Source organism: Macaca nemestrina, chromosome 18 (genome assembly GCF_043159975.1).
Source record: "Macaca nemestrina isolate mMacNem1 chromosome 18, mMacNem.hap1, whole genome shotgun sequence".
Taxonomy (NCBI): Eukaryota; Metazoa; Chordata; class Mammalia; order Primates; family Cercopithecidae; genus Macaca; species Macaca nemestrina.
Window position 1 is genome coordinate 27,443,221 of NC_092142.1, and position 68,827 is coordinate 27,512,047.

General features: G+C 51.3%; 4 protein-coding genes across 12 annotated transcripts in view; 1 reads left to right on the forward strand and 3 right to left on the reverse strand.

Moving 5' to 3' along the window:
* Positions 1–5,198: 5,198 nt before the first annotated feature.
* LOC105482872 (CLN3 lysosomal/endosomal transmembrane protein, battenin) lies at positions 5,199–21,408 on the reverse strand. Of its 8 annotated transcripts, XM_011743287.3 has the most exons (16): positions 21,030–21,408; positions 20,723–20,844; positions 20,491–20,569; positions 17,701–17,797; positions 16,953–17,024; positions 16,015–16,094; positions 15,809–15,894; positions 14,924–14,996; positions 14,693–14,836; positions 12,226–12,338; positions 10,796–10,842; positions 10,647–10,715; positions 10,497–10,552; positions 10,275–10,368; positions 5,657–5,797; positions 5,199–5,555 (listed from the first exon to the last, which is right to left on the reverse strand). In XM_011743287.3, the coding sequence occupies exons 2-16, from the start codon at positions 20,766–20,768 to the stop codon at positions 5,436–5,438; spliced, it is 1,317 nt and encodes a 438-aa protein (XP_011741589.2). In that variant the 5' UTR covers positions 20,769–20,844; positions 21,030–21,408; the 3' UTR covers positions 5,199–5,435. The 8 variants fall into 8 exon arrangements, with proteins under 8 accessions (XP_011741589.2, XP_070940430.1, XP_070940431.1 ...); XM_071084329.1 differs by having other exon boundaries at positions 20,723–21,408; XM_071084330.1 differs by lacking the exon at positions 14,693–14,836 and having other exon boundaries at positions 21,030–21,407.
* A 1,980-nt stretch (positions 21,409–23,388) lies between these two features.
* On the forward strand, positions 23,389–28,465 carry LOC105482871 (apolipoprotein B receptor). Its single transcript, XM_011743286.3, has 4 exons — positions 23,389–23,803; positions 24,157–27,033; positions 27,122–27,390; positions 27,477–28,465. Exons 1-4 carry the CDS (start codon positions 23,552–23,554, stop codon positions 27,544–27,546), a joined length of 3,468 nt encoding a protein of 1,155 aa, XP_011741588.1. The 5' UTR covers positions 23,389–23,551; the 3' UTR covers positions 27,547–28,465.
* Positions 28,465–38,294, reverse strand: LOC105482870 (interleukin 27). The gene is made up of 5 exons (XM_011743285.3): positions 36,522–38,294; positions 33,569–33,741; positions 33,386–33,484; positions 31,781–31,939; positions 28,465–28,958 (listed from the first exon to the last, which is right to left on the reverse strand). Exons 1-5 carry the CDS (start codon positions 36,550–36,552, stop codon positions 28,692–28,694), a joined length of 729 nt encoding a protein of 242 aa, XP_011741587.2. The 5' UTR covers positions 36,553–38,294; the 3' UTR covers positions 28,465–28,691.
* Positions 38,295–66,903: 28,609 nt separating this feature from the next.
* LOC105482873 (nuclear protein 1, transcriptional regulator) overlaps positions 66,904–68,827 on the reverse strand; it is an 8,152-nt gene continuing 6,228 nt past the window's right edge. Inside the window, exons 3-5 of one of the 2 annotated variants that reach the window (XM_011743291.3) lie at positions 68,364–68,827; positions 67,560–67,763; positions 66,904–67,229 (exon numbers count right to left, since the gene is read on the reverse strand). The exon at positions 68,364–68,827 is cut by the window's right edge and continues 84 nt beyond it. In XM_011743291.3, the coding sequence (XP_011741593.1) occupies positions 67,573–67,763; positions 68,364–68,475 (303 nt within the window). In that variant the 5' untranslated portion in view covers positions 68,476–68,827 and the 3' untranslated portion in view covers positions 66,904–67,229; positions 67,560–67,572. The remainder of the gene's footprint in view (positions 67,230–67,559; positions 67,764–68,363) is intronic. The other variant, XM_011743292.3, reaches the window with a different exon arrangement.

Genomic DNA, 68,827 nt, shown 5'->3' on the forward strand with positions numbered 1-68,827 from the left:
TCCCAGCACTTTGGGAGGCTGAGGTGGGTGGATCACCTGAGGTCAGGAGTTCAAGACCAGCCTGGCCAACATGGTGAAACCCCCTTCCCTACTAAAAATACAAAAATCAGCCAGGTGTGGTGGTGCATGCCTGTAATCCCAGCTATTCAAGAGGCAGGGGCAGGAGAATTGCTTGAACCTGGGAGGCTGAGGTTGTGGTGAGCTGAGATCGCACTATTGCACTCCAGCTTGAGAGACTGAGCAAGACTCCATACTGAAAGAAAAAAAAACTTTGGTTCATATATAATGTAAAATGAAGTTAGATTCTTAGCACATTGTTGGATGTCCGGGGGTGGATATTAAAAAACCACTAAAATGTAGAAGAATCTCTCTTCATCCAGGACCATACCATGCATGGCAGGATGGCTTTGCTCTCTCCCTTTAAGGACACTGTCGCATTCACGGTGAGATCAAAGCCCCCACAAACAAGCTTCCAAAATGACCCTAGGGGGCAGTACTACCCCACTGAAAGAAAGAAAAAAGAAAATATAGGAGTAAATCCTCATGACCTTGGATTTGGCAACAGTTTCTTAGATGTGTGTGGGGTTTGTTTCTTTGTTTTTTTTTTTGTTTTTTTTTTTTTTTTTAGTGGAGTCTCGCTCTGTCTGCTTCCCAGGTTCACACCATTCTCCTGCCTCAGCCTCCCGAGTAGCTGGGACAACACAGGCGCCTGCCACCACGCCTGGCTAATTTTTTGTATTTTTAGTAGAGATGGGGTTTCACCGTGTTAGCCAGGATGGTCTCGATCTCCTGACCTCGTGATCCGTCTGCCTCGGCCTCCCAAAGTGCTGGGATTACAGGTGTGAGCCACCGTGCCCAGCCCCTCTTTGTTTTTTAAGAGATAGGGTCTTTCTCTGTGCCCAGGTTGGGGTGCATTGGTATGATCATAGCTCATTGCAGCCTCGAATTCCTGGGCCCAAGTGATCCTTCCACTTCAGCCTCCTGAGTAACTGGGAGTACAGGTATGCAGCACAACACCCTGCTTATTTTATTTTATTTTATTTTTTGAGACAGGGTTTCATTCCTGTCACCCAGGCTGGAGTGCAATGGTTCAATCTCAGCTCAATGCAAGCTCCACCTTTCGGGCTCAAGCAATTCTCCTGCCTCAGCCTCCTAAGTAGCTGGGACTACAGGCATACCTTGCCTGGATAATAATAATAAAAATAATTATTATTATTATTATTATTATTTTATTTTTTGGTAGAGACAGGTTTTTGCCATGTTGCCCAGACTGGTCTTAAACTCCCGGCCCAAGTTGTCCTCTTGCCTCCCAGAATGCTGGGATTATAGGTGTAAGCCACCACATCCAGCCTCATTTTATCATTTTTTAAATGTTTTACAGAGATGGAACCTTGCTATGTTGCTCATGCTGGTCTCGAACTCCTGGTCTCAAGCAAACCTCCCACCTTGGCCTCCCAAAGTGCTGGGATTACAGGCATGAGCCACTACACCTGGCTCCCACTTAGGTATGTTACCAGAAGCATAAGCAACCAAACAAAAAATAGATAAATTGGACTTCATCAAAATAAGTGTCTTTCCGTACCAAAAGACAATATCAAAAAAGTAAAAAGACAATACAGAATGGGAGAATCAAATCATGTATCTTATAAAGGACTTCTGTCTAGAATATATGAAGAAATCTCACAACTCAAAAAGACTTCAGATCTCTGGCTCTTCAATAAAAAAAGACAAACAATCCCATTTAAAAATGGGCAAAGATCTGAGTAGACATTTCTCAAAGAACTATACATACAGTCAATAAGGACATGGAAAGATGCTCAGCATCATTAGTCACCAGGGACATGCAAATCAAAACCACAATGAGACACCACTTCACACTCACTAGAAAGGCGATAATGAAACCCAAACCAGCCAACCAAAACAAAACAAAACAAAACAAAAAAACAGAAAAGAGGCTGGGCACGGTGGCTCATGCCTGTAATCCCAGCACTCTGGGAGGCCAAGGACGACGGATCATCTAAGTTTAGGAGTTGGAGACCAGCCTGGCCAACATGGCGAAATCCTGTCTCCATAAAAAATACAAAAATTAGCCGGGTGTGGTGGTGGGCGCCTGTAATCCCAGCTACTTGGGAGGCTGAGGCAGGAGAATAGCTTGAACCTGGGAGCAGAGGCTGCAGTGAGCAGAGATTGTGCCACTGCACTCCAGCCTGGCGACAGAGCAAGACTTCATCTGAAAAAACAAAAAACAAGAATTAGCCGGGTGTAGTGGCGCATGCCTGTAATCCCAGCTACTTGGGAGACTAAGGTGGGAGAATCACTTGAACTCGGGAGACTGAGGTTGCAGTGAGCCAAGATAACACCACTGCACTCCAGCCTGGGCAACAGAGCAGACTGTCTCAAAAACAAAAACAAAAAAAAGGGCAGGGGAATCGCTTGAACCGGTGAGGTGGAGGCTGCAGTGGAAAAAGAATGGAAAAGAGCAAGTATTGGTGGGGACATGGATAAATTAGAGTCCTCTTACACTGCCAGTGGAATGTAAAATTGCAGCCACTTTGGGAAACAGTATGGTAGTTCCTCAAAGGATCAAACAAAATTACCACCGACCCAGCAATTCCACTCCTTGATATTATCCGAGAGAAATGGAAAACATGTGTCCACACAAAAACTTTATACGAACATTTATAGCAGCATGATTCATAGTAAGTCAAAAAATTGAAACCCAAATATCCATCAACTAACAAATGGATAAATAAAACATTGTGGCTGGGTGTGGTGGCTCATGAATAATAATCCCAGCTCTTTGGGAGGCTGAGGCAGGTGGATTGCTTGAGGCCAGTAGTTCCAGTCCAGCCTCAGCAACATAGCAAGACCTCGTCTCTACAGAAAACATTTAAAAATTAGCCAGGCAGGGCCGGGCGCAGTGGCTCACTCTTGTAATCCTGGCACTTTGGGAGGTCAAGGTGGGTGGATCACTTGAGCTCTGGAGTACAAGACCAGCCTGGACAACATGGTAAAACCCCATCTCTACCAAAAATATAAAAATTAGCCAGGTATGGTGGTGCGTGCCTGCAGTCTTAGATACTCAGGAGACTGAGGCAGGAGGATCCCTTGAGCCCAGGAGGTTGAGGCTGCAGTAAGCCATGATCATGCCACTGTACTCCAGCCTGGGTGACAGAGCAAGGCTCTTGGTCTCCAAGAAAACAAAAACAAAAACAAGGCCTCCAGTGCACACTAAGGCTTGAGAAACATGGGTATAATGCAATGCAAAGGTGAGAGGCAGGAGTCATATCATAGCATGATCAGAGCTGATGTTTATTGGGTGTTGACGTGATCTCATGTAGTTTCCAAAAGCACCTTATGAAGTGCTGGTGCTATTATTATCCCATTGGAGAGATCAGGAAACTGAGGTGCAGCGAGGTGAAGTGACTTGCCCAAGGTCATACAGCTAGTGAATGGCAGGTTTGGCACCTGAAAGTCAGTTCCTTCTGCCCTCAAAGCCCATGCTATTAACCAGTGGGTCAGCATTTCCTAGATCTGGGCCCACAAACATCACCGGTTGTGATGGAGTAGCCTTAGGGGGAACTTGTATATTCATTTTAAACTCCAATAGCTACATAACTATTTAAAGTATAGTAGAAAATACATATATATCACCTCAAACTCATGATTTTAATAATGATGCTTCCCTTTAAAATAACTGAATTTATATTAAAGGTTAGTTGCTTTAATGAAAACTATTAAGTAAATAAAAGTACTGTTAGGTTCAAATACGGTAAATATATTAGAAAGGGCAACAATGAAGTATGAGAAACACTAAGCCAGACTCAGTTTTCTTTCTTTTTGAGAGAGTCTTGCTCTGTCACCCAGGCTGGAGTGCAGTGGCGCAATTTCAGCTCACCACAACCTCTGCCTCCTAGGATCAAGCAATTCTTGTGCCTCAGCCTTCCAAGTAGCTGGGACTACAGGTGCATGCCACCACACCTGGATAATTTTTTATATTTTTAGTAGAGACAGGGTTTTGTCACATTGTCCAGGCTGGTCTCAAACTCCTGACCTCAGGTGATCCGCCTGTGCCCGCCTTGGCCTCCCAAAGTGCTGGGATTATAGGCGTGAGCCATGGCGCCTGGTCCAGACTCTGTTTACTGTAAAAATATGTAACAATTTATACTTTTTACTGTGTATATAAACTGTACCTAATAAGAGGACTATAGGCCAGGAGCAGTGGCTCATGCTTGTTATCTCAGTACTTTGGGAGGCAGAGGCAGGATTGCTTGAGCTCAGGAGTTCAAGATCAGCCTGGGTAACATAGGAAGATTGCATCTCTACAAAAAAAAAAATTACCCGGCCTTGGTGTCGTGCACTTGTAGTCCCAGCTACTTGGGAGGCCGAGGTGTGAGAATTGTTTGAGTCTAGGAGGTCCAGGCCACAGTGAGCCATGACTGTGCCACTGCACTTCAGCCTGGGTGACAGAGTGCAACCCTGTCTCTAAAAATAAAAAAAATTATAAAAAATAAAATGCCTCAGCAGGGTGTGATGGAACAGTGAGCAGATAGATTTGATGGGGGCTGGACTACATGATAAAGCAACTGTAACAAAATGTTAACATAGAACCTGGTAGTGCACACTCAGGGTGATTCACTGCACAATTCTTTCCACTTCTCTGGAAACTTTCATGCTGGAAAGAATGTCCAACATGATTGTTTATAGATTGTACCATACAATGAATGCATGAATGAATGAATACATAAGGCCTAAAAATGGCAGAGGCCAGGCACAGTGGCTCACACCTGTAATCCCAGCTCTTTGGGAGGCCAAGGCGGATGGATCACCTGAGGTCATGAGTTTGAGACCAGCCTGGCCAACATGGCAAAACGCCATCTGTACTAAAAATATAAAAACTGGCTGGACGTGGTGGTGCACAGCTGTAGTCCCAGCTACTCGGGAGGCTGAGGCAGGAGAATTGCTTGAACCGGGAAGTGGAGGCTGCAGTGAGCCAAGATGGCACCATTGCACTCCAGCCTGGGCGACAGAGCGAGACTCTTGTCAAACGAAACAAAAAAAAAAAACAAAACAAACAAACAAAAAGAGAGGAATCTGCTGACATACCTTCTTGATGCTGTCTATATATAGGAAAGTGGTCATGTATTACTTTCATAATAAAAGTATTTTCTTTTTAGAGACAAAAACAGCACAAGAAGTCCATGGATAAAATCGGCATTTATTCAGAGGGCATGATGCCAGGAAGAAGCTCCCTGAGCGGGAGACAATGGCTAGGCCCCCTGCAAGGGGAACAAGGTCTCAGCCCTTCCCTACTCCCAGCCCTGCTGGAAAGGCCAGGAGCACAGTTCGTGGAGGGGCTCTAGGGTGGGTCTGGGTATGTGACCTGCCCCTCTGCCCACGGGTGAGTGTGACCTGCGTCCCAAGGATCCTGAGTATCAGGAGAGCTGGCAGAGGAAGTCGTGCAGAGGCAAAGCCAAGAGCCCCGACAGGGAGATCCCCAGCGTGTCAGAGATGCAGGTGGTCGCCATTGCAAACTCCCGGTGCTCATCACTGGTCTGGGAAGGCAGAGAGCAGGGGTGAGGCTTCAGTCCCAGACATCCCTGCCCTGGGTGTCCCTGGACAGGCCACCCACAGCCCTTGCCCGGCCGGTGCTGACCTCCAGGGAGATGTTGTGGAAGGTGTTCACATAGGCTGCGCCTCCCAGGAGCCCCTCATACAGAATGATCAGGAAGACGAAGTAGATGCTTGGCAGAAAGCCGAACCACACGTCCGCGAGCAGGAATGCCAGGTTGAGGCACTGTGAGCAGAGGGAGAGGCTGAGCCTGGGCCCAGGGTGGGGCAGGGAGGGAGAGGGGACCTCTCCTCCAGGGGCCCTTGGTTCTAGGAGATACTGGTGAAGGAGAGGGCTGCCAGGCCTAGATAAAATCTCAACACCAGCCCAGGGTGGTGGCTCACACCTGTAATCCCCAGCACTTTGGAAGGCTGAGGCAGGCAGATTACCTGAGGTCAGGATTTCGAGACCAGCCTGGCCTGGTCTCTGCTAAACATGGTAAAACCTCATCTCAACTAAAAATACAAAAATTAGCTGGGTGTAGTGGTCCTGTAGTCCCAGCTACTTGGGAGGCTGAGGCAGGAGAATCGCTTGAACCTGGGAGGCAGAGGCTGCAGTGAGTCAAGATTGCACCACTGCACTCCAGCCTGGGCAACAGAGAGAGACTCCATCTCAAAAAAAAAAAAACCCAAAAATGCCAACCTCAGCCTGGTGTGGTGGCTCATGCAGGTAATACCAGCACATTGGGAGACCGAGGTGGGACGATCACTTGAGGCCAGGAGTTTGAGACCAGCCTGGGCAACATAACAAAACTCTGTCTCTATAAAAAATTTAAAAATTAGTTGAGCGTGGTGGCATGCACCTGTAGTTCCAGCTACTCGGGAGTCTGAGCAGAATTGCTTGAACCCAGCAGGTGGAGGCTGCAGTAAGCTATGACTGTGTCACTGTACTCCAGCCTGGGTGACAGAGCAAGATCCTGTCTCAAAAAACAAACAAACAAACAAAAAAACCCGGAGGCTTCCTAAAGGAAGTGGGACCATTGAAACCAGGATTTCTCAATTGCAGCACTCTTGGCATTTGGTGCTGGTCGTTCTGTGTGGTGAGGGCTGTTCTGTGTACAGCAGTGCATTTAGCAGCATCCCTGGCCTCTGCCCGCTAGATGCCCATAGCATCCCTTAGTTGTAACAACCAAAGAGGCCGGGCGCGGTGGCTCAAGCCTGTAATCCCAGCACTTTGGGAGGCCGAGGCGGGTGGATCACGAGGTCAGGAGATCGAGACTATGCTGGCTAACATGGTGAAACCCCGTCTCTACTAAAAATACAAAAAACTAGCCGGGCGTGGTGGCGGGCGCCTGTAGTCTCAGCTACTTGGGAGGCTGAGGCGGGAGAATGGCGTGAACCCGGGAGGCGGAGCTTGCAGTGAGCCGAGATCACGCCACTGCACTCCAGCCTGGGAGACACAGCGAGACTCCGTCTCAAAAAAAAAACAACCAAAGAATGCCTGCAGACGTTGCCCAACATCCCCTGGGCAGCAAAACTGCCCCTGTTTGAAAAACCACTGGTTCACTACGGTAAAACAAGGTGGGAGTAGGCGGGCATCCTATTCAGCTGGGCTTGAACTCCTGGCCTCAAGCAGTTGCTGCCCCTCTGCTTCAGCCTCCCAAAGTGCTGGGATTATAGGCAGGAGCCACCGCACTTGGCCAGGAAGCCTCCTTGATCCCCACCCCAGGGTGTAGGTCCCACCTCTGTATCCCAGTCTCTCAGGGAGGTGCCATTCTCCTAGCCCTGACCATGCCACGTTGCCTCTTGTGCGGTGTGTAGGCCACCTCCTGGCGGTTCATACTTTTCGTACACGTAAACATCGCCTGGGGATCTAGGTACAAATGCCCCAAGCAGGGCTTACCCTAGAGGTCCTGATTCATTAAATCTGAGGTGGACTTAAAGCTGAGCATTAAAAAGGACACACCCCTAGCCAGGTGTGGTGGCTCACGCCTGTAATCCCAGCACTTTGGGAGGCCAAGGTGGGTGGATCACCTGAGGTCAGGAGTTCAAGACCAGCCTAGCCAACATGGCGAAATCCCATCTCTACTAAAAAATACAAAAATTAGCCAGGTGTGGTGGCACGTGCCTGTAATCCCAGCTACGCAGGAGGCTGAGGCAGGAGAATCGCTTGAATCCCAGAGGCGGAGGTTGCAGTGAGCTGAGATCACGCCATTGCACTCCAGCCTGAGCAACAAGAGCGAAACTCTGTCTCTAAAAAACAAAACAAAACAAAACAAAAAATTATCTGGGCGTGGTGGCGTGCACCTGTAATCCCAGCTACTCGCAAGGCTGAGGCTTGAGAATTGCTTGAATGTGGGAGGCAGAGGTTGCAGTGAGCCAAGATTGCACCACTGCATTCTAGCCTGGGCAATGGAGCGAGACTTTATCTCAAAAAAAAAAAAAAAATTATAGCTAAAAACATGTAGCTTAAAACCATAAGCTACATATTTCAGTGGTATCTAGAAGCACCCCAAGTTATAAATCTGGGGTTTTGTGGGTACAAACCCTGGGCTTGCTGCACTGCTCAGATAAATAAGGCAGAAAGTTGGAGGATATTTACATGCTTTTGCCATAATATTAAAGTGTAATTTTTTTTTTCTTTTCTTTTTTTTTTTTGAGATAGGGTCTCACCCAGGCTGGGATACAGTAGCATGATTATGGCTCACTGCAGCCTGGAACTCCTGGGCTGAAGCGATCCTCCTGCCTCAGCCTCCCAAGTAGCTGGGATTACAGGTGAATGTCACCACACCCTGTTTTTTGTAGAGATGGGGTCTCATGACGTTACCCAGGCTGCTCTCTCAAACTCCTGGGCTCAAGCAATTCTCCCGCCTGTTTTTTTTTTTTTTTTTTTAGAGATGGGGGTCTCATTATGTTGCCCAGTCTGGTCTCAAGCTCCTGGCTTCAAGTCCGCCCCCCACCCTAGCCTCCAAAAGCATTGGGATTATAGGTGTGAGTCACAACACCTGGCCTAAAGTATAATCTCTATTTCTGTATTTTGCTATCACAGAATTGAATTCCTAAGGTTTTTTTTTTTTGGAGATGGAGTCTTGCTCTGTGTGGCCCAGGCTGGAGTGCAGTGGTGCGATCTCAGCTCACTGCAACCTGCATCTCCCAGATTCAAGCAATTCTCCTGCCTCAGCCTAGTGAGTAGCTGGGATGACAGACAGATGCCACCATGCCCGACTAATTTTTGTATTTTTAGTAGAGACGGGGTTTCACTGTGTTGGCCAGACTGGTCTCGAACTCCTGACCTCAGGTGATTCGCCTACCTCCGGCTCCCAAAGTGCTGGGATTACAGGTGTGAACCACCACTGGCGGAGTTCCTAAATTTCAAGGGCAGAGGACTTTCCTGTCACAGTTGACGGTTTATTGTAACAGTGACCTCCAGGGACTGTGGATTTGTAACCTTGAAACAATGAATACTGGTTATATGAAACTCCTTTTATTAGACTGTTGTAAGGAAGGGTGTTTGTGCCCTTAAAGCTGTAAACTACTGTTTACCAAGGGCAGTGGAATTTGCTCACCACCCTTAAGATAAATAACCCATTGACTACAAAGTCACCAATTCTATTATAATTAACTATCTAGAATAAAGGAACTGCGCATTTTCTTATAGTTAGAAACATCATTTGAAAGCCTGTCTCTTTGCATGAGGTAAGTGACCTATGATCATGCCACTGTACTCCAGCCTGGGCGACAGAGGAAGGTCCTGACTTTTTCTTTCTTTTTTCGTTTTTCGGGAGACAGGGTCTCATTCTGTTGCCTAGGCTGGAGTGCAGAGGCATGACCTTGGTTCACCGCAGCCTTGACCTCATAGGCTCAAGTGATCCTCCCACCTCAGCTTCCTAGACGACAGGTGTGCACCACCACACCTGGCTAACTTTTGTAGAGATGTGATTTTGCCATGTTGCCCAGGCTGGACTTGAACTACCAGGCTCAAATGATCCACCTGCCTCAGCCTCCCAAAGTGCTGGGATTACAGGTATGAGCCACCTGGCCCAGCCCAATCACCACACGGCTTCACACACACACACACACACACACACACACACACACACACACACACACAATACAAAACCTTGTTCTTCCATTCTTTCTTTCATCTCTATTTCTTACAATTACTCTGAAAAATAGGTATTGGCCACATCCAATTTATACATGAGGAAATTGCAGCTCAGAGTGGTTCTGAGACCTGCCCTAAGTCACTCAGTGGCTGAGTACTTGGCTCCTGAGGCTATACATTTTACATGGAGCCCTGCTGGACTTCGGTTCCCTGTGCTAAGAAATGATAGTGTACAATTTCCACTTCCCTGTAATCCCAGCACTTTGGGAGGCTGAGGCCAGCACATCACCTGAGGTCAGGAGTTCAAGACCAGCAAATATGGCAAAACCCCACCTCTATTAAAAATACAAAAATTAGCCAGGTATGGAGGTAGGCGCCTGTAATCCCAGCTACTCGGGAGACTGAGGCGGGAGAATCACTTGAATCCGGGAGGCAGAGGTTGCAGTGAGCCAAGATTGCACCACTGCACTCCAGCCTGGACGACAGAGTGAGACTCTGTCTCAAAAAACAAACAAACAAAAAAAAAAAAACTACACTTCCTACTGATAGTGGGAAGCAGGGGAGTTTGGGGAAGCTGGGAGCCAAGGTGGGAACGGAGTGAGGGGCAGGGGTTTGGTACCTGCAGCAGGGCCAGGGCCCAGGTGAAACGGATGTGACAGCAGCGGAGAGAAGAGCGGGAGGCAAAGACGCCTGCCTGGTACAACATCTGGTACCTGAGGTTAGGGTAGGAAGTAGGAGAGGAGGCTCCTCCAGGGACCATCCCACTCCCCGGGGTCCCTACTGAGCAGGGCAGCCCCATCACCACGGCGCCCTCCCAGCCCACCGCCCTCGCTCCTCTTACCAGCGGTATTGCTGAGCGTGACTCAAGGAAGTGTTCCGGAAAAAGAGGAGTTCAAACTGCAGCAAAGACCAGACAGGGGAGATGGACGGGGCTGTGTGGGTCCCAGCCCCAGTCACCACCTCCACACCCCTCCCAGCACCCCTCACTCACAAGTCCCTGGTTGATGAAATATTCGGCAAAGTAAACCACGACCAAGGGGACAATGTACCACAGCAGACCCTGGAAAAGGCAGAAGATGTAAGTGGGGGGCCCGGAGGTGAGCAACCCCCATGGGGACACACCCCAGCCATCATCCGAACCTTGAACACTGTCCACCTTTCCCGAAGGGAGAGGCTGGAGCTGGAGCCTGCAGGGGAACAGAAAGAGAAGGGCAGATGAAGTTTTCACACTGAAGACTCGGCAAAGAGGCGCCGGGTGTGACAGAATTAACCAGACCACGCAACAGTGGGAAGTGACTTACATGCCACTGGATTGGATGTAACAAATTTTAAGAATTGTTAAAATGTTAAAATTTGTTAAAATGGCTGGGCGCAGTGGCTCACGCTTGTAATCCCAGCAATTTGGTAGGCTGAGGTGGGCGGATCACCTGAGGTCAGGAGTTCAAGATCACCCTGGCCAACATGGAGAAACCCCATCTCTACTAAAAATACAAAAATTAGCCGTGTGTGGTGGCGGGTGCCTGTAATCCCAGCTACTCAGGTGGCTGAGGCGGGAGAATCACTTGAACCCGGGAGGCAGAGGTTGCAGTGAGCTGAGATTGTGCCATCGCACTCCAGCCTGGGCAACAAGAGTGAAATTCTGCCTGTAATCCCAGCACTTTGGGAGGCCGAGGCAGGTGGATCACAAGGTCAGGAGATCAAGACCATGGTGAAACCTCGCCTCTACTAAAAATACAAAAAATTAGCCGGGCGCGGTGGCGGGCGTCTGTAGTCCCAGCTACTCTGGAGGCTGAGGCAGGAGAATGGCGTGAACCCGGGAGGCGGAGCTAGCAGTGAGCCGAGATCACGCCACCGCACTCCAGCCTGGGCAACAGAGCGAGACTCCGTCTCAAAAAAAAAAAAAAAAAAAGAGTGAAACTCCGTCTCAAAAAAATAAAATAAGATAAAAAAATAATAAAATGGTAAACTTCGAGTAATATACATACTTTTTACCATGATGGGAAAAAAAAAAAAGCTAACCAGGTGAGACCTCTTCATATCTCTTTTTAAATTGTTTTTATTTTTTGAGACAGAGTCTCACTCAGTTGCCCAGGCAGGAGTGCAGTGGTGCAATCTCGACTCACTGCAACCTCCGCCTCCTGGTTCAAGCTTATCCCTTTGAACACTTCCAAAGGATCACTTGAGCTAGAACATCCCAGCTTATCCCCACCGCAGGACCTCAGCACTTGTGATTGGAATATCTGGCACATGGTAAGTACTCACTTAATACCTCTCCATCCCTCCCTTTCTTTTCTTTCTTTCTTTTCTTTTTTATGACAGGGTCTTGCTCTGTTGCCCAGGCTGGACTCAAACTCCTGAGGTCAAGAGATCCTCCTGCCTCAGCCTCCCAAAGTGCTGGGATATTATAGGCGTGAGCCTCTGTGCTGGGCCTCAACAAGTATTTCTCAAATAGACAAAGGCTTTTCCCATAACCAGTACACTCACTCTCTTTCCCTTCATAACTCTGTCCATTGCAGAGAGGAAAAGGCCAAACCCAGAGAGAAAGTGACCTCTCTAAGGGTGTCTCCTACCTGGCTTCGACTCCGGGGCCTCGGTTCTTATGAGGGGCTGCCGGGCTGAGCTCTCCGCCTCTTCTTCCCCTCCAGGGTCCTGGGCCTCAGGAGATGTGAGCAACAAGAAATAGCTAGGAGTAGGATGAAGGCAGGGTCAGAGAACCCTACTGGCTGGGAAGGTCCCCAGGGACTGTCTAGGCCACTCTTTTCCCAGGGAACACCTCTACCTTTGAACACTTCCAAAGATGGGTAGCTCACTGCCTCTAAGGTGCCTACAGTGTGCGGGAGAGCCCCAATTGTAGACAAAGGCTTCCTTCTTTGGAGCTGAATTTATCTCCTTGTTGTTCCTATTCATGGGCCTTTGTTTTGTTGTGATTTTTTTTTCAGAGACAGGGTCTTTCTCCATCACCCAGGCTGGAATGCAGTGGTGCAATCATAGCTCACTGTAGTCTCGACCTCCCAGGCTCAAGCAATCCTCCTGCCTCAGCCTCCCAAGTAGCTGGGACTACAGGCATTTGCCACTAAGCCCGCCTCATATTTTCCATTTTTTGTATAAATGGAATCTCGCTATGCTGCCCAGGCTGGTCTCAAATTTCTCACCTCTAGTGGTCCTCCAGGTTCAGTCTATTAAAGCACTGGGATTACAGCCATGAGCCACTATGCTCAGCAGGCCCTCATTTGGACTGCTGGCTCATATCAAGCGAGTCAGTTCTGTTTTCTGGCCATTATTATTCTAATGGTTGCTCTAGTTCCCATTAATTATACGTTCACTCTGTGCTAGGCCAGAACTTCCTCGATTTTAGTCACTTAGGTTCTGGCTTCATGTTATTTGCCATATCCACATTCCTCCTGTGTGTGTGTGTGTGTGTGTGTGTGTGTGTGTGTGTGTGTATATATATATATATTTACTTAATATCTTCCTTTAAATGGACTCACTTTTTCTACCTGGACTTGTCCTAAGCACTAATCTTGTGAAGGGTCAGGTGTGATTGGCTAGTTCAAAGTGTTTCCTTTTTTTTTGTTTTTTTTTTGAGATGAGTCTTGCTCTGTTGCCCAGCCTGGAGTGCAGTGGCATGATCTCGGCTCACTGCAACCTCTGCCTCCTGGCGATTCTTCTGCCTCAGTCTCCCGAGTAGCTGGGACTACAGGCAAGTGCCACTAAGCCTGGCTAATTTTTGTATTTTTAGTAGAGACGGGTTTCACCCCGCCACCATGCCTGGCCAAAGTGCTTCCTAATATGCATGAAAATACAAGAACTATATCAGGCCAGGCATGGCGGCTCACGCCTGTATTCCCAGCATTATGGGAGGCCAATGCAGGTGGATCACTTGAGGTCAGGAGTTCAAGACCAGCCTGGCCAACACAGTGAAACCCGTGTCTACTAAAAATATAAAAAATTAGCCAGGCATGGTGGCATGGGCCTGTGGTCCCAGCTACGTGGGAGGTTGAGGCAGGAGAATCACTAGAGCCCGGGAGACCGAAGTTGCAGTGAGCTGAGATCACACCAGCCACTACACTCCAGCCTGAGTGACAGAACGAGACTTTGTCTCAAAAAAAAAAGAACTAATCAAAGTCCACCCTCATCCTATTTCTAATCACCTTGGGAACCACACTGTGCTGAATGCATTACCCTCATCACCTCCCAGGAAAGCAAGAATGACTGCCATTTGAGATATGGGGAAACTGAAGGTTCAGAGGGGTGGAGTAACTTGTTCAACACCACACAGCTAAAAAGTAGCAGCTTGGCCGGGCGCAGTGGCTCACGCCTGTAATCCCAGCACTTTGGGAGGCCGAGGCGGGCGGATCACAAGGTCAGGAGATCGAGACCACGGTGAAACCCCGTCTCTACTAAAAATACAAAAAATTAGCCGGGCGCGGTTGTGGGCGCCTGTAGTCCCAGCTACTCGGGAGGCTGAGGCAGGAGAATGGCGTGAACCCAGGAGGCGGAGCTTGCAGTGAGCCGAGATCGCGCCACTGCACTCCAGCCTGGGCGACAGAGCGAGACTCCGTCTCAAAAAAAAAAAAAGTAGCAGCTCCAGGACTCACACGTGGGGCTATCAGAGTCCAGATTCCACCTCCCTTCAGAGCAAGGTAGGGACTTGAAGGTTGCAATCATAATCAAGTTTTCTTTCTTTTTTTTTTTTTTTTTTTTTCCTGAGACAGAGTCTTACTGTCGCCCGGGCTGGAGTGCAATGGTGAGATCTCAACTCACTGCCACCACTGCCTCCAGGGTTCAAACCATCTTCCTGCCTCAGCCTCCTGAGTAGTTGGGACTACAGGCACCCGCCAACACACCTGGCTAATTTTTGTATTTTTAGTAGAGACGGGGTTTCACCATGTTGGCCAGGCTGGTTTCCTGACCTTAGGCGATCCGCCCTCCTTGGCCTCCCAAAGTGCTGGGATTACAGGCGTGAGCCACCACGCCTGGCCATGGCCAAGTTTTCTCTCCTTGGACCCCTCTCCCTCCCAGTTCAGGGCAGCTCACCTGGCCAGCAGCAGGGCAGGGATACCCAGCATGGAGAGCAGGGTCTGCTGGGGGGAGAGGCCAGCCTGGGTGAGGCCCAGGTAGGACAGGGCCCCCAGCAGCCCAGCTCCCCCAGTCCCTGAGGACCACCAGGAGATCACAGCCCTGGGAAGGAGAACACAGGAACATTCAGGAGGACCAAGGCCGACCATATGACAGCCTCTCCCCACATTCCCTGCTCCACCTGCTTACCTGGGGTAGAAGGCAGTGAGGGAGAGGAAGGTGACCTCCCCGAGGCCTGATGAGATGCTAGCCAAGACCACACCTGGGGGGAGGACAAGCAACGGGGTGGTAACACCTCGCCTTGCCACATCGCCCAGGCCCCTAAGGTGTCTGGCCATGGCCTCCTCCATTATCACCTCATAGAGGTTCCAACAGATCTCGCGTACAGGCCAGGTTCCAGGTCTGAAGCAGAGTCCCCCTCCCCTGTGTGTCCCTTCATGAAGAGTGGCACCTCCATCCACCCAGTTATCAGACCAGGAGCAGACATGCACCCTTGATGGCTCTGCCCCTCCATCAGTCTTTTTCTTTTTATTTTCTTTTCCTTTTGGAGATGGAGTCTCGCCCTGTCACCCAGGCTGGAGTACAGTGGCGTGATCTCGGCTCACTGCAACCTCTGCCTCCCAGGTTCAAGAGATTCTCCTGCCTCAGCCTCCTGAGTAGCTGGGATTACAGGCTCGTGCCACCACACCCAGCTAATTTTTGTATTTTTGGTAGAGACACGGTTTCTCCATGTTGGCCAGGCTGGTTTCAAACTCCTGACCTCAGGTGATCCGCCCGCCTCGGCTTTCCAAAATGCTGGGATTATAGGCATGAGTCAACGTGCCTGACCCATCACAGAGTCTTGACTTTGTTCACCTCAATCTCCGTCTAATTCATCCATTTTCTCCCATCTCCTCCACTGCCTACCCCTTCAAATTTTCCCAGTATCCCATCTCCTACTGCTGATAGCCCTAGCAGGCTTCTGACGGTGACAGAATGAATCTCTTTCCTCTGGGAGGCTGGGGAGACTCTTCCCACAAATGCTCTGATGCGGTTCCTCAGGGACCCCCATCTGACACAGAACCGCACACTCACCACACAGGCCGGTCCCCACAGAATGAGAAAAGGCAACCAGGACGAAGCTTCCAGCAGCACAAATCCCACTGACAAGAACCCGGGGGCTGAGGGGGCCAGAACGGAAGAGAGAGGGAAAGTCAGTCTCTACTCTCAGCATCTCAGCCCTCCCAGCCTCCCCATTCTCAGCTCCTGCCTGCCCTGCCTCCTGCTACTCCCACCCAGACCTGTAGGGCAGCAGGTGAAGGCCAAGAGGAGCCAACAATTTGATGACGAGCGTGGGGAGGATGTCTGCCAGGAGCACGGCCTGGGACAGGAGAAAGGAGTGAGACCCCAGAGGTTCCAGGGGACAACCCTCCCAACCACGTGGCCAAGGAGAGGTAGGAGCTGGCCTGCTACAAACACAGGCTCTGGGGTCAGGCACACCTGGGTTCAAGTCTCAGCTCTGCCACTCCTTAGCTGTGTGTCAAGAGTTTATATTCTATCAGCTTCAGTTTCCTCATCTGGAAAATGGGGATATCATAGCGCCTAGCTCACAGGACTGCTGTGTGGATTAAATGAGCTAATATATGCTACATACAGAAAGGGCTCAGAAACTTTATATATATGTATATATATCTTTTTTTTTTTTTTTTTTTTTTTGAGACTGAGTCTCACTCTGCCACCCAGGCTGGAGTGTAGTGACTCGATCTTAGCTCACTACAACCTCCTGGGTTCAAGTGACTCTCCTGCCTCAGCCTCCCAAGTAGCTGGGATTACAGGCATGCACCACCACACCTGGCTAATTTTTGTATTTTTAGTACAGATGGGGTTTCACCATGTTGGCCAGGCTAGTCTTGAACTCCTGGCCTCAAGTGATCTGCCCGCCTCAGCCTCAGAAATTATATTAAGGTCTCGATTATTACATATACCCTTTTTTTCCTCTTTTTCCTTAAGATGGGGTCTCACTATACTGCCCAGGCTGGTCTCAAACTCCTAGGCTCAAGTGATCCTCCCACCTTGGTCTCCCAAAGTGCCGGGATTACAGGTGTGAGCCAATGCGCCCAGCCCAGGTCTCAACGGTTTTAATCATGACAGTCCCAGTTGGGTAGTGAAGGGCTGGGAGTGGGGTCTATACACCCAGGGGCCCTGGGTCAGGAGAGGACCAGGTGAGATTAGTACGCACAGCCGTAGAGACAGAGTTGCAGTCAAATCGTGATGAGCTGTTGTGGGGGATGGGCGCTGGGCCTGGGTCCACCTGATGGAAGAAAACGATGTCTTTCACCCTGGAAGCACAGGGATAGACACCCAGAGCCAGCTCCCAGCCCAGCTCTGCCTTCAATTGAAGGACGGCTTTGGGTCGGCAGTGACTGACCTCTCAGGACCTCAGTGTCTCTGCATGCACAATGAAGAGGGGGTTTCCATATGAGTCTCACCCTACTAGACCACAGGCCACAGATGGCCCTGTAAATGGACTTTGTTTAGATAACACATTCAAGAGTTTTCTTTTTTTTTGAGACGGAGTCTCACTCTGTTGCCCAAGTTAGAGTGCAGTGGTATGATCTTGGCTCATTGCAACCTCTGCCTCCTGGCTTCAAGCAATTCTTCTGCCTCAGCCTCTTGAGTAGCTCAGACTACAGGTGTGTGCCACCACACCCAGCTAGTTTTTGTATTTTTAGTAGAGTTGGAGTTTCACCATGTTGGCCAGGTTGGTCTCGAACTCCTGACTTCAAGTGATCTGCCTGCCTCAGCCTCCCAAACTGCTGGGATTATGGGTGTGAGCCACTGTGCCCAGCCAGAGACTGGAAACTTTACCCCACCTCGTGCCATCCCTTGGCCACCCCATTCCATGAGTTTTTCAAGGGGGCCTCTGTCCCACGCCCTCATCTTCCCACAGGGACTAACCATGGTAGTGGTGGTAGAGAGTCACTTACATGGCTCTGGTTTCCTGATGTCCTCTCGTGGCTAAGGATGTCATGGGCAGCACTCAGCATCACCACATAAGAGAAGTTGTTGCAAAGGCCCAGCAGCCTGGAAGGAGCAGGACAGGTCTCAGCTCCCTCCTGATCCTGCAGCCATCTGTAGCCTTTGTGCCAAACCTCCCCTTACCTGTGCCCTTCAATCAGCTCCCTCTTTTTTTTTTCCCTCTATCACCAGATCCCATCTTCATTCAGTGTGGGGGTCAGAAATACAGGCTTTGGTGCTTGGGCAAGACAGTGAGACCCCCATCTCTACAAAAAATTAAAAAATTAGCCAGGTGTGGTGGCTCGAACTGTAGTCCCAGCTACTTGGGCAGCTGAGGTGGAGGATTGCTTGAGTCCAGGAGTTAGAGGCTGCAGTGAACTGTGATCATGCCACTGCACTCCAGCCTGGGTGACAGAGCAAGACCCTGTTACAAAAATAAAAAATAAAAAGGAAGAGGCCGGGTACAGTGGCTCACACCTGTAATCCCAGCACTTTGAGGGGCCAAAGTAGGCGGATCACCTGAGGTCGGGAGTTTGAGACCAGCCTGACCAACATGGAGAAACCCCGTCTCTAGTAAAAAATATGAAATTAGCCGGGAGAAGTGGCACATGCCTGTAATCCTAGCTACTTGGGAGGCTGCGGCAGGAGAACCACTTGAACCTGAAAGGCAGAGTTTGCGGTGAGCCGAGATTGCACCATTGCACTCCAGTCTGGGTTACAAGAGTGAGACTCCATCTCAAAAAAAAAAAAGAAAAAAGAAAAAAAAGAGGAAGAAATAGGGGCTTTGGGATCACAGAGTTGGATTCACTTCCAGCCTCCCAGGCCTCTCCCAGAAGCTCTCCATGACCACTCTCTCCTCTGAGCTCCCACTGTGACTCAGTTCCTGGGGCATTTCTCATCCTCTGATGCACTGCAGTACAGTAAAAAAAAAAAAAAAAAAAAAAAAAAAAAATCCTGGGGAAGTCGGGCACGGTGGCTCACACCTGTAATCCCAGCACTTTGGGAGGCTGAGGCCGGTAGATCACTTGAGGCCAGGAGTTCGAGATCATCCTAGCCAGGAGTTCGAGATCATCCTAGCCAACATGACAAAATCCCGTCTCTACTGGAAATACAAAAATCAGTTGGGCATGGTGGCTTACGCCTGTAATCCCAGCTACTTCAAAGGGTGAGGCACAAGAATCGCCTGAATTGGGAGGCGGAGGTTGCAGTAAGCCAAGATTCTGCTTTTTTGAGACTCTATCTCAAAAAAAAAAAAAAAAAAATCCTGGGGCTCGAAACCAAAAGGACTGTGTTCAAGCACCAAGTCTGCTGTTTAGTAGTCTCAGTCTACTCATGTGCAAAATAGGGATACAAATTTATCTCCTGACTATCCCCCCCACAGAATGCTATATGGATCAAAACAAGATAAGACCAAAGGCCTTTAGGATTCAGGAAAGGTTCTGTTTGTTTACTCTCATCTCCCAGAGTTGCACTCAGTGATGGGAGGGAATCTGGGTCCGGTGCCAGAGATTTCATTAGGGGCCTTTTCACAAGACTTCGAAGTAGAACTATAATACTACTCTTCCCATTTGACTGTAGAGGAACCAGGGTCAGAGAGGTTAAGTGACTCTTCCAAACAGTATATGGGAAGCCACTTCTAACCCAGTCCGGAAGTGGGTGGAGGATCCAAGTCCTCAATGTTTAGGTTAATGCTAGAAGTATTTCCGGAGGCTTGGTATTTGTATGATTTTAGAAGGTATATGGATGACCTTTTTAAAAGTTTCAGGGCGGGGCACGGTGGCTCACACCTGTAATCCCAGCACTGTGGGAGGTGGAGGCAAGCGGATCACCTAAGGTCAGGAGTTCCAGACCAGCCTGGCCAGCATGGTGAAATCCCATCTCTACTAAAAATACAAAAAATTAGCTGTGTCTGGTGACGCGTGCCTGTAATCCCAGCTATTCAGGGGGCTGAGACAGGAGAATCGCTTGAACCTGGGAGGCGGAGGTTTTGGTGAGCCGAGATCGTGCCCCTGCTCTCTAGCCTGGGTGACAGAGTGAGACTCTGTCTCAAAAATAAAATTAAATGAAAAAAAGGTTCAGGCCCGGCATGGTGGCTCATGCTTGCAATCTCAGTACTTTGGAAGGTTGAGGTAGGAGGATCACTTGAGGCCACGAGTTTGAGACCAGCCCAGGTCCCACAGTGAGACCCCATCTCTATAAAAAAATTAAAAAATTAGCCAGGTGAGGTGGTGCACGCCTGTAATCACAGCTACCTGGAGGCTGAGGTGGGAGGATCACTTGAGCCCAGGAGTTCTAGGCTGCAGTGAGCTGTGATTGCTTTACTGCATTCCAACCTGGGCAACAGAGCAAGACCCTGTCTCAGAAAGAAAAAGAATAAGATAAAATAAATTTAAAAAATAAAAGTTTTAGTAGTGATGCATTTATTTAAACGTTCATTAGGAAAATGCTGGTTTTCCATGTGGAGTCGTGATTTAAAGTTTTCTTTTAAAAAATATGTGCATTAAAAAACTTTAAGGCTGAATTGGTTGAAGTAAAAAAGTAAATAATCCAACAGATGGTATGAGGATCTGGCTAAATCCCGAAGATGATAAGGAGTGAAGTTTGGAAATTTTACATGCTGCCCCCGGGCAAACCAGTGGATTCAGTAAATATTTGTGGGTTCAGCTCCTTTGCGCAGCTTAACTCCTTCTTCCCCCTTTCCTCCTGTCACTTCCTTCTTCCCACGCCATTGTCACTTGCTGAACTCTCAGGCCACTCACCAGAAGCCCACCGCGTTCTTCCAATGCGCGCCCTGATGGTCCAATAGAGGGAGCCGTGGCTCCGGGACGGTCTCCTCACCTGGGAGAGCGAGAAGAGGGCATGACCCCCACCCACTCTCTGGCGCACGACGGCCCCATGCGTCTCCTCCCGGGGCCGAGTCAGCTCCCACTCCCCTCAGGTGGGCTGCGAGCCAGAGGTGGTCGCTCCAAGAGGGTGGGCCGGATTACTCACCCTCGGAATCCGAAAGGCGCCGCCGCGAGCCCGCACAGCCTCCCATCGCATCAAGTTCAGGTCCCCCAAGGGTCCAGGGTCATAGAGTGTCCAAAAGGGGCTCCCACGGGAGGGATGAGGGTCTGTGACAGGCGACAAGGATCAACGCCCGATTGCCGGTCCCAGCTCCGGCTTGTCTGGGGCACTCGCGCCCCGCGATCCATCAAGGAAGCTGGGGGCTCCATCTCGAGCGCCCTACGACCCACCACGCCCCACCCATCGCACTCTGCCCCCGCCCCGTCTACAGCAGGGACCCTGCGGCCTGTACCTTTAAGAGCAGCAGAACATTCTGCACTTTGCAGAGGCCGGCTGTCGGATCACGTGACAGCACCCGCGTGTTCCCCCATCACGTGCTCAGAGGTTTTCCCTACTTCCGGGTCCTCTCTATCTTCGCTTTGGGCCTTCTCGGCTTCGGAGCGTGAGAAAGGGAGGGGCCGGAGAACCTTGGAACCGCAGGTTTTAAACTGGAGCGGGTGGGAGCAGCAAGCAGAGCTATGACCTTAGATCAGTGGCGCTCAAGACCGAGACGGTATCCTGCCAGGACCAGTTATGGCTGTGGGAGGCTTCAGTTCCTTTCCTTCAGCACTCACTTGCCAGAAACAAATATGGACCTGCCTACTCTTCCCTTTTTGTTTTTTTTTTTTGGTTTTTTTTTTGGGTTTTTTTTGTTTTTTTTGAGGCAGGAGTGTTTCTGGTTTCGAACAAAGACGACTAGCTTCAGGTCATTCTTATCCCCATCTGTTGACTTTACAAATTGTTTTAGAGACCTAAATAAACATAATACCCATCTAAGGGGATTTCATGAATTATCTATTAGCAGTATCCAAGATGTTAAGAGATCCCTATTTCCAAATTATCCTAGAACCAAAAAATATCACAGCACTTCAACCCCTGGTGTTACAGATCAGAAAACCAAGGTACAAATATATATATAACTATATATATGTATAATATATATACATATAAAACAAAAATTAGCCGGGCGTGGTGGCGCATGCCTGTAGTCACAGGTACTTTGGAGGCTGAGGTGGGAGGATCACTTGTGCCTAGAAGGTGAAGCTACAGTGAGCTATGATCATGCCACTTGCACTCCAGCCTGGGCGACAGAGTGAGATCGTCTCTCAAAAAAAGATCCTCTCTCAAAAAAAGAAAAAGTAAAAAAGAAAAGAAGAGACACATATATAGGTGTGAAAAAAATTGGAAAATTGCTGACGATCATACAATGTTACACATAAAGGTGACTTTAGAGACCTGTATAGTGATAAGAAATAGAGCACCAGAGGGCCACTGGGTTGGCTCCAGGCTGCTGCAGGATTCCTGCCTCCATCAAAGGTGGTGCTTAGACCAGATTTTTTTTTTTTTTTTTTTTTTTTTTTTTTTTGACAGGGTTTTGCTCTGTTGCCCAGGCTGGAGTGCAGCAGCAGGATCTTGGTTTGCTGCAACATTGACCTCCCAGGCTCAGGTGATCCTCCCACCTCAGCCTCCTGAGTAGCTGGGACAGCAGGTGCGCACCACCATGCCCAGCTGATTTTTGTATTTTTTGTAGAGACGGGATTTTGCCACGTTGCCCAGGCTGGCCTCAAACTCCTGAGCTCAAGCAATCCATCCGCCTTGGCTTCCCAAAGTGCTGGGACTACAGGCGTGAGCCACCGCACCTGGCCAGACTAAATGTTTTTAAGGCCTAAGATTCTGATGCTGTGATTTCATCCAATTGCCCTAATTGGAATAGGAAAGTGGGGCTGGAGAGGGGAGAAGGAGGGTATGGGGAAGAGAAGTAGAGCAAGGTCACTTTATGTAGTTCCAAATAAGGAATCATATTCTTACCTTCCTCTAGGTGGAAAGTGGCATCCTGCATTCTCTTCTTGTCCTCGGCCTCATCTCTGCTATGGGCTGTGCCAGCTCTATCCGCTCTTTCTCACCACCAGGCCTTCAGATTGCTGTTTGAAATGTGCCCTCTGGTCTAGGCGTGGTGGCTCACATCCATCATCCCAACACTTTGGGAGGCCAAGGTGGGCAGATCACCTGAGGTCAGGAGTTCGAGACCAGCCTGGCCAAATGGCAAAACCCTGTCTGTACTAAAGATACAAAAATTAGCCGGGCATGGGAGGCTGAGGCAGGAGAATCACTTGAACCAGGGAGGCAGAGGTTGCGGTGAGCCAAGATCTCGACACTACACTCCAGCCTGGGCGACAGAGTGAGACTGTCTCAAAAAAAAAAAAAAGAAAAGAAAAGAAAAAGAATGTGCCCCCTCTAGCGTGCCTCCCAGGTCACTCAACTGCTGGAAAATGGAATCCTACTACCGTGCAGGGCTCTAGAAATTCAGCAGCGTTTCCTACATGGCATCTGCCATCAAGGAAGTCACAGGAAGGTGGGAGGAAGACACAGATAGCTACAATATAAAGTTTAGCCAAGTTCTCTTTTGCAAGGCTAATCATAGATGAGGGGATGCACCCTAGAGCCACCAATCCGGCCCCTTCCGCCCCTGGCGGAAGCATTAATGACACTGAAATGTGTCAGAGCTCCCACCAGCCCCCTCTTCACTGCTACTCTTTCTTCCCAGGCAAAACAGGAACCACAAACCCCAGCTTCCTCTTGCAGAGTGGCTGTGGCTTGTAGGGGAGACGGAAATGGCTGAGGTGCACATACAAGACCTGAGTCACTTGAGCTGCTATTGCCGCATGTCTCCTCCCTCTCCCCCTCCCCAGTTCTAAGGTCTCCTGCTCCCACTTTGACTTTTCTGGCCTCTCCCTTACCCTTTATTTCCAAATGTGCACCTGAGTCCCCTGTGTGATGTACACCCATTTCCCGGGCTGCAGTGGGGGCTGCTGTGGGCATCAGGGGCCGTGGGCAGGGCCTGGGGTGGGGACACATCAGGGAGACACAGGGGAAGAGGAAGTGCCTTCGGTCCTCGGGAAGATTGGCTTGTCTTGGTGGGTGGGGACGGTCATTATCAGCTTTCTGGACACACAGACACAGACAGACAGGATGGACTTCCTCCGGCTACACCTCCCTGGGCTGCACCAGGCCTTGAGGGGGGCACTGGTGAGAGGGGCAGACAGCTGCCAGAGACTTGCACCCCATTCCCTGGGGCCTCACCTCCGGGCACCTCCCCTGGGGCCTCACCTTTCCCCTCCTCCTTCTGATGTCCTCAGACTGGAGATTGCTTTCTCAGGATCAGGCAGACTCCTGGCCTAACCTTTTCTGAATTTTAGACCCCACCTCCACCCATGCGTCCTCATACCCCCAATCGATGCCCTTTCTGGCTCCTTCTGCAAATCCTCTTCTCCTCTCAGATCTCAGTACCCTGTTCCTTAACCTGGGCTCCTCCAGCCAGGACCCCCAGGGAAAGGACTGGGACTCCCCTTAATGCCTCTCCCCTCCCTCTTTTTTCCTAGGATTCCCTCGGCACCTTTGTCTCCTACCTCTTGGGAGATGCAGTCCCCACTGTAGAGCGGGAGGCACAGGCGGCTGAGGAACTGGGGGCGGTGGCCGTGGGAAGGACAGGGAAGATTGTAGAGGAGGAAGCCCAGGAGGCCCTGGAGGGCCTTAGAGGCAGCCAAAACGAGGGGGCTGGAGGGCTGAGAGGGCCTGGAGAGGACAGAAGACGTGAAGCGGGGAGCTCAGCTGTGGAACAGACCTGGAGCTGGGGAGATGGCAGCTCCCATGGGTCCCAAGCAGAGAGGCAGGACAGTGGGGCTGGTGAGACAGCCAAGGCTGCCAGGTGCCAGGAGCCAAGTGCCCCCTTGGAGGCCAGAAAGAAATCCAAGGCAGGGTCTGGGGCTTGCCAAGAGAGGAGCGGCCAAGCCCAGGAGAGGCAGGAGCCCGATGAGCAGGAAGTGAACAGAGAGGAGAGGCTGAGAATCTGGGAACAGGAGGAGGAGGAGGAAGAGGTCAGGGCAAGAGAGCCAGGGATGGCCAGAGGGGCGGAGTCAGAGTGGACCTGGCACGGGGAGCCAGAGGGGAAGGCTGGTGCTGGCGGGCCAAAGGCGGCGGGGGACAACCGGGAGATGGAGCAGGGGGTCAGGAAGGCAGATGCAGGGGAAACTGAGGAGCCTGGGGCCGAAGGGGCTGGGAAAGGAGAAGAGGTGGTGGTGGTGGAGAAGGCCTGTGAAAGCACTAGGGCATGGGGGACGTGGGTCCCAGGGGCAGAGCCTGAGGACTGGGGAATCTTAGGCAGAGAGGAGGCCAGAACAATCCCAGGCAGGGAAGAGGCGAGGACAATTTTAGATGGGGAGGAAGCCAGGACAATCTCAGGTGAGGAGGAGGCCGAGACAGCCTCAGGCGGGGAGGAGGCTGGGACAGCCCCGGCCAGGGAGGAGGAGGCCGGGACAGCCTCAGGCGGGGAGGAGGCTGGGACAGCCCCGGCCAGGGAGGAGGAGGCCGGGACAGCCTCAGGAGGGGAGGAGGCCGGGACAGCCTCAGGAGGGGATGAGGCCTGGACAACCTCAGGCAAAGAGGAGGCTGACCTCCCGGGAGTCAGACAGACAGAATATGGAGCAGTCCCAGGAGAAAGGCTCCTAGAGGCTACTGGAAAAGTCTGGGTCCTAGAGGAGGAGGGGGATGAGGAGAGAGAGGCTGAGGTGAGCCCTTTCCCCAAACAGGCCCAGGTCCTGGGCACTGAGAGAACAGAAGAGGCTGCTGAGAGCCAGACAGCAGGGAGGGAGGCTGTGGGAGGCCAGGAGGCAGGGGAGAGCTTTGAGGGTCAGGCGGACCTGTGTGGGAAGGAGGCTGAGATGAGATGGGACTTGGAGATCAGAGCCGACTGGGCCAGGCTGGAGGAGCTGGTACAGGCAGAGGAGGCCCAGGAGGAGAGAGAGAGTGGCAGGGATCTAGTGGCTGAGCTGCCCTCAGATGGAGAGGCTGAAGGCGCTGCTGACTTGGAGGTAACTCCAGAGGCCAGGCCCGAGGAGGAGCTCACAGGGGAGGAGAGCGAGGCGGCCCAGACTAGCTGCGGCCCACTGGGGGTGGAATGGGGTGGCCTCACACACAGGGTCACCAAAGGCCAGGGACCTGAGCTGATGGGAGGCGCCCAGACCCCAAGTAAGCAACCCGAGGAAAGAGAGGCAGGTGAGGTGGAGCTCCAGGGAGTTCTGGCCCGGAGCAAAGAGGAGCAGGAGAGGAGCCTGGAGGCAGGTCCCAGGCACGCAGAGTCTGTAAAGCCCGAGGCCTCCGAGGCCTTCCCAGGAGCCTGGGAAAACCGCACGAGAAGGGACATGGAGAGAGGAAATACCCAGGAGGATGCGGCCGATGGCGAGCAGTGGGAGGAGGAGGCTGCGGGAGGCCAGACCCCGGTGGCTGAGGCCGAAGGAGACCAAGAGTCTGAACTATCAGAAGTCCCAGAGGCAGGCGGGGAAGGGCCGACAACCCAGGACACGGGATGTGGAATTGAGGAGGGAGAGGCATCTGTCTCAGAGAACCAGGATCTGGATGGAAGCACAGGAGCAGACGCAGGGCCTGGCCTGTCACTGGGAGAGGCCTATGCCAGGGAAACCAAGGATGGGGAGGCGGAGGCTGACAGAACGCCCAGGAGAGGCTGGAGGCTGCAGGCGGTGGCTGTGGACCTCCAGGACCATGAGGACGCACAGACTGGCACTGTGGCTGCTGAGGTTATGGGGGGTGAGGTGGACCCAGACGTCAGCGCTGCTGGTGCTGGTGAAGCTTTGGAAGGGGCGCTTGGGCAAGGCTGGGACTTGAAAGAAAGGGAAGAGACAGCAGCAGGAGAGCATGCAGGTGGGCAGGAATTTGGCCTGGAGGGCTCAGCAGAGGAAGAGGTGGCAGGCAGAGGTGGCCAAGCAGAGGCTTTTGAGGCCAGGGAGGGAGGACCTGGGGGAGGGCGGGTAGAGGCAGAGGAATCTGCAGGTGCAGAGGACAGCTGTGGGCTGGATCACGTGGGCTCCCAGACAGCGAGGGCAGACGGGATGGGAGCCACGGTGGAGGCTGCAGGGCTTCTAGAAGAGTGGATGCTGTTGGAAGAAAAGGCTGTCGGATGGCAGGAGAGAGAACAGAGGGAAGACAGGGAGGGGCGGCGTGGGGACCACCACCCTGAGGGAGAGGCACCAAGGCTCCTTGATGCAGAGGGTCTCATGGTGACCCGGGGCTGGAGGGCAGAGGCCAAGGAGACTGAGCCAGAAAGCCTGGAAGACGTCAGGGGCCACGAGGAGTGGCCAACACACCAGGCCCCTGCAGAAGCTGCGCCAGGGTCAGTCGGGGAAGCCGAGACGGCTGAGGCCACAGGCAGTGCCAGAGGAGGTGCTGCCAGCAGCTGGAGTGAGGTGAGGGCTCTTAGTGGGGTCTGTGGGGGGGGGAATGAGTGGAATCCCGAAGCCAGTCCCATGGTCCTCTGTGCTCCCTTTCCTACAGGCCCCGCTCCCTGGGTCCCTCCTAGACGTCTCTGTCCCAAGGAGCCGCGTGCACCTCTCGAGAAGCTCCTCACAACGTCGCTCCCGGCCCTCTTTTCGTCGGACTCCAGCCCTGGAGCAGCAGGAGGAGCCCCCAGCCCCCAATCCTCCTGAGGAGGAACTGTCGGCCCCTGAGCAGAGACCCCTCCAGCCGGAGGAACCCCCAGAGCCAAGCCCTCTGAGGCATGATGGGACCCCGGTGCCAGCCAGGAGAAGGCCCCTGGGACATGGGTAGGCACAGGGCAACTCGGCTGGGGTGGGGAAGAGACCGTGGGCACCTGGGAACCCGTTCTCATGGGCCTGACTTCTGCCTTCAGGTTTGACCTCATGCACCCCGGCATGATGCAGGAGCTGCAAGCCCGTCTGGGCCGGCCTAAGCCCCAGTGACTGAAACCCGGTGCTCTGGGAGCCAGGCCCTGAGTGGGGGCCAGAAGTCTCGCTCCGACGCCACTGAGCCCTGCTCCCTCTGCCACCGTGGACACATCCTCTCCACTCTCTGGGCCTCAGCGTCTTGATGTATCATTCATGGAGCAGGCAAAACCAGACGTCTGGGAAGACCTTGACTTAAGGAGTCTGATTCTCCAACACAGGCTGGTGGACCACCTACTCCACTGAGACCACGTCTCAGGGTGCCTGCCCTGGTTCCTCTCCAGACTGAGTCAGCTATCTGGACTGCATGGAGGCTGGGCATGGGGGCTCATGCCTGTCACCCCAGAGCTTTGGGAGGCCAAGGTGGGAGGAGCGCTTGAGACCAGGAGTTCGAGACCAGCCTGGGCAACATAGCAAGACCCCCATCTTTTAAAAGCAAAATAAAAAAATAAAGACGGCAAGGAAGACTGAGAGGGAACAGCGATCATTCTCCTTACAGGCCTCCCTCTCTGACTTCCGCTTCCCAGCCCAACTCCCTGCACCAAGACCCTCAGAACTGAGCAGGCGTAACACTAACCTCTGGAGTCGCATCCAGGCCAAAGGAAGGTGGTTAGGGGGGCTTAAGGAGCACTGCTCAGAATCAAAGACGAGCTGCCTTGAGCTTCCAAAACGGTAGCTCGGCCTCAGGATGCCACTGGTTACTATGGCAACTGCGTGGCGGAGCAGGACATAGTAGGGGAAGATGGGCCAGGGACCCCAAAAATGTAGGAGCAGAGAGGGGTTCAGGATGGCTAGAGGTTGCTGACCCCGTTCCAGGCTGCCCTGCCCTCTGGGTGTCAGCAACCCTTCCCAGAAGATAAGCGGAGGCCAGGGGTGGATGAGAGTGCTTTATTGGGCACCCAGCATGGGGGCTTGGCCCAAGGAGGGCCAGCAGGCTCCGAGACAATAAATAAACCATCATCTCTCTAACAATAAATAAATATCCAAGAAATAAATAGCTGGCAAGGACCAGAGGGGCTTTCAGTTACTGGGTAGGGCCTGGGGCAGGGGGCTGGAAGAGCCCTCCCTTGTCCAACGCTGATGATGCGGAGGCTGCCCTGATGCCAAGACTCCAGTCCTAAAGTACTAAAGGGTGAAGGGCAGGGGGCTAAGAAGCCACCCAATCAGGGCTGGGGGCCCAATGTTGGGAACCCCAAGGGCCAGACTGAGTGCCCGGCCTTGGACAGCAGCAGCAAGTCCCGCACAGCCCGAGATAAGACGAGCTCCAAGGAGTGCAGCAGGCGGTAGGTGGAGAGGAGTTGGGGCCAGGACACCTGGGCCGGCCCCTGTGAGGCATTGCCCAGTGCCCCTGGGAGCAGCCCCTTCCTCTCCTCCTCCTCCTCCTCTTCCTCCTCCTCCTCCTCTGGGAGGTGGAATCCTGCAGCCAGCACCTGTGAGGAGAAGCCATGGGTTAGGGAGGGGCCAGGCCGAGAACCTGAGCGAATCCTCATTCCCTATTTGTGCCCAGCGGCTTCTAATGACATCAGTGACCACAAGGTCATGATTTCCCCGGACATTCCCTACTTGATCTTCCATGATGTCACCCGCTAACGCGTCTCACCTCATCTTTCAGTTCGAGAAAATGGAAGTCAAGGAGCAAGAGGATGCTCACAGAGCTAGATCACCCCAAGGACTGCCCCTAGGGGTGGGTTCAGGAAGTTTCTGCTGTTAAGGTTGCTCTTGGGTTGGGTCAGCAACAGGCAGAGGGTGGCATAGCTCAGATTCCCTGCTGCTTGCCCTTCCTTTCTCTCTCTCTCTCTCTCTCTCTCTCTCTCTCTCTGTCTTCCTTTCTTGGAGTCCCGCTCTGCCGCCCAGGCTGGAATGCAGTGAGGTGATCATGGCTCACTGCAACCTCTGTCTCCTCAGTTTAAGCAATTCTCTCCTACCTCAGCCTCCCGAGTCATTGGGATTACAGGTGCCCACCACCACGCCTGGCTAATTTTTGTATTTTTAGTAGAGATGGGGTTTTACCCTGTTGGTCAGGCTGGTCTTGAGCTCCTGACCTCAAATAATCCACCTGCCTTGGCCTCCCAAAGTGCTGGGATTCCAGGCGTGAGCCACCACGCCTGGCTCTGCTACTTGCATTTTCTATTCTCATTTCATTAAGTGTAAAATTCTGATTTCCCTTTGAAAGGTTCTGGAAGATCTGGGTGACATCAGAGAATCACAGGGAGAAGGGAAACAGGAGGCAGACGCTGTGCTGGGCGCTCAGGACAAACCCCGAGTGACCTCACAGCCCAATGGCCTCCTGTTCAAGATGGAGCCCCAGGAGAATGCCAAGATTGAGGGGTGGCACCAGGGCCTGGTGTGGCTGCACGCGCCCGCGCACACACACGAACACACTCACACACGTACTCATTCTCACAACGCAGTCACACTCATTCCCATACAGTCACATTCACACAAAACACATTGGCCGGGCGCGGTGGCTCAAGCCTGTAATCCCAGCACTTTGGGAGGCCGAGACGGGCGGATCACGAGGTCAGGAGATCGAGACCATCCTGGCTGACATGGTGAAACCCCGTCTCTACTTTAAAAATACAAAAAACTAGCCGGGCGAGGTGGCGGGCGCCTATAGTCCCAGCTACTCGGGAGGCTGAGGCAGGAGAATGGCGTGAACCCGGGAGGCGGAGCTTGCAGTGAGCTGAGATCCGGCCACTGCACTCCAGCCTGGGCGGCAGAGCGAGACTCTGTCTCAACAAAAAAAAAAAAAACAAAAAAAAACCCAAAAAAACACATTCATGGCTGGGCACAGTGGCTCACGCCTGTAATCCCAGCACTTTGGGAGGCCGAGGCGGGCAGAGCACGAGGTCAGGAGTTCGAGACCAGCCTGGCCAACATGGTGAAACTAAAAATAAAAAAAATTAGCCAGGCGTGGTGGTGCATGCCTGTAATCTTAGCTAGTTAGGAGGCTGAGGCAGGATAACTGCTTGAATCAGGGAGGCAGAAGTTACAGTGAACTGAGCGTGCCACTGCACTCCAGCCTGGGCGACAGAGTGAGACTCAGTCTCAGAACAAAAAAAAATTCGTTCACATACCCACACAGTCACACTCACACTCATCCTCACACACTGACACACCTATACCCAAACTCTCACCCACACACCTCACTTTGACACAACACTCACATTCACACACCCACCCACACACTCACACACTCTCACACTCACAGACCCACACACTCACACACTCACACTCACAGACCCACACACACACTCTCACACTCACAGACTCACACACTCACACACTCTTACACTCACGGACCCACACACACAGTCACGCTCACACTCATACAGACCCCCCCCACACTCACAGTCACACCCACACACTCTCACACAGACCCACACACTCACACACTCACAGTCACACACATACAGACCCACATACACACAGTCACACACTCACACAGACCCACACACAGAGTCATGCTCACACTCATACAGACCCACATACAGTCACACCCATGCTCACACTCACAGACCCACACACACTCACACTCATGAACCCACACACACACAGTCACGCTCACACTCATACAGACCCACACACAGTCATGCCCACACACTGTCACACTCACAGACCCACACACAGTCACACACACACTAATGGACCCACGTACACAGTCACAGTCACATTCATACAGACCCCTCCACACACTCACACCCATATACTCTCACAGTCACATATACTCACACAGACCTACACACTCACACACTCACACTCATGGACTCACACACACACAGTCACGCTCACATTCATACAGACCCCCCCCACAGTCACACCCACACACTCTTACACTCACAGACCCACACACACACTCTCACTGTCACACACACACTCACGGACCCACACACTCACAGTCACGCTCACACTCATACAGACCCACACACAGTCACACCCACACACTCTCACACTCACAGACCCACACACTCACACACTCTCAGTCACACACTCACGGACCCACACACACACAGTCATGCTCACACTCATACAGACCCACACACACTCACTGTCACACCCACACTCTCACAGTCACACACTCTCACACTCACAGACCCACACACTCACACTCATAGTCACACTCTCACACTGTTGGACCCACACAGTCACAGTTATGCTCACACTCTCACACTCACACACACTCAGAGCATGGGATCACTGGATGAGCCAGCCAGTCTTCCTTCCCACGTGGTCTGGGGTGGCCGGGCTTTACCTGGAAGCGCAGGTGCCGCTGCAGATCGCGGAGGTCCAGCCTCATGGCCCACAGCTGCATCCTCTCCGTGTTGGTCCAGCGGCCCTGGGTCCCCAGCCCTCCCAGCAGGGCACGGAAGGGTTGAAGCGTGGTGGAGAGGAAGCAGAGACGCTCCAGGTCCTGAAGGGAAGGCAGATGGTCAGGAAAGGCCCACAGGCCAAGGATGGACATGTCACACCCACCCCCTCCCTATCCAGGTCTCCTTCCCATTCCACACTCCAGCCTCCAGTCTATCCCCATAGCTCCTCCCCACCTCAGCCCAGCTCCGTCCCCACCTCAGCCCAGCTCCGTCTCCATTCCTTCCATCTCCACTGTCTGGGACATTTGCCCCATCTCCTTTTCCAGCCTCCCTTTCACTCCCATGCCCATGATCTTCTCTAACCCACCCCTCTCAGTCCCTGAAGCACTCTCCTTCTGCAACTCTGTTCCCTTCTCTCCTTCACCACCCCATCATACCTCCTGCCCACGCGTTTCCATCCCATCCTCAGCCTCATTCCCATTTCTAACCCCAACTCCGTCCTTCCTCCATGTGCCCAGACTCACTCTTTCAATTTTTCCATCCCATCTCCAACCTCATTCCCAACCCCGTCCATTCCCTTCCCCACCAGCAACTCCCATCCCTTCTCCATCCCCTGCTTAATGTTCACCCTCATCTCCAACCTTCTCATCTCTAGCTATCCGCATTCTCACCCCCAGTGCCACCTCCACCCACCCTCCATGCTGCTGTGATCTCTCTCCAGTCTCATGCCAGTCCCCTGCCTGCCGCATTCCATGCCCAGCTCCACTCTTACCTCTTCCTAACCCCACTTCCTTATTCCAGCTTCATCTTGTTTGTTTGTTTGTTTGTTTGTTTTGAGATGGAGTCTTGCTCTGTTGCCCAGGCTGGAGTGCAGTGGCGCGATCTCATCTCACTGCAACCTCTGCCTCCTGGGTTCAAGCAATTCTCCTGCTTCAGCCTCCTGAGTAGCTGGGATTTCAGGCACACACCACCATACCTGGCTAATTTGGTATTTTTAGTAGAGACGGGGTTTCTCCATGTTGGTCAGGCTGGTCTTGAACTCCTGATCTCAGGTGATCCGCCCTCCTCGGCCTCCCAAAGTGTCGGGATTATAGGCATGAAGCGCCATGCCTGGCAGTTTATTTATTTTTCTGAGACAGGGTCTCCCTCTGTCCTCCATCCTGGAGTCCAGGATTATAACTCACTGCAGCCTCCAACTCCTGAGCCCAAGCAATCCTCCCATGTCAGCCTCCTGAGTAGCTGGGACCAAAGGTGTGTACCACCATGCCTGGCTAACTCTTAAATTCTTTTGTAGAGACAAAGTCTCGCTATGTTGCCCAGGCTAGTCTTGAACTCCTGGCCTCATGCAGTCCTTCCACCTTGGCCTCCCAAAGTGCTGGGTTTATAGGTGTAAGTCACCGTGCCTGTCATCTTTATGTCCAATGACATATTCAACATCATCCAGGTTCTATCCCCAATGCATCTCCAGCTCAATCTCCAGCCTCATCTTGCATCCTGGCCCCAGTCTATCACAAGCTTCCCGCCCCATTCCACCAGCCCTCACTCACAGAGAGGCGGCGCCAGGTCTGGAAGGTCAGGGAAACATCAGGGAACTGCTCTCCCAGGGGCAGGAGGTCCAGGTTCACTCCTGGCAGGTGAGATTCCGCCTGGGGGGCAAGGTCTGTTAGTGGGGGCCAGAAGGGATTGGGGGTCTGCCCGTCCCCAGCACCAGCTGCATTATGGGGACTTACAAAGCGGTGGGCCTGGCCCCGAACCTCGGAGAGCAGCTTCCTGGCGAGATGCAGGCTGACCGTGAACTCCCTCTGCAGCTTCTGCACACTCAGCTGGGGCCTCCCTGGGGGCCTTGGGAATCCCCAGACACCAGCTTGAACCAGGAGCAAGGGAAGCAGCAACAGGCTGAGCCCTGGAGAGGTGAGGAGAGGGTGGGCGAGACAGGGAGAGAGCTTGAGAAATCGGGAGAAGGAACGGAACATGCCTTTTCTGAGCCTGTGCTAGCTGTGAGCATAGTGCAGCCACTTTCACCATCATCATTCCTCTGCCTCCTCAAAACCACAGTGGAGGCCAGGTGCGGTAACTCATGCCTGTAATCCCAACAATTTGAGAGACTGAGGCGGGCGGATCACCTGAGGCCAGGAGTTCAAGACCAGCCTGGCCAACATGGCAAAACCCTGTCTCTACTAAATATACAAAAATTAGTCAGGCATGGTGGTGCATGCCTGTAATCCCAGCTACTCAGGAGGTTGAGGCAGGAGAATCGCTTGAACCCGGGAAGCAGAGGCTACAGTGAGCTGATATAACACCACTGCACTCCAGCCTGGGCGACAGAGCCAGACTCCGTCTCAAAGAAACAAAACAAAACAAAACAAAACCCCACGATGCAGCCAGCATGGTCCCCGTATGGCATCTCTGTATGGAGTGCCCACTTTTACAAAAAGACCAGAAGCCTGATCCGGTTTTTTTTTTTTTTTTCTTTTGAAACAGAGTTCTGTTCTATCACCCAGGCTGGAGTATAGTGATTTGATCACAGCTCACTGTAGCCTTGAACTCCTGGGCTCAAGTGATCCTTTCGCCTCAGCTTCCCGAGCAACTGGGACCAAAGGGACACACCACTGTGCCTAACTGTTTCTATTGTTTTGTAGAGACAGGGTCTCACTACATTGCCCAGGCTGGTCTTGAACTCCTGGCCTCAAGAGATCCTCCCGCCTCAGCCTCCCAAACTGCTGGGATCACAGGCATGAGTCACTGTGCCGGGACAGAGCCTGGATCTTTGACCCCCATAAACTCCCTTGGCCAAATGCCTTTTTCAGTGAGCAACCTGCACAACCACATGTGGCAGCCTCAGTGCTATTGTTCTCCCCATTTTGCAGATGAGGCTCAGTGAGGTTGACTTGCCCAAGGTCAAATAGCCAGAAGGTGGGAAACCAGGACTGGATTCCAGATTTTTCCAAATGCAGGGCCCATGGGTTTTCCCCAGAGAATGCAGAGGGAGGCAGCCACCTGCCCCAGGAGTGGGCACACCATGTTCTGCCAAGGATTCTTTGGGCTCAGTCAAGCGGCTCTGATGGCTTGAACTGGCCATGAGGTCCCCAGGGATGGGTTAGCAATGCCAGAGGCTCTATCCCAGGGAATCAAAAGGACAGGTTGGTCCAGTTTCCATAACGGCAGGTGGATCCTGGCAGGGTAACCTGCCTGGGGCGAACCCACAGTGTAGGAGCTTTTTTTTTTTTTTTTTTTTTTAAGACAGAGTCTCACTCTGTTACCCAGGCTGGAGTGCAGTGGCGCGATCTTTGCTCACTGCAACCTTCATCTCCTGGGTTAAAGCAATTCTCCTGCCTCAGCCTCCTGAGTAGCTGGAATTACAGCCACGCGCCACCACGCTGGGCTAATTTTTATTATCTTTAGTAGAGAGGGGTTTTGCCATGTTGGCCAGGCTGGTCTCCAACTTCTGACCTCAGGTGATCCACCTGCCTTGGCCTCCCAAAGTGCTGGGATTACAGACATCAGCCACTGCGCCCAGCCCAGAATGGCTGAATTCCGAGTGTGCTTCCTGACCTGTGTTTTCCTGGAAAGAGGGGCAGCGGATGGGCGCTCTAGGAAGAGGGCAGTATTCATCAATTTCCCCCTCAGGGAGAGGAAATCTAGCAAGCACAAGAGTTACACAATTCTCCTCGAAACACAAACCAAAACTGGCCCGAAGTCCATCCTACTCTCCCTACTCTCCCTACTCTCCCTGCCTCTTCCCTGTCCTCTCTCAATCTCTAATCCCTGAGCTCTGCTCTTCGAAATGTCCCGATAAAGGTGAAGGGGAGCTTTTAGGGATGTCTACCTCCCTCATGGACTTCTAGATGTGGTGGGCATTGCCTAACCTAAGATCTCTGGCATTCAGACTCCCTGGCTTGGGGGCCACTCGGACCCTCTGACATCCTGGAGACTTAAGGCAGAGTGGGGTTCTTCCTAGCTCAATGTTGGGGACAGGGTTGTGCCCCCAGGCCCTGGTGGATCAAGCCCAACCATAAGTGAGCTGTGCCATCTCCGACCTGAGCTCTGGAGCCCCCAGACCCCCTCCTTACCCTCTGCAGCCGATCCTGGGTCATTGGCTCTGGCCTTTGAAGGTTCTGTCTCCATCCTCCAGCCTTTGGTCCCTACCTGCCCTATGTAGCATGTTACCTTCTCCTCTGCCTACTGCTCTGGTTCTAGCCCCTGAGTTCTGCAGCCACCAGCCACAGATTGGACCTCCTTCTAACATCAGACTAAAGACCTTTGACCCAGTGAGGCTGCTGACATCTTGGTCCCAGTGCCCCACTTGTGCCAGCACTTGTTCTGTTCTTCCTTCAGCCGGCCCCATTCTCAGTCTTAGCCAAGCTGTTTGGCTTCTGCTTATTCACTCCAAACTCTTCATTTATCTGTCTAGACCTGGTCCTTGTCAAATCGCTGGTCCAACCCTCCCCATTCCTGCTAGCCAAGGCTTCCTTCCCATCCTCTGCCCAGCCCTGGGTCAAAACACCACCCCACTGCCCCAGGCCCCCAGCCAGTCACTCCAGCCTCCCCTGCCATCCAGCAGCCAGCCAAACCCTCAGTCTTGGCCAAGTTGCTGCTCTCAGCTCTCGACCCCATGCACCAGCCAAGCTCGTCCATCCTCTGCCCAAACTCAACCAAGCCCCCCATCCCTGGCTTCAAACTCACGCCAGCCAAGGTTGCCTGCCGTCTGGCCCATGGCGGGGCCCGGCCTCTTTGGTCAGCCATCTCCTGGGTAGGGGGGGTCTTATACTGGGGGCTGTGCCCGGTTTCACTTTCCGTCCTGCTTGTACTTTCAGCTTTGTGTTCACTCACTCTTCCCTCTCGCCACCCCTTGCTAAAATGGGGAAATGTAATTTCCCTTCCCGGAGGGGGTGGGAGGTATGATGGGGGGTGACGGGAAGCTGGGGTTTCAGGACACCCAAGCTCCAGACTCACTGCTAAGCTCCCACGGCCAGCTCTGCCCTCAGTGCCCCATGCTTGGGTGAGCCATCCAGCCCTATTCACTGGTTGATCCCAGAGTCCCAAATCCCCTCCTGATTCTCGGCTCTGCCACCACCATCCTAGGGTCTACTGTCCTTCCAAAGATGGATGGCCAGGTAAGGGGATTGCCCACCCGAGGGGACTCGGGGTTTTGAGTCATCTGACTCCCTTATGGTTTACCAGATGGCTGAGGAAGGTGGCGCAAAGAGAGTCAGTGCTTAATGGGTGGCTGGGATGCACCCTTGCTTGGGGCCAGGAAGAGGCTCAGTGTGATGGTGGGATTGGAGCTCAGTTTGTAACTAGGATCAGGGCTGGATAAAATTAGGTCCGAGGCCATATCTGGGACCAGGGTTAGGGCTTTTTCCAGGGTCAAGGGCTCTGTCTCCATCTTTAACCAGAGTCAGATATAGGATTCGAGTTCAGTCTATAATCAGGATCAGGGACTCAGTGTACAGCTGAACTCACGGCCTAGTCCCTGGCCAATATCCTGGCTGTGTCTGTGTTTAGGGTCACAGCTATCGGTGACCTGGGGCTTTGCTTGTGGCCTGTAGGGTTGGGTCTAGAGCTTGGTCTTTGGCCAAGGTGCTGACTGGGACTGGGACTCAGTAGGGGGTCCAGGCCTGGGCTGGGATGAGAGCTCAGTCAATGACCAGGATCGGGGCTCAGCTCGTGGCCAGGCTCAGGTTGAGTGAGGTCAGGATCAGCGCTCAGCCAGGCCCAAGAATAATCTTGGTGTTTCTGCTCTGTAGAAGCCATGGTCAGGGCTGGGCCGCATGGACCACAGATCTCCCTTCCAGCACAGCCCCACCCTCAGCCCCGCCCTGGATTTCCCATCTTCAGGGAGAGGATGGGGTTTCTTGGTCTTCCCCGAGAACAACTGCTGCCACTTTCTTTTTAGGACCTGTGGGGTTTCCCTGCCGGGTCCCTGGTGTGAGATAGAAACCAGGGGGGGCTTCCCCTTCCTGCTCTCTGCCTCCTTGGCCTGCCTGGGCACTGCCCACCAGGCCACGTGGGAATAAGTGCGCCAGGGAAATACCAACATCTGCTGAGGGAGCAGCCCCACAGGCCACTGGAGACGGACAGGGAACTGGGGCTGTAGTCCAGACAGGTTTCCCCTGCAGCACCCCCCAGTGGTGGCAGCTCACTCCCCGGCAACCCATGCAGCTGGGGCTCCTCACAGCGGGTCCTAGAGGCATGCCACCTGCTCACCCCCTTGACCATATGGGGCCTCCCTTTGGCTCTCTCCATGGTCCCTCCCAACCTCTACTGTCACCCAGAACTTCCTTACCTCTCAAATCTTGAACCCTGGCTGGGCAACTTGGCTCTCACCGGTAATCTCAGCACTTTGGGAAACTGAGATGAGAGGATCCCTTGAGGCCAAGAGTTCCAGACCAGCCTAGCCAAAATAGCAAGACCCCATCTCTATTAAAAACAAAATAGGCCGGGCACGGTGGCTCAAGTCTGTAATCCCAGCACTTTGGGAGGCCGAGACGGGCGGATCACGAGGTCAGGAGATCAAAACCATCCTGGCTAACACGGTGCAACCTCGTCTCTACTAAAAAATACGAAAAACTAGCCGGGCGAGGTGGCGGGCGCCTGTAGTCCCAGCTACTCCGGAGGCTGAGGCAGGAGAATGGTGTAAACCCGGGAGGCGGAGCTTGCAGTGAGCCGAGATCGCGCCACTGCACTCCAGCCTGGGCGACAGAGCAAGACTCCGTCTCAAAAAAAAAATAAATAAATAAAATAAAATAAATAAATAAAATAAGGCCAGGAAAGGTGGCTCACGCCTGTAATCCCAGCACTTTGGGAGGCCAAGGTGGGCTGATCACGTGAGGTCAGGAGTCTGAGACCAGCCTGGCCAACATGGTGAAACCCTGTCTCTACTAAAAATACAAAAACTAACCAGGCATGGTGGTAGGCACCTGTAGTCCCAGCTACTTGGGAGGCTGAGGCAGGAGAACTGCTTGAACCTGGGAGACAGAGGTTGCAGTGAGCCAAGACTGTGCCACTGCCCTCCATCCTGGGCAACAGAGCAAGACTCCGTCTCAAAAAAAAAAAAAAAGAAAAGAAAAGAAAAAAGAAAGGGTAGGGGGCGGTTGGCTGGGTGCTGTGGCTCATGCTGGTAATCCTATCACTATGGGAATCTGAGGCAGGAGGATCACTTAAGCCCAGGAGTTCAAAGTCAGCCTGGGCAACATAGTGAGACCCCCCCTTCTCTAATAAAAAAAAAAAAATTCTGCCGGGCGCGGTGGCTCAAGCCTGTAATCCCAGCACTTTGGGAGGCCGAGACGGGCGGATCACGAGGTCAGGAGATCGAGACCATCCTGGCTAACACGGTGAAACCCCGTCTCTACTAAAGTACAAAAAAAAAAAATTAGCCAGGCATGGTGGCGGGCGCCTGTAGTCCCAGCTACTTGGGAGGCTGAGGCAGGAGAATGGCGTGAACCTGGGAGGCGGAGCTTGCAGTGAGCTGAGATCTGGCCACTGCACTCCAGCCTGGGTGACAGAGCGAGACTCCGTCTCAAAAAAAAAAAAAAAAAATTCTTAGGCTGGGTGCAGTGGCTCATGCCTGTAATCCCAGCACTTTGGGAAGCCGAGGCGGGTGGATCACAAGGTCAGGAGTTTGAGACCAGCCTGGCCAGCATGGTGAAACCCTGCCTCTACTAAAAATACAAAAAAATTAGCCAGGCATGGTGTTGCGCACCTATAGTCCCAGCTACTCAGGAGGCTGAGGCAGGAGAATTGCTTGAACCTGGCAGGTGGAGGTTGCAGTGAGCCAAAGTCACGCCATTGCACTCCAGTCTGAGTGACAGAGCAAGACGCCGTCTCAAAAAAAAAAAAAAAAAAAAAAGAAAATCTTGAACCCCATCTTCTCTTAGGGCTCCCTGACACCCCCCAATCTCTTGCTGCTCCTTTGCGCTTCTGTTTTTTTTTTTTTTTTTGAGATGGAGTGTCTATCACCCAGGCTGGAGTACAGCGGTACGATCCCAGCTCACTGCAATCTTTGACTCCCCTGTTCAAGCGATCCTCCTGCCTCAGCCTCCTGAGTAGCTGGGATTATAGGAGTGTGCCACCATGCCTGGCTAATTATTTTACTTTTATTTTTATTTTATTATTATTTTTTGAGACAGAGTCTTGCTGTGTTACCCAGACTGGAGTTCAGTGGCACGATCTTGGCTCACTACAACCTCCGTCTCCTGGATTCAAGTGATTCTTGTGCCTCAACCTCCCCAGTAGTTGGGACTACAGGCATGCACCACTGTGCGTGGCTGATTTTTGTGTTTTTAGTAGAGACAGGATTTTACCATGTTGGCCAGGCTGGTCTTGAACTCTTGGCTCCGAGTGATCCACCCGACTCAACCTCCCAAAGTGCTGGGATTACAGGTATGAGCCACTGAGCTTGGTCTGTAGTTTTAGTAGAGACGAGGTTTCACCATGTTGGCCAGGCTGGTCTGGAACTCCTAACCTCAAGCAATCTGCCCACCTTAGCCTCCCAAAGTGCTGGGATTACAGGCATGAGCCACTACGCCTGGCCTCCTCTCCTCTTCTTAACCTGGCTTCAGCCAATGCCTCCAGCCTCATGCCTCATTTTCAACCTATGCTAGCTCCAGCAACTTGCTGCTTGTGTGAAGGTGATGAGCCATCTGGTACTTCCTGGCCCTTGTGCAAGCTCTTCTCTCTGCCTGGAGTTCCCTCTCCCCAATCCCTGTACCATACCCCTCGTCTCTGGCTCCCCCACTGAATGGCTATCCTTTCCTGCCATAATTCTTGTCTCGAATGAACATTTCACTTTTACATTTTTTTTTTTTTTACATTTTAAAAAGTTTTTTTCACTTTTACATTAATTTAAAAAATTATGTATGTATTTTTGTAGAGACTGAGTCTTGCTCTGTGCCCAGGCTGGAGGCAGTGGCGCAATCACGACTCACTGAGGGCTCAAGCAATCCTCCTACCTCAGCCTCCTGAGTAGCTGGGACTATGGGTGCGCGCCATCACACCTGGCTATTTTTTAAATTTTTTGTAGAGATAGGGTCTTGCTATGTTGCCCAGGATGGGCTCGAACTCCTGGTCTCAAGCAATCCTCCTACTTTGGGCTTCCCAAAGTGCCGGGATTCTAGGCTTCAACCAACACGCCTGGCCCCATTTACTTTTTTGTCTGTCTCTATTCATTAGAATACAGGTTCCACAAGCTGGGTGGGTCTTGGCTGATGGGCTGAGGCTCGGGTTAGTGCCAGCAGGAAATGGAAGGAAGGTAGTGAGGGGTAAGGACAGAGAGAAGGGAAATTGGGAAGCCTGGGATGTAGACACCTGTGTGTAGCCACCCCTTCTGGTCACCCCAAGGAAGTCACTGGCCTGCTCTGGACTTCATTTTCCTCATTGAAAAGTGAGAACAGGCTGGGCATGGTGGCTCATGCCTGTAATCTTAGCACTCTGGGAAGCCAAGGTGGGAGGATCACTTGAGCTCAAGAGCTCAAGACCAGGCTGGGCAATATAGCAAGACCTCGTCTCTACTAAAAACCAAAAAAATTAGCTGGGCATGGTGGTGCACACCTGCAGTCACAGCTACTCCGGAGGCTGAGGCAGGAGGATTGCTCAAACCCAGGAGGTCAAGGCTGCAGTGAGCCATGATCACACCACTGCACTCCAGCCTGGGTGACAGAGCGAGACCCTGTCTCTAAATAAAATAAGAAATAGCCGGGCGCGGTGGCTCACGCCTGTAATCCCAGCACTTTGGGAGGCCGAGGTGGGCGGATGACAAGGTCAGGAGATCGAGACCACGGTGAAACCTGGTCTCTACTAAAAATACAAAAAAAAAATTAGCCGGGCGCCGTTGCAGGCGCCTGTAGTCCCAGCTACTCGGGAGGCTGAGCCAGGAGAATGGCTGGAACCTGGGAGACGGAGCTTGCAGTGAGCGGAGATCGCGCCACTGCACTCCAACCTGGGCGACAGAGCGAGACTCCGTCTCAAAAAAAAAAAAAGAAATAAAAAAGAAAAGTGATAGCAAACCATTATTATTACATAGGGAAATTAAAACGTGGACAACAACAACAACAACAACAAAAAAAAAAAAGAGAGAGAGAAGAAAAGAAAAGACCCACGCACCAATTTTTGGGTTATTTTCCAAGTCCTGTTACGGCTCTGACCCTGTGGGGCACTCCGTGGGCTTGCCTGGGAATCCTGAGCTCAGTACAGAAGTTGGAGGCTTCAGATGTGACATGAGGATGGAATCAGGGAGGGGAAGTCTCGTTCAAGGTCACAAAGCCGGTTGGTAGCAGAAGGAAGACTGGAACTCAAGTCCCCTATTTTCAGCGTGGGCCAGCGCGGGGAATCCCTGCACTCCATGATGTCAGCTGCAAGGCCTGGAACTAACCCCTCGGTGAAACCAACATGGTTTTGTGAAGACAGGAAGGCTGGGGGAAAGTAAAGCCAGGCTGGAGCGGAGCTCTCGCCTCAGAGGCTCCCGAGCACAGATGGTGAGATCCCGAGGCTACGACAGCTCCTGTCCCCCAGGAAAGGTGCTGTGGCTGAGACCCACAGTCCCTGGACCTCTGATACCTGGACCTCCCTCCCTTCATGCACACAAACCTCACACCACACTAGGCCTGGACTCTGCCCAGACTTCTCCAGCAGTGTGCACTCAGACAGCAGCAAGAGGCTTGTGGGTCCAGCCCCCTCCAGCCCACTGTTGGGACTGTCCCTATGTGTTTTTTTGGTTTTGGTTTGTTTTGGTTTGTTTGTTTGTTTGTTTGTTTGTTTTGAGACAGAGTCTGGCTCTGTCGCCCAGGCTGGAGTGCAGTGGCCGGATCTCAGCTCACTGCAAGCTCCGCCTCCCGGGTTTACACCATTCTCCTGCCTCAGCCTCCCGAGTAGCTGGGACTACAGGTGCCCGCCACCTCGCCCGGCTAGTTTTTTGTGTATTTTTAGTAGAGACGGGGTTTCACCGTGTTAGCCAGGATGGTCTCGATCTCCTGACCTTGTGATCCGCCCGTCTCAGCCTCCCAAAGTGCTGGGATTACAGGCTTGAGCCACCGCGCCCAGCCGGTTTGTTTGTTTTTTTTGAGATGGAGTCTCACTGTCTCCCAGGCTGGAGTGCAGTGGCACAATCTCAGCTCACTGCAACCTCTGCCTCCTAGGTTCAAGAGATTCTTCTGCCTCAGCCTCCCAAGTGACTGGGATTACAGGTGTGTGCCACCACACCTGGCTAATTTTTATATTTTTAGGAGAGACGGGGTTTCACCATTTGGCCAGGCTGGTCTCGAACCCCTGACCTCAGGTCATCTGCCTGCCTCAGCCTCCCAAAGTGCTGGGATTACAGGCGTGAGCCACCGCGCCCAACCTGCCCTTAAGTGTTATATCTGTCATGGGACCAACAACCCTGGGAAGGAGAGCCTGGAGAGGGGGAAAGGATTCTCTCCCTTGGTCTTATCTCTTTTTTCCTTGTAAGGGGGATGCCGGCTACCCCCATACTCTTGCAGCCATGGTAGGCACCTGGGGAGGCCTGAGAGGAAGAGATTGAGGGGCCACTCTTCCCGGATATAAATGACATGTGAACGCAGGCCTGAGAAGACTGAGATCTGAGGGTGTGGGAAGGTGAGAGGCCAGGAAGAGCTTGCAGGAGGCAGGGGCTGCAGAGGAAGATCACCAGCCTGTGCATGAAAAGTCCCAGTTCAATTTCTGGCTGGGCTCTGCCACTTCCTGTGTGTGCCCGCTTGGGCAAGATGGCCACACACTCTAGGCTTCAGTTTCCCCCTCTGTCAAATGAGGCCTATGCTCCCAGCCTTGCCCACCATCTGTCCCAAAATGAACTTGGAGCCGGGTGCGGTGGCTCACGCCTGTAATCCCAGCACTTTGGGAGGCCGAGGTGGGTGGATCACCTGAGGTCAGGGGTTCGAGACCAGCCTGGCCAACATGGCCCTGTCTATACTTAAAAAAAAAAATTAGCCAGGTGTGGTGGCAGGCATCTGTAATCCCAGCTACTAGGGAGGCTGAGGCAGGAAAATCACTTGAACCCGACAGGCGGAGGTTGCAGTGAGCTGAGATCGTGCCATTGCATTCCAGCCTGGGTGACAGAGGAAGACTCAGTCTTTAAAAAAAAAAAAAAGACGAGGCTGGGCGTGGTGGTTCACATCTGTAATCCCAGCACTTTGGGAGGCCGAGGCAGGTGGATCACGAGGTCAGGAGATCGAGACCATCCTGGCTAACGCGGTGAAACCCCATCCCTACTAAAAATACAAAAAATTATCTGGGCGTGGTGGCGGGCGCCTGTAGTCCCAGCTACTTGGGAGTCTGAGGCAGGAGAATGGTGTGAGCCTGGGAGGCGGAGCTTGCAGTGAGCCGAGATTGCACCACTGCATTCCAGCCTGGGTGACAGAGCGAGATTCCCTCTCAAAAAAAAAAAAAAAAAAAAAAGACAAACTTGAAAGTGGTCATGGATCCAAGACCCTCCGGCTGAGTCGGGAGCCAAACAGACCTCCACCCCTTCCCTCAGAACTGCAGCGCTTCCCAGTGTGTGACCTTGATCAAGGCCTGAAGCTGCTCTGTGTTTGTCGGCTCAACTGCCAGTTGAGTACCATGCTTATGGCAGTTGGAAGGGACCTGCTGTGACCATTATGCATCTAAAACAGCTCTGCCACTGAAGAGCTCTGTGATCTCAGACAGGTTACTCAACCTCTCTGTGCCTCAGTTTCATCATCTAGAATGTGAGGGAAATAATACAAATGCATACAACTGCTTAAAGGATTCAGTGAGTTACTGTGTGTAAAGCACTTAGAACAGGGCCTGGCCTGTGGTAAGACTCACAGGTTTTAGCTGTTATTAGCAGCACAAGGCCTGACCCACAGGAAATTCTCCAGACACATCAGTTGTCATAAATAAATGCAAGGGAAAAAAGAATTAGCTGGGCTGGTGGCACATACCTGTGGTCCTAGCTACTCGGGAGGCTGAAGTGAGAGGATTGCTTGAGCCTGTGAGTTCGAGGCTGCAGTGAGCTGTGATTACACCACTGCACTCCAGACTTGGTGACAGAATAAGACTCTGTCTCCCACCTCCCCCTGCAAAAAAAGGCAAAGGAAAGCCACACAGGGAGAAGTGGATGGAGTCGTAAGTCAGAGCAGAGTTCAGGCCAGAGGCAGAAATCTCAGGGGCCCGGCCAGTCAGGCCCTGGGACAGCGTGTGCGCAGCCTCAGATGCAAGGACCACTGGGTGGGACTCAGCTCCCAGACCAGCTGGGTGGGGTGGGCTCTACCCCAAGTGCCACTTGTATTCAAAGCCCTCTCCTTGCACAGCGGCAGGCACCTCTGGCCGGCTCATCGGCCTCCCTGGGATGAGGACACAGACAGGCTGATCACCCCAGGACAGGCCCTGCCCAGGGTCTGAGAGGGGCAGCAGGCCCTGGGCCGACACGCCTGGTCCTCCAGTGGCCCCTGGCTCCCAGGCTAATACGGGGCCCCATGCCTGTCCCAGCGCCCTCAGCTGGCTGCCTCCATGGGGGCTCAGTCACTCCTGACTGTCATGTCCTGTCCACTGCCGTGGAACCCCCAGGCGAGTGCACCGTTTACTCCTCGAGGACACACCTGAAACATGTGTCCACTCGCTGCTCATATTTTTATGTATTGGTTGATTTGTACAAAAGAATCTACGGGCCAGGTGCAGTGGCTGACACCTGCAATCCCAGCACTTTGGGAGGTCGAGGCAGGTGGCTCACTTGAGGTCAGGAGTTCGAGGCCAGCCTGGCCAACATGGCAAAACCCTGACTCTACCAAAAATAGAAAAATTAACCAGGCATGGTGTCTCACGCCTGTAATCCCAGCTACTCAAGAGACTGAGGCAGGAGAATCACTTGAACCCAGGAGTCGGAGGTTGCATTGAGCTGAGATCCCACCACTGCACTCCAGCCTGGGCAACAGAGTGAGACTCCGTCTGAAAAAAAAAAAATCTATGAACCATGTATGTTTCTGCTGCCCCCCCCACCTTGCTTCCTCTGCCTCAGTTCTGGTTTGGGGTCCCAACAGGCTGCCTACAGGATTTGCTCCCTAATTCACATGGCTCCACGTTCCTTTTCTCTTTTTTGAGACAGTGTTTTGCTCTGTCACCCAGGCTGGAGTGCAGTGGCACAACCTCAACCTGCTGTGCTCAAACAATCCTTCCGCCTTAGCCTCCCCAGTAGCTAGGACCACAGGCATGCACCACTATGCCAGGTTAAATGTTTTATTTTTTGTAGAGATGTGGGTCTTACTATGCTGCCCAGGCAGGTTAAACTCTTGGGCTCAATCCTCCCGCCTTGCCCTCCCAAAGTGCTGGGATTACAGGTGTAAGCCACTGTGCCTGGCAAGAATTTTTTTTTTTTTTTTTTGAGATAGTGTGTCCCTCTGTCACCCAGGCTGGAGTGCAGTGGCACAATCATAGCTCTCACTGCAGCCTCGACCTCCTGGGCTTAAGCGGTAAGAATCTTGATTATTATTTACTCTGAGCTCCTAGATCCAACCATTTCTGAAGTAATTACTTCTGAAATGTTCAGTTTCATGAGTCAGTCCTGAGTTTTTGTTGAGCCAGTTCGATCTGTTTCTGCCACTTGCACCACATGTTCCCCTTCATTTTGATCTACTCTTCTAAATTAATTTTCTAATGTTAAAAATCAGACTAGATAGGCTGAACGCAGTGCTCATGCCTGTAATCCCAACACTTTGGGAGGCCGGGGCAGGCAGATTGCTTGAGGCCAGGAGTTCAAGACCAGCCTGGCCAACATAGTGAAGCCCTGTCTCTACTAAAAATATAAAAATAATTAGCTGGGTGTGGTGGGAACCTGTAATTCCAGCTACTCAGGAGGCTGAGGCATGAGAATAGCTTGAACTGGGAGGTGGAGGTTGCAGTAAGCCAAGATCGCACCACTACACTCCAGGCTAGGCGACTGAGCAAGACTCTGTCTCAAAAAAAAAAAAAAAAAAAAATCAGACTAGATAAAGAAATCATGGCCGGGCACAGTGGCTCATGCCTGTAATCCCAGCAATTTGAGAGACTGAGGCCGGTGGATCACTTGAGGTCAGGAGTTTAAGACCAGCCTGGCCAACATGGTGAAACCCTGTTTCTTCAGAGAAAAAGAAACCTAAATACACAAAATTAGCCAGGTGTGGTGGCATGAGCCTATAGTCCCAGCCACTCGGGAGGCTGAGGCAAGAGAATCGCTTGAACCCAGGAGGTGGAGGTTGCAGTAAGCCAAGATCATGCCATTGCATTCCAGCGTGGGCAACAGAGCGAGACTTCATCTTTAAAAAAAAAAAAACAAACAAAAAAAACATGACAAAGTCAAACAGTATATTACAGTGGAAAGAGCATCATGTCAGAAGCCAGCAGCGAGGGCAATTTAGATAAAAAAAAGTGTCAATATTTCAGTCAATATTTACTGAGCACCAAGTCAGCATGCCCCAGTCATTGTTCTAGGCATTGGAGATACAGAGGTGAATGAAGGTGATACAAAGCTCTGTCTGTGTGTTTATATGGAATAAAATAACCACTAAAATAGAATCAAATGCTTATATGTGCCAGGCACTTCTCAACTATTGGCTTATTTAATCTTCACAATAGGACAGGCACAGTGGCTCATGCCTGTAATCCCAGCACTTTGGGAGGCCGAGGTGGGAGGATCACTTGAGGTCAGGAGTTTGAGACCAGCCTGGCCAACATGGCGAAACACCGTCTCTACTAAAAATACAGAAAAAGTAGCCGGGCGTGGTGGCAGGTGCCTGTAATTCCAGCTACTTGGAAGGCTGAGGCAGCGCAATCGCTTGAACCCAGGAGGCAGAGGTTGCAGTGAGCTGAGATTGTGCCAACGCACTCCAGCCTGGGTGACAGAGTGAGACTCTGCCTCAAAAAATAATAGCAAATAAGTAAATAAATAATACATAAATAAAATCCTCACAATAGGTTATCTATTATCTAGGTTATTGCATGTTTTACCTACAAGTAATATTATTGTTCATTTTTTTTTTTTTTTTTTTTTTTTTGAGACGGAGTTTTGCTCTTTCGCCCAGGCTGGAGTGCAGTGGCCGGATCTCAGCTCACTGCAAGCTCCACCTCCCGGGTTTACGCTATTCTCTTGCCTCAGCCTCCTGAGTAGCTGGGACTACAGGCGCCCGCCACCTCACCCGGCTAGTTTTTTTGTATTTTTTAGTAGAGACGGGGTTTCACCGTGTTACCCAGGATGGTCTCGATCTCCTGACCTCATGATCCGCCCGTCTCGGCCTCCCAAAGTGCTGGGATTACAGGCTTGAGCCACCGCGCCCGGCCATTTGTTCACGTTTTTTAAATATTTTATTTTATTAATATTATTGTATTGTATTATTTTATGTTTTATTTCATTATTTTATTGTTTCCTGAGGCTGATGCTGGGGCTGGAACCAGGGCTGGGGCTGGTTATGTTCATTTTATACAAAAGATGAAACAGGCCCAGAGAGGTTAAGTGACCTGCCTATGGTCACAGAGCTAGACTTCAACTCTAGGCAGTCTAGCTTTCTTTCTTTCTTTTTTTTCTTTTTTTTAGACTGAGTCTCACTCTGTCACCCAGGCTGGAGTGCAGTGGCACAATCTTGGCTCACTACAACCTCTGCCTCCTGGGTTCAAGCGATTCTCCTGCCTCAGCCTCCTGAGTTACTGGGATTACAGGCGCACGCCACCACACCCAGTTACTTTTTGTATTTTTAGTAGAGACAGGGTTTCACCATGTTCGTCAGGCTGGTCTCAAACTCCTGACCTCGTGATCCACCTGCCTCGGCCTCCCAAAGTGCTGGGATTACCGGCGTGAGCCACCATGCGTGGCCAGCTTTCTTAACTACTGTACGATGCTGCCTGGTGTGGCGGCCAGCATTTACTGAGCCTCCCCTGTATGCCAGACACTCTTCTAGCAGCTTTACATGCAAAACTCATGTACAGTAGCCCCCTTATCTGAGGTTTCATTCTCTTGCTTGAGTTATGCTGGGTCAACTGTGGTCCCAAAATAGGTGAGTCCGTGAGTTTTAAGTCAAGGCTAAGTTAAAGATAGGTGAATATATTACAATAAGATATTTTGAAAGACAGAGGGAGAAAGAGAAACTACATTTACATAACTTTTATTACAGTGTATTGTTATAATTGTTCTAATTGTTATCTATTGTTATAATTTTATTATTACTTATTATTGTTAATCTCTTAACTGTACATAATTTATACATTAAATTTTCCCATAGGGATCGGGTGCAGTGGCTCTCACCTGTAATCCCAGCACTTTGGGAGGCCGAGGTGGGTGGATCACTTGAGGTCAAGAGCTCGAGACCAGCCTGGCCAATATGGCGAAAGCTCATCTCTACTAAAAATACAAAAATTAGCCTGGCATGGTGGCAGACACCTGTAATCACAACTACTCGGGAGGCTGAGACAGGAGAATCGCTTGAATCCAGGAGGTGGAGGCTGCAGTGAGCCGAGATCTCACCACTGCACTCCAGCCTGGGTGACAGAGCAAGGCTCCGTCTTAAAAAAAAAAAGAAAAAAGAAAAAAGAAAAAATTCCCGGCCGGGCGCGGTGGCTCAAGCCTGTAATCCCAGCACTTTGGGAGGCTGAGACGGGCGGATCACGAGGTCAGGAGATCGAGACCATCCTGGGTAACACAGTGAAACCCCGTCTCTACTAAAAATACAAAAACTTAGCCGGGCGAGGTGGCAGGCGCCTGTAGTCCCAGCTACTCGGGAGGCTGAGGCAGGAGAATGGCGTGAACCCGGGAGGTGGAGCTTGCAGTGAGCTGAGATCCGGCCACTGCACTCCAGCCTGGGTGACAGAGCAAGACTCCGTCTCAAAAAAAAAAAAAAAAAAAAAAAAAAAAAAATTCCCATGGGTATATATGTATAGGAGAAAACAGTATATATAGGGTTTGGTTTCAGGCATCCACTGGGGGAGGGGGGGAGTCTTAGAACATGTGCCCCATGGATAACAGGAGGCTACTCAGATAATCCATTTTACAGATGAAGAAACTGAGATTAAATAACAGTGACAGAACTGACATTTTTTTTTATAGAGATGGGGTCTCACTCTTACCCAGGCTGGTCTTGAACCCCTGGGATCAAGTGATCCACCCTCCTTGGCCTCCCAAAGTGCTGGGATTACCAGCGTGAGCCACTGCACCTGGCCCAGAATTGAACTTAAAAAATTTTTTTTTTAAATTTTTTACTTTTTTTCTGAGACGGTCTTGTTCTGTCACCCAGGCTGGAGCACAGTGGCGCGATCTCGGCTCACTGCAACTTCTGCCTCCCGGGTTCAAGCAATTCTCCCATCTCAGCCTCCCAAGTAGCTGGGATTACAGGCATGTGCCACCATGCCCTGCTAATTTTTGTATTTTTAGTAGAGACGAGGTTTCACCATGTTGGACAGGCTGGTCTCGAACTCCTGACCTCGTGATCCGCACTCTTTGGCTTCCCAAAGTGCTGGGATTACAGGCATGAGCCACCATGCCCAGCCAACTTTTTTTGTTGTTGTTTTTGAGACACAGTCTCGCTCTGTCGCCCAGACTGGGGTTCAGTGGTGTGGTCTCGGCTTATTGAAACCTCCACCTCCCGGGTTCAAGCAATTCTCCCTGCCTCAGCCTCTTGAGTAGCTGGGATTACAGGCACCTGTAACTATGCCCAGCTAATTTTTGCATTTTTTTTTTTTTTAAGTAGAGATGTGGTTTCACCATGTTGGCCAGGCTAGTCTTGAACTCCTGACTTCAGGTGATCTGCCTGCCTTGGCCACCCAAAGTGCTGGGATTACAGGTGTGAGCCACTGCGCCCAGCCCAGAACTGAAATTTGAACCAAAGCAGCCTGGCTTAAGTGTCCACATGCTTAACCACTAGTCCATACTGCCTGTAATGGATGAACAAGAGAATGAAGAGAGGGCAGGGCTGGGCCCAGTGGTTTATACCTGTAATCCCAGCACTTTGGGAGGCCACAGCAGGCAGATCACTTGAGGTCAGGAGTTCGAGATCAACCTGGACAACATAGTGAAACCCCGTCTCTACTGAAAATACAAAAATTAGCAGAGTGTGGTAGCAGATGCCTGTAATCCCAGCTACTCTGGAGGCTGACACAGGAACACTTGAACCTGGGAGGCGGAGGTTGCAGTGAGCCGAGACTGCACCACTGCACTCCAGCCTGGGCCACAGATTGAAACTCTGTCTCCAAAAAGAAAAGAAAAGAAAAGAAATGATCCTACGCATATTCATTCTGAGAGCGCGGTGGAGCCTACTCTCCCCACCTCCCACATCTTGACCCAGTGGCTGGACCTGTTTGTGTTCCTAGCATAGAGTCTTGCTGTGATGACAACAGTGTGTAATGGAGGTCAAAAGCAGCGCAAGGGACTGGGGGTGGTGGCTCATGCCTGTAATCCCAGCACTTTGGGAGGCCGAGGAGGGTGGATCATGAGGTCAGGAGTTCGAGACCAGCCTGGCCAACTCTTTGAGACCCTGTCTCAAATTTAAAAAAAAAAAAAAGTTAAAAAGGCAGGCAAGGAACGGAGAGACAACGAGAGGGTAAAAGGGAAGAGTTGGGCGTGGTGGCACAGACCTGTGGTCCCAGCTACAGTGACTCAGGAGGCTGAGACAGGAGAATCACTTGAACACGAGAGGTGGAGGTTGCAGTGAGCCAAGATCATGCCACTGCACTCCAACCTGGGTGACAGAGCAAGACTCCGTCTCGAAAAAATACACAAAACAAAACAAAACAAAAATAATAAATAAAAAAACATAAATGAGAAGGTAAAAGGGAAGAAGGTGTGGGAGTCAGGAAGTCTCCCAACCACCTGGGACTCCACACATTCCCCACCAGAAATCTCATAGCCATTCCCCCAATTCTCCTATTGCTCTGGTAATTCAGGGGTATGAATAGGCATTCCAAGCTTTCTCAGTAAATGCCAGGAAATTCTTAAGAACCTAGCTGTAGGCCGGGCGCGGTGGCTCAAGCCTGTAATCCCAGCACTTTGGGAGGCCGAGACGGGCGGATCACGAGGTCAGGAGATCGAGACCATCCTGGCTAACACGGTCTCTACTAAAAAATACAAAAAACTAGCCGGGTGAGGTGGCGGGCGCCTGTAGTCCCAGCTACTCAGGAGGCTGAGGCAGGAGAATGGCGTGAACCCGGGAGGCGGAGCTTGCAGTGAGCTGAGATCCGGCCACAGCACTCCAGCCTGGGTGACAGAGCGAGACTCCGTCTCAAAAAAAAAAAAAAAAAAAAAGAACCTAGCTGTCAGAAAGGGAGCTGGGGCAGGGGTCAGAGGTCACAGCCACATTAGGCTTTCCCAGTGCACTTCTTTGACCCCCATCCTGGCTCACACCCACCTCTGCAGGTGATGCAGCTTGTAGGTAAACTGTTCCTGCTCACCAGGTGTCTCCCACGCAGAGCTAGTTGGTCAGGACATCAATGTCTTCACCACCATTGTTGCTGCTCTGAGCCTCAGAAGACTACAGTCCCACTTGGTACTACTGAAGGAGAATAGAGCAGGCCCACCTAACTCAAACAGCAGCAGCAAAGTGATACCGACCAGCCCTGTCACTCTGTTCTCATTTAAAGGGGAAGCAGGCCTGTGTGGTGCCTCATGCATGTAATCCCAGCACTCTGGGAAGCCAAGGTGAGCAAATCCCCTGAGGCCAGAGTTCAAGACCAGCCTGGCCAACAGAGCAAAACCCTGCTTCTACTAAAAATACGAAAAGTTAGCTGGACGTGGTCGTGCATGCCTGTAGTGACAGCTACTCGGGAGGCTGCGGCAGGAGAATTGCTTGAACCGGGGAGGTGGAGGCTGCAGTGAGGTGAGATCGCACCACTCCGGCCTGGGCGACAGAGTGAGACCCTGTCTCAAACAAAACAAAACAAAATAAAACAAGGGGAGGCAGATATAGACACAAACTACCCTAAAGTAGGTGGGACTGTAGCAAGAGGTGCAAAGAGTATAAGCTCTGGGTAAGGAGAGAGTCATTCTTATGAGGAGATGTGGCCGGTGAGCCTCGTCCACCTGTGGGCAAGCCATGCACGATGTCGCTCATACACACTTGCTGTCTTTCACTGTCCACTCGAGGGAAGCTAAGAACCCTCCTGAGCTGAGGGCTTTGCCTGCATCATCCTGGCAACTACAAAGGGACGAACAAGATACAGGGGGCTTTGCTCACTGCAGATGGGAGCTGGGGAGCTATAACTCTAGGGCTGTTACCACTGGAGAGCTGTGCTGGACCTAAGGGCTCTTTTCAGAGTGGTTATCTTTCCTGGAGACTAACAAGCCATGGGAACCCTGGGAAAACCTTTACCAGGACCCCAAATTAAAGGCCATTGGCACCATTTGGTGTCCATGGACAGGTGAGTGTCCTCTTTGCCTCCCCTCGACACCTGGTGAACCAGGACATGAGAACAGGGCCCCTGGCTTGGTGGCCAGTTCATTGTCCCCATGCCCAGGATGGGAGCACAACTCGCTGGCTACGTCCTCGTTCTCCCTCCCTTTTCTCTCTCTCATTCTCTCTCTCTCTCTCTCTCTCTCTTTTTTTTTTTTAGAGACAGGGTCTTGCTCTGTGGCCCAGGCTGGAGTGCAGCAGTGTGATCTTGGCTCACTGCAGCCTCGATGTCCCAGGCTCAAGCGATCCTCCCACCTCAGCCTCCTGAGTAGCTGGGATTACAGGTTCGTGCCACGATGCCCATCTATTTTTTAGTTTTTTAGAGATGGGGGTCTCACTGTGTTGCCCAGGCTGGCCTTGAACTCCTAGGCTTAAGTGATCCTCCCATCTCTGCCTCCCACAGTACTGAGATTACAGGCCTGAGCCTCTGTGCCAGCTCCGTCACCCCTTCCCTCAGATGTTTTTCTCTTTAGTTTCCAATAACCGAGCGATTGGCGATTGCACTTTTCCTGTTCTTAGTGCAGAAATGCACGCTCATACGTATTTTGTGCCTTTGTAGTCTGCTTTGGCTATGTGGGCAATTGTTTCTATTTTATGTTAGGCAGGATATGTTGAATTTTTTTTTTTTTTTTTTTTTTGAGATAGAGTTTCCCTCTTGTTGCCCAGGCTAGAGTGCAATGGTGGGATCTCGGCTCACTGCAACCTTCGCCTCCCAATTCAAGTGATTCTCTTGCCTCAGCCTCCCAAGTAGTTGGGATTACAGGCGCCCGCCACTACACCTGGCTAATTTTTGTATTTTTTTTTTTTTTTTTTTTTTGAGACGGAGTCTCGCTGTGTCGCCCAGGCTGGAGTGCAGTGGCCGGATCTCAGCTCACTGCTGCAAGCTCTGCCTCCCCGGTTTTTACGCCATTCTCCTGCCTCAGCCTCCCGAGTAGCCGGGACTACAGGCGCCTGCCACCTCGCCCGGCTAGTTTTTTTTTTTTGTATTTTTTAGTAGAGATGGGGTTTCACCGTGTTAGCCAGGATGGTCTCGATCTCCTGACCTCGTGATCCGCCCGTCTCGGCCTCCCAAAGTGCTGGGATTACAGGCTTGAGCCACCACGCCCGGCCAATTTTTGTATTTTTTTATAGAGACAGAGTTTCACCATGTTGGCCAGGCTGGTCTCGAACTCCTGACCTCAGGTGATCCACCCAAACTGCTGGGACTACAGGCGTGACCCACTGCGCCCGGCCCTGTTTTGAAGCTTTTGTTATTTTGAGAGGTCCCACACTGGGGTGACTCTTGGACACCAGAGTCATGTGTTTCCTGCTAGGATTGTGGGCTGGAGTCCCACTGTAGGGGGATATTGTGGGCTGGAGTCCTACTGTGACTGTTGGCTGCACCCTTCCTCCCACCTTACTGCTGGCAGTGGGGTGGTTTCCAGGCCCTCGGTGGCTGAAACCTGAATGCTCTGAATTCTTTGGCATCTCTCTATGCTCTGTTAGCATCTTTTTTGGTCATCTTTGTCATCCCTCTTTTGCCCAACACCATAACACTATCTTTACTTTTTGTGGAACTCAGACTATGAGTCCTGTCCCCTATTTTCACCTCTCCTTCCTATTTTCACTGCTCTATCTGTACTTTGCTTATTAAAACACCTCTTTGGTTGCATTCCGTTTGCTAATCGTGTCTCATAAGTCACTTTGGTTGCACCCTGCTGACTATACTCACTCCCTCTTTGCAGGAATTGGTGGTGATTGCCCTGCTGAGCTTTCTTGAGGAAAAAGAGAGGTGGGAATTTGAATGAAAAAATAACTGCACTCTAGCTAGACTTAGAAAACTCCCAGTGTCTAGTAGAGCTCCTTGGTGTTTTTTTCTATTTTTATTAGATATGGTCTCACTATGTTGCCCAGGCAGGTCTCAAACTCCTGGCCTCAAGTGATCCTCCCACCTCGGCCTCCCAAAGTGCTGGGATTACAGGCGTGAGCCACTGCGCCCAGCCTAGTTGTAGAGATCCTTGTTAGACAGGGGGACAAGAATGAATGACTTGCCACCAGAGTGCCTGTTAGGCTATTGGAGCAGATTCCTTCATGAACCCTTCCTATCTGCTTCCCCTAGGACACCCATGCCTGCCCCTCTGCCTCGACTCCCTGCCTCCTCAGTTCCCTGATTCTCAAGAGGGTTCTTCCAGTCTTCTGGTGCAGGATTCTACACCAGGTCATCAGACACCCCTCCTTATCCAACGAGCCCCAGCCTATAACCCCTGCTTCTGGAGGAAGTAAGTTTAACCAGTACCACCAGGAGTGGACCCCATATCAGCCCCTGAAGTCGAACCTATGTTCATTGAGGGAGGCAGCTGACAGAGCTGGAAGGACAATCAGAGCACACGTGCCTTTTTTTAATGTCTGATTTAGCTTTTTGCCAGGAGAAATTTGGCCGGGTTTTGGAGGATCCAGGGAAGTTTATAGAGGAGTTGTTAAGTCGACCATGTCCTTTGACTTAAGTTGGCATGACTTGCAAATATTGTTTGCAAGTAGGTCACTCCTGACTTCAAGTGATCTGCCAGCCTCAGTCCCCCAAAGTGCTGGGATTACAGGCGTGACCCACCATGCCTGGCCTGGGACTTACTTAATAGAAGGTATGAGGCTGGGCACAGTGGCTCACGCCTGTAATCTCAGCACTTTGGAAGGCCGAGGCAGGTGGATCACCTGAGGTCCGGAGTTTGAGACCAGCCTGGCCAACACATCGAAACCCCGTCTCTACTAGAAATACAAAAATTAGCTGGGCGTGGTGGTGCATGCCTGTAATCCCAGCTACTTGGGAAGCTGAGGCAGTAGACTTGCTTGAACCCAGGAAGCAGAGGTTGCAGTGAGCCAAGATCGTGCCACTACACTCCAGCATAAGTAACAGAGACTCCATCTCAAAAACAAACAGACAAACAAACAAACAGGATGTTGCAGAGAAGCCGGCTCAAACCAGCTAGGACTAGGAATTATAATACATTTGCATAAGACACTTCCACCAGCACCATGACAATTTACAAGTCCCATGGCAATAAACCCAAAAGGTACCTTATCTGGTTCCAGGAACACCCTGCCCCCTTTCCAGAAAGTTTGTGAATAGCCCACCCCTTAATTAGCATGTGATTAGAAGGAGGTGTCAGTAGAGCCAGCTAGCAATCAGGCAGTGCCCTCTGCCTGTGGGACAGGCCTGCTCTGTCTGTGGAGCAGCCATCTTGTTGTACACTGTTGCGCAAATAAACTTGCTTGCTTTCACTGTCTGCTCACTCTTGAATTCTTTCCTCCGTGAAGCCCAGAACCCTCCTGAGCTGAGCCCTGATTTTGGGGTTCTCTTCCATCCTCACCAATGGCTGATCCTCCAAGAGGCCTTTCCTGGTCATCTGACAAAGATTCCCTCCTTGGCCAAGCTAGCCAGACACCAACATAGTTTTTTCTGTATTTTTATTTTGAGACCAGGTTATGATGTAGCAGGACCAGCCGCAGACAAAACTCCTCAGATGCCGGATTAAAGAAGGAAGAGGTTTATTCAGCTGGGAGCGTCAGCAGACTTGTGTCTTAAGAGCCGAGCTCCCTGAAAAAGAAATTATTGGCCTTTTGAAAGGCTTCCAGCTCTAAGAGGTCCACATGAAAAGGTGATAAATCGAGCAAGCGTGGACAATGTGACTGGGGGCTAAACGCATCAGCTAAGAGAACAGAATGTTTTGCAATACTTTTTCATACAATGTCTGGAATTTACAGATAACACAAGTAGTTTAGGTCAGGGGTTGATGTTATTATTATTACTTTTTTAACTCCTAGGGCTGGGTGGTGGTGCCAAGGTTGTCTGGCTATTTATCTTACTTTTGTTTTTTTAACTTTCTGCTTTTTTTCTTTCCTCCTGTCTTGTAAACTAGGCAAGGTGGGGGAAGGAGGACAGTAGGAGTAGCAGTGGTCTCCTTCCTTATCCTGCCCTTATTAAAAAAATAATAATAATAACATCAACCCCTGACCTGAACTACTTGTGTTATCTACAAATTCCAGACATTGTATGAAAAAGCATTGCAAAATTTTCTGTTCTGTTAGCTGATGCATGTAGCCCCCAGTCACATTCCCCATGCTTGCTCGATTTATCACGACCCTTTCACGTGGACCCCTTAGAGTTGTAAGACTTTCAAAAGGCCACAGATTGCTTTTTCAGGGAGCTCGGCTCTTAAGACACAAGTCTGCTGATGCTCCCAGCCGAATAAACCTCTTCCTTCTTTAATCTGGCGTCTGAGGAGTTTTGTTTGTGGCTCATCCTGCTACAGTGAGACTGGCTAATTTTTGCATGTTTTTGTAGAGATGGGGTTTCACCATGTTGCCCAGCCTGGTCTCGAACTCCTGGGCTCAAGTGATCTGCCCACCTTGGCCTCCCTAAGTGCTGGGATTACAGCCGTGAGCCACTGTACCCAGCCAAACACTGACATAGTTTCTAATAGTTCAAGGTCTCATCCCTGGAATGATCCCCTGAAAGTTACCTGCATGAGAAAACTCAAGGTTGCCAAAAGAACTCACTGTTTGTTCCAGCCAACACCTGAGGATAGGGCCCGTCTCCCAGCCCCTGTGGGAGAGTACAAGCCCAACGTCGCTGCTGATAAGCACCAGTTAGCAAGCCCAGATCTGGGCCAACGCCTCCCCTCTTCATGTGTTTTGTAATTTTTCACTGCCTTAACTTTACTGAGCCCCTGCTCCTCACCCCCACTCCTGTTCCCTCATTCTCTGTACAAATAGAAGTTGAATTCAGTTCACGCTGGACTCTGTTCCCTATTACAACAGTATATTACAGATTAAGATCTGTCCTTGTGACTTTAACTGCTGTCTGGCTTTGTTTCCCTCTCTCTTGCCCTCTTCTTTGGTTTTTGGTGTTTTTCTTTTACAGATAGGGTCTCGCTCTGTCACCCAGGCTGGAGTGCAGTGGTGCAGTCATAGCTCACTGCAGCCTCAACCTCCTGGGCTCAAGTGATCCTCCCACCTTAGCCTCCTGAGTAGCTGAGACTACAGGTGCATGACACCATATGTGGATAATTTTTTTTTTTTGTAGAGGCGGGGTTTCACCATATTGCCCAGGCTGGTCTCAAACTCCTGGCCTCAAGCAATCCTCCCACCTCAGCCTCCCAAAGTGCTGGGACTACAAGCGTGAGCCACCACGCCTGGCCCTGCTTATTTCCTTCAAAGCATTATTAGTCCATCAATATTTATTAAGCACCTACTATGTTCAGGCACTGAGGAGACAATGGTAGAAAAAAATCAGCCAATAAATAAATAAGTAAAATACATAGCATGCCAGATGGTAATAACCTGCTCTTAAGGAAACAAACAGGAATTTCAGCATGACTGAAACTTCCTTCTGACCTTTGCTGAAGTGCCTCCTCAGTGAAGCGTTGCTGAAATTCTTATTTATTTGTTCACTTGTAATTGTTTGTCTGTCCCCACTGGAAGGTAAGTTCTACAAGGAAAGGACAGTGTGTGTAGTTACCATGGTGTCTGCAGTTTTAGACTATTCCCTGGCGTATGATAAGTACTCAGAAAGTATTTGTTGAGGGAATAAATGATATTTCCCCGAAAAGTTAAAGAAATGAAACTTTCCAGTCAGGTGCGGTGGCTCACGCCTGTAATTCCACTACTTTGGGAGGCTGAGGCAGGCGGATCACCTGAGGTCAGGGGTTCAAGACCAGCCTGGCCAATATGGTGAAACCCCGTCTCTACTAAAAATACAAAAATTAGCTGGGTACGGTGTCTCACACCTGTAATCCCAGATACTTGGGAGGCTGAGGCAGGAGAATCGCTTGAACCTGGGAGATGGAGATTGCAGTGAGCTGAAATCATGCCACTGCACTCCAGCCTGGGCGACGGAGCAAGACTCCACCTAAAAAAAAAGAAATGAAACTTTCCAAACTAGTTTCCAGAAAAGAGAACAGGATATGGTTGCACAGAGCTGATATGAGAATTCCATGAAGTACTGATTCCATGAAGTGCTGAGAGAGAAACATTAATTTTATGATTTAAATGTTTTTGCAGGCCTGTCATGGTGGCTCATGCCTGTAATCCCAGCACTTTGGGAGGCCAGGGCAGGAGGATCGCTTGAGCACAGGAGTTTGAGACCAGCCTGGGCAACATAGTGAGACCCACCCCCTACCCATCTCTACACACACACACACATACACACAGAAATATATATATACACATACAAAAATTAGCAGGGTGTGGTGGCATGTGCCTGTAGTCCCAGCTACTCAGGAGGCTGAGGTGGGAGGAACACTTGAGACCTGGGAGGTCAAAGCTTCAGTGAGCCGAGATTGCACCACTGCACTCCAGCCTGGGCGGCAGAGCAAGAGCCTGTCTCTAGAATAAAACATAAAATAAAAGTAAGTGTTTTGCAAAAGTTGGAGTTCAGTCATGGGGACAAAGGACAGACAGACCAGAGGATGGGGATTATCTTGCGATTCCACAGCAATAACTTCTTTTGTAACCAGAAAAGAAAAGAAAACTTTTGTTTTACAAAAAGAAGAAAATGTTTCTATAATAGTTGACAAAGCCCTGGGTGCTGATTCCAGCTGCCAAGGAGAGATCTCCTCTGTCAAGGCCGCTGATAGCAGGGTACTTAAGGACTGGGTGCTCTAATCTTGCTCCCCTGGGACTCCTTGAAGGCCACAGAACTCTCTAGAAATCAGAGGCATGGGTATCAGCACACTTGGTTCGCTCTTGGCTCAGCCTCCAACCAGCAGTGAACCCATGACCCAGGTGTTTTTCCCTCCTGCAGGCTTCGGTAAATATCCAGTGTGATAATAATTGCTGTGGCTGGAATTTTTTTTTTTTTTTTTTGACAGAGTCTCACTCCCAGGCTGGAGTGCAGTGGCATGATCTCGGCTCAGTGTGACATTTGCCTTCTGGGTTCAAGCAATTCTCGTGCATCAGCCTCCCTAGTAGCTGGGATTACAGGCACGAGCCACCATACCTGGCTAATTTTTGTATTTTTAGTAGAAATACAAAATTTCTACTAAATATGGTTTCGCCATATTTACAGTTAATTTCTTTATTTTATTTTATTTATTTATTTATTTGAGATAGAGTCTCGCTGTGTTGCCCAGGCTGGAGTGCAGTAGCGCGATCTCAGCTCACTGCAACCTCTGCCTCCCGGGTTCAAGCGATTCTCCTGTCTCAGCCTCCTGAGTAGCTGGGATTACAGGTGCCTGCCACCATGTCCAGCTAAATTTTTTTGTGTTTTTGATAGTGATGGTGTTTCACCATATTGGTCAGGCTGGTCTCAAACTCCTGACCTCAGGTAATCCACCCTCCTCAGTCTCCCAAAGTGCAGGAATTACAGGCGTGAACCGCCGTGTCTGGCCTACAATTAATTTCTAATTATGACATATGACCGTGGGTTTCCATTGGTAGTGGTTATATGCTGTAGCTTCCTTTTTAAGTATATTTGAGTGAAAAAGATAAGGAGGTAGTTTTGTTTTGTTTTTTTGAAACACGGTCTTGCTCTGCTGCCCAGGCTACAGTGCAAGGGAGGGATCTCGGCTCACTGCAACCTCTGCCTCCCAAGTTTAAGCAATTTTCCTGCCTCAGCCTGCCGAGTAGCTGGGATTACAGGTACCCACCACCGCACCTGGCTGATTTTTGTATTTTTAGTAGAGATGGGGTTTCACCACGTTGGCCAGGCTGGTTTCGAACTCCTGACCTCAGGTGATCTGCTTGCCTTGGCCTCCCAAAGTGTTGGGATTACAGGTGACTGGCAGGAGGTAGTTTTTAAATGCTAAGTAAATATAGCATAATAAATAAAGTATAGTTTGAATGTACAGACAGCAGAAATCAATCACAAAAGTGCTATGGGAAAAATTAAGTTGGGAAAACCCTAAGGTAGATCATCAATAATGGTAGCTGGGACTATTACTGTCATTAGCGTTAACTTTAGGGGATTCTAGTTACAAAATCAATTCTGGGGCTGGGCACAGTGGCTCATGCCTGTAATCCCAGCACTTTGGGAGGCCGAGGCAGGAGGATCACTTGAGGACAGGAGTTTGAAACCAGCCTTGGCATCATAGCAGCGAGACCTCGTCTCAACAAAAAATTAAAAAATTAGCCCAGGAGGTTGAGGCTGCAGTGATTGCACCACTGCACCCCAGCCTGGGTGACAGAGTGACACCCTGTCTCAAAAAAGAGAAAACTCAGGGTGATGCTGAAATTTAAAAATGTACTCCTGTATCTGTGAGCTGGCCTTTGAGAAAGGGGAAGGTGGAAGAGAATCAGGTTGTTTGCAGAACAGACAGACAATCCCACAGTGAGTTTCTCAGTTCTCTGCAGGGAGTCGGGAGTCCTTTGAGTTATAGAAGCCTGACAGGGCCGATTCTGTAAGCCCCTGGGGTGGAAGAGAGGTCAGTGATGGCTCTGGTTCTCAAGGGGATCCCCCCAAAATGGGGAAACAGATATTGCATGCAACCAGAAGAAAAAGAAAGGGTTTAGGAAAGGGGATGGAGACAGAAGAGAAAGATTCTGGGTAGGATCACTTCGGATCCAAAAATTCTGCAATTCCAAAAATTGCCTTAATTCCCAGAACAGCCACTTAAAGGCCTCTCAGGCAGAGGCTGTGCCAGGCAAGGGCGAGGCCAGGAAAGGCCAGTCAGAGGCCAGGAGGGAGGGGCACTGTGTGAGGCCTCCTGGCTGGTGTCAAAGGACCCAGGACAGGGAGTCGCCATTCCAGCTAGGGACACAATGCTCCCCAGCCTCCATTTTCTCTTTTGACACAAGAGAGGCCAGTCTCACCATTTGACAGGTGAGGAAATCCAGGCCCAGAGGAGTAATTTACCAGAAATTAACGAGAGTTTGGGATTCCTCATTGTCCATACATGGTTCTTCCCAGGCATGTAGCAAATAGGAAAAAAATCCAGGCTTTAAAATTCAGACAGACCTGAGTTCATAATCCCAAGTCCTACAGGTTGTGGCTGTGTGACTTTGGGCAAATTACTTAACCTCTCTGAACCTCAGTATTCTGGTCTGAAAACAAAGGGGATCATTAATAGTATGTCCTATTGGGTTATTGTAAGGATTAAATGGAGCAAAGCCTATAAAACACTTGTCACAGAATAGGAGAGATGTTTCTAGGATTTTCTGAAGCCAACACGCCAGGTCTGTGCTGGGCTGAGGGCCGACTGCCTGGTGTTGTTCCTGCTATTTGCTCCCTGGGTTCTAGAGCTGATGGTGGCCCTAGACCTGGTTCCAGTCATATCAGGATTCTATTTGTCCCTCTCAGCAGCACAGGCCTCCAGCAGGGTCCTGGTAACTCAGTAGGCATCCAATAAGCATTGACTGAGTTAATACATAATTGGTATGGAAAGAGGAGTTGGAGGCAAAATCTGAAGGATTTCCAAGATAGACTGTAAGATTCTGGGCCCAGGCTTCTGTGTGATCCCAGAGGAGGGGTCAGCCCGGGGTGGAGGTCAGGAGATGGGTGGAGGATCGCAAGTCAAGGAAAACTTTGGTTTTGGGTTTTTGTGGGTTTTTTTGAGACAGGGTTTCACTCTAACGCCCAGGCTGGAGTGTGATCATGGCTCACTGCAGCTTCCACCTCCCAGGCTCAAGAAATCCTCTCACCTCAGCCTCCTGAGTAGGTGGACCCACAGGCAAAAGCCACCACACCTGGCTAATTTTTTTTTTTTTGAGACAGAGTCTTGCTCTGTCGCCCAGGCTGGAGTGCAGTGGCCGGATCTCAGCTCACTGCAAGCTCCGCCTTCCGGGTTCACGCCATTCTCCTGCCTCAGCCTCCCGAGTAGCTGGGACTACAGGCGCCCGCCACCTCGCCCGGCTAGTTTTTTGTATTTTTTAGTAGAGACGTGGTTTCACCGGGTTAGCCAGGATGGTCTCGATCTCCTGACCTCATGATCCGCCCGTCTCGGCCTCCCAAAGTGCTGGGATTACAGGCTTGAGCCACCGCGCCTGGCCTAATTTTTAATTTTTTGTAGAGAGAGGGTCTTGCTATGTTGCTAGGCTGGCCTAGAACTCCTGGGCCCAAGCAATCCTCCCACCCGGCCTCCCAAAGTGCTGGGATTGCAGGTATGAGCTTCTGCACCCAGCCATCAGGGAGGACTTTGAAGAGACGGAAACACCTAAGCTGAGCCTCATGAGGTGGGGTAGGGGGAGGAATTAAAGTCATCTCAGACAGAAAGGACCAGAAAAACATAAGCTTATTTAAGGGCAGGTATGAGAGACAGATTTCAGCCCACATGAACGATTTGCCCTGAGATAGAATTAGGCAACCTTTGCCGGGTGGTGTGGCTCAAGCCTGTAATCTCAACACTTTGGGAGGCCGAGGCGGGCAGATCATCTGAAGTCAGGAGTTCAAGACCAGCCTCGCCAACATGGTGAAACTCTGTCTCTACTAAAAATACAAAAATTAGCCGGGCATGGTGACACACACCTGTAGTCCCAGCTACCAGGAAGGCTAAGGCATGAAAATCTCTTGAACCCGGGAGGTGGAGGTTGCAGTGAGTCGAGATTACACCACTGCACTCCAGCCTGGGCGACATAGCGAGACTCTGTCTCCAAAAACAAAACAAAACAAAACAAAACAAAAACATTCGGCAACCTTCAAACACAGCAAGTTTCCCCTCCATAAGTGGTATTCAAACAAGCAGAGGCAATCCCACTGTTGAGTGGGGAGAGTTGGGCCAGAGGTCTTTAAATGTCCTTTCCGGTCATGGATTCATTCTATGACTGTGATTAGGCTGGACTCAAGGGAAGCAGATAGACACAGGTCCCCAAGGGTTCAAGCTGGTCGTAGTCTGACGTGCATCTGTTCCTGCTCTATCAGGTACCTTGGTCCTCTGTGAATGTCCTTGGGTCCCCAAGAACCACTGACTCCAAGTTCTGCAGTGTGGGACTTACGTGAAAGGGACAGGCGAAAAGGAAACAGGCTCTGCCCGGGGCCCAGTCTCAGAGTTTTCTCTCCCCCAACATCTGTTGAGTCTGCATGTGGGCAATGTTTCTTGCTAGCTTCTTCCTGCATTCACTCTCTCTGGTTTCCTTTCATCATAAAACCCTGCCGTTGCCCAAGTTTTGGCTACCACGTGGCTAAGTAGCCAAATGCTACATTTCCCAACCTCTCTTGTAGTTGGGTGTGGCTGTGTAACCACATTCCCAGCAGATGTGATGTGTTCTACTCTTAAGTTATGCCCTAAAATTGAAGAGGTGTGGCCTCCTCTGTCTCTTCCACACTCTGTTTCCACAGGCTGATATGCAAATGTGATGGCAGGTCCTGGAGTAGCTATTTTGGGCCTCAAAGTGGAAGCCATGTTTTGGATGTGGCAGAACAATGAGTAAAAACAGCTGGAATCCTCAACACAACGGAGCTTCCATTTGAACCCAGGAGGACTTGGGGCTAAGTAAGAGAGGAATAACTTTCTATCCTGTTTTGATTCTTCATAACAGCAACCCACCTGTATCTCAATCAATGAATCATCTCAGCTCCAACCACACTTCTTGTTTGCCCCATATTTTTCTGCAACTCTGGTCCTGAGACATAGCACTGGATAAGAATCTCCCTCCCCCACCTCACTTCCCAGAACCCTGTCCCACAGCCCCCTTGGCCTGGGGACCCACTTCACATCCGAAGACAATAAGATCCCTGAATATGAGCCCTGAGTGAGCAAGGGCAAATCCCTCAATATTTCCTTCCCTCCCTCCCTTCCTTCCTCTTTCTTTCCCTGCTTCTCTCTCTCTCTCTTTTTTTTTTTTTTTTTTTGAGATGGAGTTTTGCTCTTGTTGCCCAGGCTGGAGCGCAATGCGCGATCTCGGCTCACTGCAACTTCTGCCTCCCAGGTTCAAGCGATTCTCCTGCCTCAGCCTCCCAAGTAGCTGGGATTACAGGCATGTACCACCACGTTCAGCTACTTTTGTATTTTTAGTAGAGACAGGGTTTCTCCATATTGGTCAGGCTGATCTCAAACTACTGACCTCAGGTGATCTGCCTGCTTCGGCCTCCCAAAGTGCTGGTGTGATTACAGGTGTGAGCCACCGTGCGCACTCTCGCCCTCCCTCCCTCCCTCCCTCCCTCCCTCCCTCCCTCCCTTTCCTTCCTTCCTTCCTTCCTTCCTTCCTTCCTTCCTTCCTTCCTTCCTTCCTTCCTTCCTTCCTTCCTTCCTTCCTTCCTTCCTTCCTTTCCTTTCCTTTCCTTCCTTCTCTCTCTCTCTTTCTCTTTCTTTCTCTCTCTCTCTCTCTCGCTCTTTTTCAATACATGGTTTCACTCTGTTGCTCAGACTGGACTGCAGTGGCACCATCATGGCTCACTGCCGCCTCCAACACCTGGGTTCAAGATCAGCCTCTGGGCAGCTAGGACTATAGGCATAAGCCACCATGCTTTGATAATTTTTAAATTTTTGTACAGACAGAGTCTTGGTATGTTGCCCAGACTGGTCTTGAACTCCTGGCCTCAAGCAGTCCTCCCTCCTTGGCCCCCCAAAGGCTGGGAGGCTGAGGTGGGCAGATCATTGGAGGTCAGGAGTTCGAGACCAGCCTGGCCAACATGGTGAAACCCCATCTCTACTAAAAATACAAAAATTGGCTGGGCGTGGTGGCTCACACCCGTAATCCCAGCACCTTGGGAGGCCGAGGCGGGTAGATCACGAGATCAGGAGATTGAAACTATCCTGGCCAACATGGTGAAACCCCGTTTCTACTAAAAATACAAAAATTAGCCAGGCGTGATGGCAGGTGCCTGTAGTCCCAGCTACTCAGGAGGCTGAGGCAGGAGAGTGGCTTGAACCCAGGAGGCGGAGGTTGCAGTGAGCCGAGATCATGCCACTACACTCCAGCCTAAGTGACAGAGTGAGACTCTGAATCAAAAAAAAAAAAAACCAAAAAACAAAAAAATGTGTAGAGATGAGGTCTTGCTATGATGCTCAGGCTGGTCTCGAACTCCTAGGCTCAGGTGATCCTCCCACCTCAGCCTCCTAAAGTGCTGTGATTTCAGGCATGAGCCACTGCTCCCGGACTTTAGTTTTTTTTTTTTTTTTGAGACAGAATATCCTTCTGTCACCCAGGCTGGGGTGCAATGGCACGATCTCGGCTCACTGCAACTTCCACCTCCCAGGTTCAAGTGATTCTACTGCCTCAGCCTCCTGAGTAACTGGGATTACAGGCGTGCACCACCATGCTTGGCTAATTTTTGGTATTTTTAGTGAGACGGGGTTTCACCATGTTGGTCAGGCCAGTCTCAAACTCCTGACCTTGTGATCCGCCTGCCTCAGCCTCCCAAAGTGTTGAGATTACAGGCATGAGCCACTGCGCCTGGCCCTGGCCTTTAATATTTTAAATCTCAGTTTTCTCCATCTTTTAGATGGCATCCATAAGTAGCATTCCCGTCTATGAACAGGACATAATCAACAAAAACAGGCGCTGGGGAGGGCCGTGTTTCATGGGCAGTATCGCAAAAAAGCAGAAGAAATTGTTTTCCACTACGTAGGAGCCCACAGAAAAATGTATGCACTAAAATATATGCAAGCAAAAACAAACGAACCAAAAGCCACATTCACAGCGTAGACCCCTGTAAGAGCAGGACTACTCCCTGCCCCAGATACATATACCAAACACTAATACACACCAAAGATGCTCTCCCGGGCTCATGCATGTGCAGGCACAGGCAGGCACACACGTGCCCGAACAAAAACACAGAAAGAGCGAGGATGGAAACACACCCAAGCTGTGGCTGCCGTGAGCGTCTATTTATTGGTGCTGCTGCCCTAGAGGAGCCCCAGCTTCTTCTGTAGCTTTCTTTTCTGGGGGTATCTTCCTGGCTCTGCCTCTCCATTCCCTTCCTCTCACTCCCCATCTTGCACTTTTGCTGGGGTTGGAGGTGCTTTCCTGGTAGCCCCTCAGAGACTCAGTCAGCGGGGATAAGTCCCAGGGGTGGGGGGTGTGGCAAGCTGGCCTGGATCCTGTCTTGGTTCTTCCTTCCTCCGCAGTCCTGTCTCCATTGCTGGGTGTAGTGTCCATGGTCCGGCCTCATCTAGGGGGCGAGGAAAAGCAGGTGATGAAAGGGACAGAGATCTGGGTTCTAATTCTGCCTCTCCCACTTACTTGATTTGTGACTACAGGGAAGGACCCACCCTCTCCAGCCTCAGTTTCTGTCTCTGTAAGTCAAATTTCCCTCCAATTGGAAAGGTTCTGTGTTCCCCTTTGCTCTGGCCGCTAGAAAACAGCCAAACGTGTGTCTCATTTTATTCTGCATTGAGATAACAGTTGTCTGATCCCTCCTCCCCACCCAACCGCGCACCTTCCGGCTGTCCTTCATGGCAGAGGCGCCACCTTGAGCTCTCTGGGCCCCCCGACTCCTTACCTCCAGCTCTGTCTCAGCGTCGTGCCCCTCGCTTCTTCCTCTCTGAATTCTGCAGCTTGGTCACCAGTTTCCTCTCGTGCCCGCCAGGGCTGGGGCGGTTGGTGTTGGCAGCAGCTTCTCTCTTGGTGCGACCTTTCCGGCCTCCACCTCCTGTAACCAAGGCAGGAGTCAGAGGTGAAGTGGGCAAAGGCACGATGAGACGCCCTGTCAGAGGAGAGGCAGGGGGTTGGAGTTGCGGTGATGGGAAGAGCAGGGGGAAGTCTGCTGCTTCCCCTCTGTGGAATGTGGGACCTCAGATGTGTGTGAGGTCCCAGGCTGAGTAACACAGCACTCTTGGGATAAGGGACTAGACAGGGGTGACGTGAGGGTCCAAGGAACAGTTGGCTAGAAAACGGTGAGTGGGCTGGGCAGGGTGGCTCACTCCTGTAATCTCAGTGCTTTAGGAGGCCAAGACAGGAGAACTGCTTGAGCCCAGGAATTTGACATCAGCCTGGGCAACATAGTGAGACCCCACCTCACCACTACAGGTGGTGCACACCTGAAGTTCCAGCTACTCGGGAGACTGAAGCAGGAGGATCACTCGAGCCCAGGAGTTTGGGGCTGCGGTGAGTTGTGATCACACAGCTGCACTCCAGCCTGGGTGACAGAGTGACTCTCTCAAAAAAAAAAAAAAAAAAGAAAGAAAGAAAGAAACGAAGAGGAAAGGAAAGGAGAGGAGAGGAAAGGAGAGGGTGGGAAGTCTATGGAGGGGTCCTGATTTCGGGAGAGGAGGAAGGACCGTGGAGATGGCCGAGTGGGCCTTACCCAGGTAGGAATGGGCCAGGCTGTAGAGGTCAGATTCATCCAGGCTGGGGTCCTCATCCTCTGGGCCTGGGGGCTGCTGGGGGGCACTGGTTGCTGGTGGGAAGGTGGCCATCGTGCCTGGCTTGTCCTCCCTGCCTGTCTTCTTCTCTTAACGCTTTGTCTTTCTCTGCTTTCCTGGCCCCGTGCCTCTCCACTCCCAGTCCACTCCCTCAGCTTATAAGGCTGTGTCTCCTCCTCAGACCACAGTCTGGCTCCAGCCCATCAGGCCCTGTCTGATGCAATCTGGCCCCTTCTCAAAATCCAGCCCAGTAAACACAGTCATGAGACGGGAAGAGTTGGTCCCTGAGTCCGGCCCCACTCACCTCCTGCCTCCCAGGCTCGCCCAGCTGGATATTTTCCACAGAGGAGGTCCCGCTTCTCGGCAGAAAGCAGGGAAGAGGCAGGATCTGAGCTTAAACACTCCT

Bases quoted from the DNA above. Each gene is read 5' to 3' on its own strand.
- LOC105482872 (XM_011743287.3), bottom strand. From the start codon at position 20,768: ATGGGAGGCTGTGCGGGCTCGCGGCGGCGCCTTTCGGATTCCGAGG. The intron at 10,716-10,795 runs GTTCGGATGATG...TGCCTTTTCCAG, and splicing joins AAAGGTGGACAGTGTTCAAG to GGTCTGCTGTGGTACATTGT. The intron at 10,553-10,646 runs GTGAGTGAGGGG...TCTTTGCTGCAG, and splicing joins ATTTCATCAACCAGGGACTT to TTTGAACTCCTCTTTTTCCG.
- LOC105482871 (XM_011743286.3), top strand. From the start codon at position 23,552: ATGTACACCCATTTCCCGGGCTGCAGTGGGGGCTGCTGTGGGCATCAG. The intron at 23,804-24,156 runs GTGAGAGGGGCA...CTTTTTTCCTAG, and splicing joins AGGCCTTGAGGGGGGCACTG to GATTCCCTCGGCACCTTTGT. The intron at 27,034-27,121 runs GTGAGGGCTCTT...CCTTTCCTACAG, and splicing joins CTGCCAGCAGCTGGAGTGAG to GCCCCGCTCCCTGGGTCCCT.
- LOC105482870 (XM_011743285.3), bottom strand. From the start codon at position 36,552: ATGGGCCAGACGGCAGGCAACCTTGGCTGGC. The intron at 33,742-36,521 runs GTGAGTTTGAAG...TCACCTCTCCAG, and splicing joins GGCAGGCAACCTTGGCTGGC to GGCTCAGCCTGTTGCTGCTT. The intron at 31,940-33,385 runs GTGAGTGAGGGC...CCTTCCCTTCAG, and splicing joins AGACCTGGCGCCGCCTCTCT to GACCTGGAGCGTCTCTGCTT.